Raw genomic sequence first — 65,970 nt, forward strand, 5'->3', positions numbered from 1 at the left:
GAATAAATGAAATCTCCTTCTGTGGGGAGAAATTCCCAGAAATACTAGGACTCTGCTGAATATTTCCCATTTCCTCCCGAACACACAGCAGTACAATCCGCAAGAACACAGTTTCTTTCAGAAATTTGGCATTTTATCACAGATACACCATTTTTATGCCCAGTAGAGCTCCTTTCCTCCCAGAAATAGCACTGCTCTTAGGAAGATCTCCCATTTTCTAACCAAAATGCTCCAGATCGCACTTACCCCCCATCAAGATGGCAGTGTCACAGAAATACCAGCTTCTGCCCCCAAAATGGGACTTTGGCTCTCCAAAACAAGACATTTTCTCCCAGAAATACCAGGACTCTTAGAAATACCTCACGTTTCATCTCAAGAATACTGCTTTCCACTCCTCAAGATCACACTGACTCCCATCACAATGGCCTTTTCTCCCACATACACCAGGTTTCTCCAAAATACACCACATTTGCTGCCACATACACCCGTTTTCTTCCTAAGATGGGACATGTTCTCCCAGAAATACCAGCTTATTCTTTAAAAAACGGCCTTTTTTCCCCAAAATACCAGCTTTCTCACAAACACCTGTCATTTTCCAACCAAGTCTGCTACTATCTCCCAGAAACAGCCGGTTTCCGAGAAATACCTGACGTTTGCTCTCCCAAATACTACTTGACACTCCTCCAGAGGACATTGTCTCCCCTATTTACCACGTTGTCTCCCCAAGAGACCACTTGGCACACCAAAAAGACCACCGTTGCTCTCCAGTACAAGATCTTCTTTCCCACCGGTTCCCACTTTTCTCCCCCAGCTATGTCATTTCCTCCCAGAAATGCCACTTTTCCCTTGGAAATTTCACCTTCTCTTCCAAAAAGAGGAGATTTGCTCCCAGAAATACCCCTTCTCTTACAACTGCCACACGCTTTCTCCCCAAAAAGCCTCCAGGACAATGCCAAATGGGACACTTGCAGCCAAGAAGAGGACACCTTCTCTCAGAAAGACCGCTTTTCTCCCCAAGAGAGGAGATTTTCTCCCAATTGGATGACATTTGCTGTAAGAAAGACCCGTTTTCTTCCCTCAAGAGGACATTGTCTTTCCCACCGAGGACATTTTCTCCCAGAAGTACCGCTACTCTTAGAAACACCTCCATTTCCTCCCAAATCTACTCCATGACACGCCTCAGGATGGCACTTACTCCCCGATTTGGGGCATTTTCTCCCAGAAATACCACTTCTCTCCCAAAGGGATGGCCTTTTCCCTCTCTAGCATCTCTTTTCTCACCAATACCTGGCATTTCCTCCAGAAACACCAGCTTTCTCGCACAAACGTGACCTTCTCCCCCCACATCAGATGTTCTCTCCCAGAAATATGGCATTTGATCACAGATATACTATTTCCATCCCATATCTGGTACATTTTCCCTAAGTAATATCACCTTGCTCACAAAGACGTTCCACTGTCATCCGGAATCTCTATTCTCTTCCCCTAATCATCTCTTTCACTAAAAATCAAGGACATTTCCTCCAGAAATACCAGCTTTCTTGCATAAATACGATATTTTTCATCCACAAGAAGACATTTTCTTCAAGAAACACAGGTTTCTCACCGATCTAGGAACGTTTCTTCACAAAAGAAGACATTTTCTCCCAGAAATACCACTTCTCTTAGAAATACCACCCGTATCATCCCAGGAATTCTACTTGACGCTCCTCAAGATCACACTTACCCCCATCAAAATGGCATCTTCTGCGATATAGACCAGGTTTCTCCCAAACATGGCATATATTCACCCTGAAATTCCTGTCTATTCTTCAAAATACAGCTCCTTTCCCAAAAATTCCAACCTTCTCGCAAACACCTGTCATTTTCCAACCAATTCTACTACTATCTCACCGAAACAGCACTTTGCTGAGAAATACCTGACATTTGCTCTCCAAAATACTCCTCCAGAGGACATTGTCCCCCGTATTTACCATGCTTTCTTCCCAAGAGACCACTTGGCACACCAAAAATAGCGCGGTTGCTCTCCTCTGCAAGACATTCTTTCCCACCCTTTCCCACTTTTCTCTGTATGCCCGTTTTTCACCCAGAGGATAGCATTTTCTTCCAAAAGAGCACATTAGCTCCCAGAAATACCAGCTTTCTCCAATCCAATGAGATTAGCTCCCAGAAATACTGCTTTTTGCCCAAACACACGATCTATTCCACCACAACTATCATGTTTTAATCCTAAAGAATACATTTTCTTCCAGACCTATGCCATTTCCTCCCACAAATACCACCCTTCTCCCAAATACGTGGCATTTCCTCCCACAAGTACTACTTGGCCATCCAAAAGAGGACATTTCCACCCCAAAGAAGGAGACTTGCTCCCTGAAAAAAGAGCTTTCTCCCCAAACAGATGAAGTTTTCTACCAGAAAAACAGCTTTTCTGAGATATGCTTCACGCTTCATCCACAAAATACTATATGACAATGCCAAAGGTGACTTTTTCCAACAAAAATACGATCTTGTCTCCCACAAATATCACCATTCTCCCAAACAGATGACATTTTCTACCACAAGTACTACTTCACACTCCACAGGATGAGACTTACCATCATACTTTTCTAGACTTCATATCACAGTTTCCTCCCAAATTAGATTTCCTTCCAGACATACCAGCATTCCCCGAAATAGAGGACATTTTCCCTCGGAAATACCATCTTTTCTCCCAGAAATGCCAGCTTTCTTTCAAATAATACCCATTTCCTCCCAATTAGGCTTTATGGCACTTAGTTATGCCCAATCGTATGCCTTTTTATCACACAAGTTGCATTTTTGTCCCAAATATGCGACATATAATGACAAAGATACCATTTTTCTCCATGTTTGGGACATTTTATGGAAGAAATACCAGTTCTCTCTTAAATGTGGGACGTTTCCTTCCTGAAATATTAGCTTTGTCACCAATACATCAGCTCTCCCTCCCTCAATCAAAAGATGAGACTCTTTCCAGGGAATACCAGGTTTCTTAAAAATACCTCATACTTTCTCCATGAAGTTCGTCAGCAAGATGACACTTTCACACAAAACTAGGAGATTTTCTCTCAGCAATGCATGCTTCTCCCTCCCAGAACGGCATCTTGTCCCCGAATTAGAACATCATCTCCCGGAAATACCATATTTCTCCAATCAAATGACATTACCGCCCGGAAATACAGACTTTCGCCAAATCGATGACATTTTCAATAGAAGGGTCCCATTTCCCCCAAATACATGGCATTTTCTCCCCACAGAAGGAGATTTCTTTTATTCATGAAAACCATGATTCTCCCAAAGAGATGACATTTTCTACCAGAAATAAAGGTTTTCTTAAATATACGTCCTGGTTTTTGGGTAGTTCTCCGTTACTACAATTCTAAAGCCTGTGACGAAAATGTATAGACGGGAAAGGTTCTCTACTAAGACATATCTTGCATTCTAGGATGAAATAGAGATTAATGGAGAACACTTCCTAATAAGGCAACTGAATATTCGGGTTCTGACTTCTCCTTGTGTCCATGCATTCTGCACTGCGCTTCTCTCTCTTTCTTATGTCTTTCCCTTGATTCCTAGTGAAGTTTCGATTTGGTGTGATTATCCGATGCAACACTTCAGCATTCTGTGAAGAACAGAGTAGAAGGGAAAAGCCCCTCTAAACAGGCAGCTAGAAGTTCCAGGAGAGACACACGTTGTGCTTTCAGAGAGGACGTTACAGAAAGTCGAGAGCTGTGGATTCTTTCCTACGGGGAAAAAAAACCCTGTTTTCAGGAAATGCAGTATGATGAATTCCCACGTTCTCGGCATCGCAATTTCGCTATTTCGCTCTCGTGGGTCGAAAGCGGCACTACCGCTGAACCGTTACCGAGAGTTTGCAGTTGCTGGCCGAGAAATCGCGGTTCTCCCCGAATGCCGCTTGCAGCCTTCAGCAGCGGTCTCGTCTCTCTCGGATGCCGAGAAAGAGCGACTTCAGCCGGATTCTTTTCTCCGACGAGCGGCTTCTTCTGCGCACATTGCAAAGGAGCAGGTCTGACTTCTCCTTGTGTCCATGCATTCCGCACTTTCTTCTGTCCCATTCTTAATCCTTTATTCCTAGCGACATTTCCCGTTTTTTCGTTTATCCGAAGCAACACTTCAGCATTCTGTGACGAACAGAGAAGAAGGGAAAAGCCCCTCTAATAAGACAGCTAGAAGTTCCAGGAGAGACACACTTTGTGCTTTCAGAAGGGACGCTGCAGAAAGTCGAGAGCGTTGGATTCTTTCCTGCAGACAAAAAAAAACCCTGTTTTCAGGAAATGCAATATGCTGAATTCGCACGTTAACCGCATCGCAAATTCTCTGCATCGCTCTCATGGGTCGAAAGCGGCACTCGCGCTGAACCGCTTCGAAGAGTTTGCAGTTGCTGGCCGAGTAATCGCGGTTCTCCCCGAATGCCGCTTGCAGCCTTCAGCAGCGGTCTCGTCTCTGTCGGATGCCGAGAAAGAGCGACTTCAGCCGGATGCTTTTCTCGGACGAGCGGCTTCTTCTGCGCACATCGCAAAGGAGCGGTTCTGACTTCTCCTTGTGTCCATGCTGAATGCACCTTGCATCTTTGTCATTCATCTGTCCTTCCCTTTATTCCTAGCGACATTTCGTTTCTGTATGTTTATCCGTGCTACACTTCAGCATTCTGTGACGAACAGAGTAGAACGGAAAAGCTCCTCTAATAAGGCAGCTGGAAGTTCGAGGAGCGACACACGTTGTGCATTCAGGGAGGATGTTACAGAAAGTCGAGAGGTGTGGATTCTTTCCTCAGGAGAAAAAAAAACCCTGTTTTCAGGGAATGCAATATGCTGAATTCGCACGTTTACCGCATAGCAATTACGCAGCTTCGCTCTCGTGTGCTACTATTAGAGGGGAAAAGCCCCTCTAATAAGGCAGCTAGAAGTTCGAGGAGATGCACACGTTGTGCTCTCATGGAGATCGTTGCAGAAAGTCGAGTGCCATTGTTTATGTACTGCGGAGAAAAAAGCCCCTGCTTGCTAGCAATGCGGTAGACTGAGTTCGCACATTCTCGGCCACCGAGAATGACGAGATTGCTGCTGAAGGCACAATGCGTCACTCGTGTTGTCCCGCTGCGGAGAGTTTGAGTTGCTGGAGCCTGCTACCTGTTCGCATGTGTACAGGCAGAATCCTCCACGCTGTGCTACGTATGACGTGCATATATCCTTTCCACTGATGGTATTTGTAAGGAATAAGACTTTACAATCCGAAATACCAAATTACTTAGAAAAATGCCACACCTAGGCGAAAATTATACTATCTGTGAGAAAAACGACGGCTATGTCACCTAAAAACAGTATATCTGAGGGAAATAGTTTTTGTATTTTTCGGAGAAATAAAACAGCGTATCTAGAGAAAAAGTGCATTTGAATGAAACATTCCAATTAGGGAAGAAAATATCATATTCCAGAAAATGATATCATATTTCCAACAGCAATGCAGTATTTTTGAATGAAAATGCCACATTCTAGAAAGTAAAAGAAAGGTATTTCATATACACATGCTGTTTCGGGGAGATAGTAGCAGTCTTGGTTGGAAAATGACAGGTTTTTGTGAGAATGCCGGTAGTTGGGGAAAAGTGGCCATATTTTGAAGAATAAGCAGGAATTTCTGGGGGAATGTATGCCATCTTTGGGAGAAACCTGGTCTTTTTTGGGAGAAAATGTCTTTTATTTGGGAGAAACCTGGTCTATATGGGAGAAAAGGCCATCTTGATGGGAGTGAGTGTGATCTCGAGGATCGTAACGCAGCACTTTTGGAAGAGAATGGGAGCTATTTCTTGGAGTAGTGGTATTTGTGGGAGAAAATGAGCTCTATTGGGGGTAAAATTGGTCTATGTGTGATAAAATGCCACATTTCAGGAAGAAACTGTCCTCTTGAGGAGTGTAATGTTGTATGTTCGGGAGGAAATGGGAAATATTACAAAGAGTTGTGGCATTTCTGGGAGAAAAAGTCAGACGTGGGGAGGAGAAGGTGATGTATCTGTGAGAAAGCGGGTGTTTCTGGGAGAAAATGCCAGGTATTTGTGAGAAAAGAAAAGCTTGAGAGGGAAAAGGCCATCACTTTGGGATCAAAGTGGTATTTCTGGGAGAAAGTGTCCTCTTCTTGGCTGCAAGTTTCCCATTTGGCATTGTCATGGAGGATTTTTGGGAGAAAGCATGAGGCAGTTGTAAGAGAAGGGGCATTTCTGGGAGCAAATCTCCTCTTTTTGGAAGAGAAGGTGAAATTTCCAAGGGAAAAGTGGCATTTCTGGGAGGAAATGACATAGTTGAGGGTGATAAGTGGGAAAGGGTGCGAAAGAATATCTTGTATTGGAGAGCAACAGTGGTCTTTTTGGTGTGCCAAGTGGTCTCTTGGGGAGAAAACGTGGTAAATAGGGGAGAAAATGTCCTCGGGAGGAGTGTCAAGTAGTATTTGGGAGAGCAAACGTCAGGTATTTCTCGGAAACCGGCTGTTTCTGGGAGATAGTAGCAGACTTGGTTGGAAAATGACAGGCGTTTGTGAGAAAGCTGGTATTTTGGGAAAAAGACCGTTTTTTAAAGAATAAGCTGGAATTTCTGGGGGAATGTATGCCATCCTTGGGAGAAACCAGGTCTTTGTGGGAGAAAATGTAGTCTGTTTGGGGGAAACCTGGTCTATCTGGGAGAAAAGGCCATTGTGATGGGAGTCAGTGTGATCCTGAGGAGCGTCAAGTAGTATTTTTGGGATGAAATGGGAGGTATTTCTAAGAGAAGTGGTATTTCTGGGAGAAAATGTCTTGTTTTGGGGAGAAAATGTCCTACTTTGGGGGGCAGCAGCTGGTATTTCTGTGACCAAATGCCATCTTGATGGGAGTAAGTGTGATCTTGAGGAGCGTAACGCAGCATTTTTGGTAGAGAATGGGAGCTATTTCTCGGGGTAGTGGTATTTGTGGGAGAAAATGAGCTCTATTGGGGGTAAAATTGATGTATGTGTGATAAAATGCCACATTTCTGGGAGAAACTGTCCTCTTGAGGATTGTAATGTAGTATATTCGGGAGGAAATGGGGAGTGAAGGATACAGATTTGTGACATAACATGAGGAAGACAGTAGATTGCTGATGTAAGAACTGTCATGCTTGTGCCCTGACCAGTGCTGATTATGCTGGAGTAAAAGCCTCAGGCCAGCACCAGTGTACCGAAGGCCCATGGGAATGACTGCAGATTGATTTTGCAGGACTTCAGGCCACGACAGCTCAGAGTAATAAATGCATCTTGGTATTAGTAGTTCCTTTTTGCAACGGGGCAGTATCCGTTTATCCCTTCACAAATGCCAGTGCTGAGAAACCAAAGGCTCTACAATATCATTCGTATAACTCTATGTGTAGAGAAAATGGCTTTGATCCAAAAAGCTAATAGTATAGACAGATAACAGAGAAGGCAGAATACCAGAAGGCATGCCACAACAGCAAAACGACACATCAGTGACAATGAGCTTGTCTTTCTCTGTTTATTTCAAATATGTTTTTTTCTCTCTTCTGCATTGATTGCCATATTGTAGAAAGGATTGAAGGGAATAAAAAGCTAAATATATTAGAATTAGTTGGGAAGAAAATGAATGTATGCAACCTCAAAAACACTTCTTTATTTTTTCATAAGCTTGACTTAGTAAAAGGTGCTCCTTTTCTGTAGGTATGAAACAATGGATACACCAGGAAATTTTGGCTGACCTCCCCAGATCACAGCCTTTAAAGGGATCATTAATTGCAATGGAGAAATATTTTGGTGGGCTACATCAAGGGGAAAATGAAAAAGCTTTGTTAGGATTATAAAGCACCAGGACTACAGCACCCTCTTATGGCTTCAGTTCATATGGACTGGGTGCCCTGCCACTGGCTGGGAGGGCGGGTAGAAGGCAAGGCCAAGTGAGGAGGAATTGAAGGAAGAATGGAGGGAGGGATGGAGGGAAGAAGAGATGGAGGGAGAGGGAAGCAGAGGGCAGGGGCTGCAGCTGCCCCACAGGGAGAGTGCAGGAGGGACAGAATGCATCCAAATGGCACCAAAAGGAGTCAGAAATTGTGCTGAGGGCTCAAGAGGACACTGGGTGCTACCTCTGGTGGGCTGTCCCCCCCAGCGTCACTCAGTGCCATCTCCTCAACTTCAGTACTGTGTTCAACCCACTGGATATCACAGAATCGTGGAATAATGGAGTTACTGCAGGGATAATGGGTACACATGGACAAAAGGACAAAGGGACTGATGGATGCAAGAATAGAGGGACACACAGACGCAGGAGCTTTGCTGGGGGTGTTTATTGGTGTTTCTTTATGGGAAAATGGACTGTGTTCTTTCAAAGATCTGGTGGCGATATGCAGGGATGATCAAGTCCTTATGGAACATGGTGGGGACAGCACCAGTGTTTCATCCTGAAAGTCAAAGTGCAGGCGGTGACCTTATGGTCACTTTGTTTGGTCTGTATGGCACCAGAACCCTTTGTGTTCTGTGGGTGACCTTATGGGGTCCTTATGGTACCACAACGATCACCTGCACCTTACAGGGACGGCACTGTTCTTCTTGGATCCTTTTTGATCTCCTCCACACCTCCCAATCCAGAGGGATTGAGGGTCCCCCCACAGCCCAGGACCCTGCAGGATACAGGGGTCCCCCAGTGTCACTCACCTTGATAGGAAGATTCACAACCACGGGATCTGGGAGCGCCAGCACAGGGGGAAGGGGATGGGAGTTCCGCTTTCCTCGTAGCAACTTAAGCTGCAGTGGGAGAAATGAGGAGATCCCGGTGGGCACCAGAACCTCCTCAAAAACCGCTGAGGACCTGGGGCTCCCCAAATGGCAGGTACCTCCTGAGGGCACCGTAGTACTCACTCCTAAATCAAAAGCTCTGCTTGCTCCCACCTCAAAGTCATCCAGGAGCTGAGGAAGGAGGATGAGGGACAGTTTGGGTTGGAGTTAATAGCAAAGCATATGGCAGCGGGTGATGCCTTCGCAACAACCCCATATGGCCTCCCCTTGGTCTTAAAGGGAAAATCCCTACTGGTTCCCACAGACCCAATTCCTTCCACATGTCATCTGGAGTCCCTGGAATGTGGGGATCCGCTAGGGGTGGAGACCAGAAGGTGGAGATCCAAAGAAGGAAACAAGGGGACCCAAGAAGGGGGGCCAAGAGGATCCAAGGAGAGGGGACAGAGGGGACCTAAAGAGGAAACCCAAAGAGAAGAAACCAAGAAGACCCAAAGAAAGGGAGTGAATAGGACTCACAAAGAGGAAACCAAGTGAACCCGGGGACCCAAAGAGAAGGAACCAAAGGAACCCAAAGAGAGGAAACCAAGGGGACACAGGGGACCCAAAGAGCAGGAAGCAAGGGAACCCAAGGAGAAAGTGGTTGCGAGCCAGCCCGTTACCAAGTACCCGTCTGCACACCCTAGCCTGTGCCTGGAGGCACATGGAGGCGAGGAGCAGGAGCACGATGACAGCAACTGCTTTCATCTTCCACTGTACGCTGGGAGCTGGGTGAGGCTGCAAGAAGCCAGGGCTGCATTTATTCTCTTGGGACCCCTCTCACGTTCCAAAATGCCCCTGGGCTTGGCAGAGTCCCCTGGCACAGGCTGAGCCTGGCATGCAGCCAGCCCCTACCTTGGCTCCAGGGCATGGGAAGGAGCCAGGGATGAGGGGAAGGGCACTAAGTGCTGGGAACCCAATGGCACCGAGCCCCAAAGGGGGGAATCCTAATATCATGCCCGAATCCCAGTGTCCTCTTGTCCTAGAATCCCAGAAGAACTGAAGTTGGAGAAGACCTCTGAGAACATCAAGCCCAACCAAGGATGTGCCATGCCATTTTCCCCGCACCTACTCCCCAGCACCACAAGCCCGGGGCCCAGCAGTGTGACATGATGCAGATATGGTGACATGTCACAGGTTGTGGGTTTAGCGGTGGAATTGGCAGCACTGAGTTAATGGTTGGATGACCTGAGAGGTCTTTTCCAAGTTAAAAGAAGCCATGATTCCATGCTCAGCTGCTGGCTGAGCAGCCTGAGAACCTCAGACCCCATCACACTTTACGTTTCAGCATTGTACAGTTACAAAGAACTTAGGATTCCTTTTTAGGAATCATCAAACCAGCAAAGAAGGTTTTCCTGAGTGGAACCTTTAATGTGAAGTTACTACCAAGTATCACCCACCTGCTTTGCCTTTATCTTAAAAACAGTCTTCACCTCACCTAAGTGTGATGTCAGTCTGTATTTAAATACAGCAAATAACACAGCACTGATAAGCTCCCTGACAAACGCTGCAGAGCAGAAGCAGCCCAAAGGAAACTCTTCCAGCTGACTGCTCTCTGGGCAATTTCCAAAGCAGACATTCAAGTGATCTTTTCAGAGCACAGCAGCTCTCTTATCTATGGGAAACGTCCCACAAGGCCGTGACCAGCTATCCATTCTGCCAGACATAACACTTAAAATTAGCACACCGCTTTTCCTTGAGGAACCGTTGAGCCATTTACAGTTCCAAGCCATTCATCAGTGTTTTATTATTTCTTTTCATCCGGATAAAACAAGAGTCACTTTCTTTGAAGCCATGACAGGAGGCTGGACCATCACGGGAACAAAACCAGTGGGACACCTTTTGTTCTGCTGAAACTCAGGCACACAGCCCAGTGACTCCAAACCCCAACACAAATTTTTGATTGCCTGACTGCGTGTCCTAAGGACAAATTGTCCTCATGGACAGAGGCAGCACTACTGCCGTTTCAGATTCACAATGCAGATTTCTGGATGTAACGTGGTGACTCCTGATGTTGGTTATGAGGAGAAAATACATGACATGTTTCCTGATGAGACTGTAGGGGTCTTGTCACACCCAAGTGACTCCTTGACTTTATAGTTCTACAATACTGTGATTCTGTGATTCTGTGGTTCCATGATTTGTTCATTCTATGAGTCTAAGACCCCACGATTCTGAGATTTCAAAGATCTAAAAGTCATGGTCTTTGGATTTTGCAGCAGTAAATGACAAGGAAACCCAGCTGCCACTGCTAGATTTTTATTCACTCCCAATCTCCTGCTTGGCAACAAGGGCGCTGAGTGGACACTGCCAGGGACGCGTGTCTTTGTTGCCCTGTATTCTGATGTCCCTGTCACCCACCTGCTTCTATGTGTCCCCATGTCATGATACCTCCACGTCTCCCTGTCCTCATGTCCCCACGATGTCCCCGTATCACCACGATGTCCCCACTGTCCATGTCCCTATTGGCCTCTCACTTCTCAGTGTCCCCAGATGTCATGTTCCTATGGCCCCAAGGGATCGGTCTCTCACCTTGGTGCCTCACAGGACTTAAGAGGACTCTGGCATACCTACTTGGACAAATCCTTGATATAGGGACAGCATCATCTCCAGGTGGTCCTGGAAGACAGAAGGCAAGTACCAGATGCTTGATTTGGTGGCTTTGGGGCTCGGTGCCATTGGGTTCCCAGCACTCAGTGCCTGTCCCCTGATCCACAGCTCCTTCCCATGCCCTGGGGCCGAAGTACGAGCTGGCTGCAAACCAGGCTCAGCCTGTGCCAGGGGACTCTGCCAAGCCCAGGGGCATTTGGGAAGTTATTCAAGAGTTAATTAACTATGGCTGAAAAAAGGACCTGGGCTCATGGTGGTTAGCCTTGCTGCCAACTCCTCTTCTCGAGTCCCCTCATCTCGCCTCACCTCCTGTCTTGTCTTGCCTTTTGTTTCGCCCCTTCTGTCCTCCCCTCATCACATCTCACCCTTCATCTTGCCCTATCTGGTGTTCCCTTCTGGAATCCCTGTCTGGTGTCATCTTATCTCACTTCTTATTGACCCCCTTCTGGTGTCCCATTCTGGCACCCCCTTCTCCCATCCCCTTCTCATCTCCCTTTGTCTCCTCTAGCCTTCTGGCATCCCCTCATCTCACCTCACCTCTTTTGCCATCCTCTTCTGGCCTCCCCTTACCTCGTCTCGCTTCTTGTCTTGCCCCTTCTGGCTTCTTTTGTATTCCAGCAATACCAGAAGACATTCATTTTGTATTTTTTGTCACTGATGACACACTCCCTGGTGGTTCTCTCAGTCAGAAGGAGAATCCAGAGATGCTGGAGGAATACGCTCTGAGGCACGTGATTTGATGTCCAGGAGCTGACCTCGATGCCCCTTGTCTCGTCTGAAGCTTCTCTCCTCCTACCCTGTGGGTTCTGTGATCCAGCAGGGACCATGCAGGGACACACACACAGCAGCAGTGGGAACCCAGAGTCCTTTCAGAGGAGATCCAATTCTGTCATGGCCTACTAATGGGGCAAAAAAGGTGACTCTCACATCCAGCGTGTTCTGATGGTAATAATGAAACTTAATGGTGCATGATTCCATGACTTGCACAAGGGGCAACGGGAAGGGAAGGGAAGAGAAAGAAACTGGTGGGAGATGCCACAAGGTAATGGAAGAGAAAGGAGACCAGGAGGAGACACCCCATGGGAAGGGAAGGGAAAGGATGGAAATGGGAGAGATGACATAAGGGAAGGGAAGGCATGGGAAGGCAACTGTGGGGAAATGCCGTATAGGAAGGGAGGGGGACAGGGGAAATCGTGTAAGGGAAGAGAAGGGAATGGGATTGGGACTGGGAGAATTTGCCACATGGGAAGGGAAGAGAAGGAAACCAGGGTGAGACATTACAAGGGAAGGGGACCAGGGGGAAACGCTGGAACGAAAGGGAAGGGGACCGGTATGAGATGCCGCAAGGGAAGAGAAGGGAAGGAAACCGGGGTGATGATGCAAGGGAAGGGAAGGAGACCAGAGGGAGATGCGGGAAGGGAAGGGGACTGGGGGGAAACGCCGCAAGGGAGGGGAAGGGAAGGAAACTGGTGGGAGATGCTGCAAGGTAACGGCAGGGGACGGGAACGGGGCAGGGGAGAGACGCCGCAAGGGAGCTGAAGGGAAGGGGAGCGAGAAGAGAGCCGGCGGCGCCGGCGCTGACCAATGAGAGGGAGGCCGGTGGCGGGGCGGCGCCGGTGCTGACCAATGACAGGCTGGGCCTTCGCCGTCACCCCGCGCCGATGGCGGCCGGCTCAGCCTGCGTGCCGCTGTTCCCCACGGCTGAAGCGGCAGCCGGGCGAGGCTCAGAGCTGGCGGGCCTCTGCCCGGAGGGACCGCGTGCAGCACGGCAGGTTCGGCTGCTCAGTGTGCGAGGCCGGGAAAGCTCGCGGGCTGCGGCTCCAGGGCGGGCAGAGGAAGTCACAGCGCCAGTGCTGCTGGAACCCGCGTGCTGTCACGCTGCGTTTCCACGAGGACGGTGGGCCCTCCCCGAGGAGCCGAGGGCGGCTTTGCTGCTGTGTTCGTTACCTGATGAAGCCCGACACAGAGGGGCTGGGCAGACAGTCTTGCTAAAGAGGCCCGTGCTACAGCAGGATTGACAGCACGACTCCTTTCGTTCCCCTTGAGCCCTGGCCAGGCTGCGGGGAGAAAGCCACGAGGAGAAAGAGGGCAGCGGCTGTCCCCCCGCACCGCTCCGTACGTTGGTTTATTCCGTGCGAGAAAGGCTGGAGCTGCTTGCAGCGGTTCTGGACGCCTCACCGTGGGATGGATGTATTGCTGTGCAACTTGCCCATGGCTGGGAGAGGTTCTCCAGATCCTCACTGCAAACGGGGCTCCGCAGTGACTGCGGGTCTGGGTGATGGTAAAGTACTGGGGCAGTTGGTGATGTACCTCTCTTCATCGCTGAGCTCACGTGGCAATGAGTAGGCCCACTGCCTTGCTTATTCCTTTTTCTGTGAAGCTTCCCTTCTTGCTATAGACGCTGCCAATAAATATTATTGCTTGTGTTATTTTGTCATGGGCAGTAAAATAAGCCTATCCCAAAGACTCTGGTGTCTTTGTTGTTCCTGTTGAGCCCATCGGTTGTCACAACAGCATTAGCACATGGTGGCACATAACTTGGACATCAGCAACGTGACTTGAAAGGCCAGCATCGGGAACGTCTCCTTTGGAGAGAGACTGAGAGGTTTGGGCTTGTTGAGTCTGGAGAAGAGAAGGCTCTGGGGAGTCCATGTGGCTGCCGTTTAGTACACGGCGCCTCACAGATCACCTAGTTCCAACCCAGCCCTTGGGGTGCCGTGTCTGATTACATCCTGGAACAGATGAAGCTGAACAAGGTGGACTGGTATGCTGGTGGCCCTCGCCCTGGAGAGAGGTTCACTGAGAATGGGGGCCCCGCAGAGCAGTCCCTCCCTGAGCAGCACACTGAGCAGCACACTGAGTCCAAGCCGGGAGCCCAGAGCAGCTTGTTGGCCAACTGGGAGGGAAACCCAAGGCCAGAGCTGCCCTGAACAAACGTTTGGCACAGGCAGGGGCTTCGCTCTGCCCTGTGGTCAGAATGGGGAGAACCAAGGGAGAAATGGATGGGGGATTTTTTCAGGCCCTATGCCAAGGATGTCCTTGGGAATCAGTCCCAGGCTTAAGCCCTGTGCTGTAAATTCCTGGGATCTTCTCTAGCCAAGGGATGTTGGGAAATACTATGCAGAGGTGACTGTCTTGCAGGGATCACAGATTTTTCCAAAGCTTTCCAGAGAGCCCTATCTCACCCTGCTGTCCATCAGGAGTGGGGAGGACAGAGAGCAGTGACCCCATGCTCTTGATGTTCATGGCTTTTGCCGCCCCTAAAGTACACACTCGTCAGCCTTTCTGTCTTTTCCCTGTGCAGGGAGTCCTGGTTCCGGGGCTCGGGGTCTTTGCCGGGGTCTGAGAGCAATTCCACAGCAAAGAAGAGGCAGTTTCGGTGCTAAGGCCTGTCTTCCAGCTGGACATCGGGGTGCTGTGGCTGCAGGATCTCCAGTCTCCCAATGACATCATCCCTGGTGAGAAGGCAGCAGCCACCTTCCCCTTCCTGTCCCACGTCTGGCTGGGTGTGTTATCCCTGCTCTCTGGAAACGGCCGGTAGCAGCAGAGAATTGTCTGCAAAGCTCGGGGTACAGCGTGAGTTCGTCCCGAAGGAACCAGAGCCCCAGAGCTGTTTCTCCGAAGAACATTTTCTATGGGATTTGGTTATGAACGTTGCATGGGAATGTGGCTTGCTGTGGCAGTGAGGCTGTGCCTTCTCCTTGCAGACGATGTCAAGATTGAGTCGCTCAACTACCGGCAGCTCTCGCGAGCCTCCGGTGTCCCGCTGAACGTGGTGCTGCGCTGCGTGCGAGAGAGCGTGCTCTTATATTGTCAGCTCCTGAGGAACAGGGAGCCCGTCTCATTCGTCTTTAAGAACATTGGCGTTATGACGTGCCAAGACGACTTCCTCCTCATGAGGTTCTTCTGCAGCTGCATTGCAACGCTGGAGAGCAATGCCACCGTCCTTTCTCTGTTCCGCACTGTAAGTTGAGGAGGTTTTGAGGGTGCGCCGTCAGATCACTGCTGGCCAGCCTGGACGTGGCAGGCCAGGCCAATGCCTATCCCCGTGCTTGTCCCCACAGCTTTCTCCACTGGCAAAGAGATTTCCTGGATCCCTGCCCCTGCAGAAAGCCTGGCAGTGCTCTTGCACAGCCTCTCTATTTGGCCATCCTGCTCCTTTAGAGCAGAACAAAGCTCTTATGTTCACGGAGGAGGCTTTGGTGAAGAGCAGCTTTCTCTTGGCGTGGGAGCAAGGCTTGCTTACTGTTGAGAAGAGCCATGAAAAAATGGCCTTGGCAAGCCTCCAGCAGGTCTGTGTCCCTTTGCAGAGATTTTGGACAGAAGATTCTGCTGACTTCGGGCCAGAGACAGCCGCCCATGGGATCCGGGTGTTCCCGAGGTGAGCGCATTTCCTCTGCAGCACTTAGCTGGCCAGGAGACAGGCTTATTTCCCACCTCCTCCTCTGAGACGTGCCCTGCTGGGTCTCCGTGCTCGGCATCCAGTCGGGGAGAAATCGTGGAAAGTCTGGCTCCTGGGAACTATGGTTGTGTTACTGGTGCCCAAGCTGTCCCGATTCCCATCAGAGAGAATGGACTGCACGTGCAGAGGAATTTGGGCTACGTGTGCTGGTTTGGCATGGCCAGGAAGGAAAAGGATGCCATGCTTTGCATAGCACATAGATAAATACCGCCAACAGCTGCATGGGTAGGAGGTCATCCTTCTTCAAGGGTTGTCACTCTTTGTTTCCAGGTTTCAGCTCACTGTGGAAAAGAGCAGAGCAGAGGTTGCCGCGGAAAAGAAAGCTGCAGTAGAGCGGAAGATGAGTAGAGGTGAGGGAACGGGTCCCAGCTGTAGGGAGGTGGGCCCTGTCCCGTGCCGGGTGACCAGATCCAGGTTCACGTGCTGTGTCCGTGGGGCTGCTCTGAAGAACTTCTTTCTGTCTTGGTTCCAGGGGGCTCTGCCGGCAGGCTGCTGCAGAGGTGGAAGAGACTTCCCCCCTCCATGCTGCTGCAGCGCAAGCCAAGCTCAAGGCAGCAAGACATGGCGAAGGAGCCTTCTGCCAGGTGAGAGCCTTGGGCAAAAAGAAGGTGATGCGTGCGCTCGTGTAGGAGTGGGCTCCCCTTTGGAGCTGCCAGCTTTCGGCACCCAGAAAGGCTCCTGACACACGTGTCCCAGTGGGGGCCGTTCTCTCCAGGGATGGCAAAAGCACAGCACGATTGCCCGAGGCAGACACACCAGCTTCATGTTCCACCCTGGCCCCCGATCCCTGGGGGAGCTGAATGCTGATCCCTATTGATGGCAGAAGCTCTTCTCCCTTCAGGGGTCTCTCCGCACTGCACCGGAGCCCATCTTTACGGCTGTGGGAGCACGGGGGGAGACCGAGGTGCCCTGGGCTCCTGCAGACTCCTCTTGTGTCTGTTTGCAGCGCGCTCCCGCCATGTGCAGGCAGCTCCCGCGGGACGAAGAAAGCAGGACAGAAGGAAGCATCTACTCCTGCCCAGACCAGCACTGCACTCCCTGCCACAGAGGAGTCTAAGAGGGTGCTGCAGGTACCGGCCCTGCCTTGCTACGGGGACTGTGCTGCTTGAGACTGCACAAATGACAGAATGGTAGAATCATAGAGAAGTTTGGGTTGGAAGGGGCCCCTCAGACCACCTAGTTCCAATCCCCTGCTGTAGGCAGGGACACCTGTCTCTAGACCAGGTTGCTCTAAGCCTGACCCAGCCTGGCCTTGAGTGCTTCCACAGGGAGGGAAGCAAAAGCCTCTGTGTATGCAGTGATCTGGAGCACAGCCCTTGGGGTGCCATCATTTCACATTTCTGCCCGCTACTTCAGCTCCTCTTCTATAGATGGAGGGTGCTACACGTCTTCCCTGTCTCTTCTTGCCTCCTGGCCTGCCACCTGCCACAGCACTCTGATTTTGAGCAGGGGCCATGAGAGTGGAATACGACCTCTGAGCCACGTTTGCCACAAGTTGCAGATCCCGGTCTGCCTTTGGGGCCCCTGGTCCTTCAGGGGCAAAGCAGTGCTGACCAGCCAGCAGAGGCGAGGAGCAGGAGCGTGGAGCTGAAGGAAGGTCCCAGGGGCTGAGGCTGATCCTGTATGCTGCTGTGTCTCTGCAGGAGCTCCGGGAAGTGTCTGCATTGTGGAAAGAAGCAGACCACACGTGGCCCATGCACAAGCAGCAAGTAGAGCAAGCACAGGCAGAAAGGGCGGCATGGGAAGGCTGGAGCGCAGGGAAGGACCAGCGTCCACCCCAGGTACCAGCAGGGATCGAGCCTGCTGGCAACAGCCGCCATCCTCTGAGCCAGGGTGCAAGCTCAGCAGGGCTGAGGGGGTGGGAGCGGGACGGGCACTGCGCAGCATGGCAGGGGCTGGCCTGCTCCTCCCTGGGAGGAGAGCTTGGCAGGAGCCCCGCAGGGAGCAGGGAAGGGCGGTGGGCAGCCGTGGGCTGGCAGGGCCGAGTCTCCTGCTTGCCGGGGCCTGCTGCAGGACCCTTGACAGAGGGCCTCTGGGAAACAGCCCCATGCTCCCAGCTGCTTTGCTGACAGCGTCTCCTCTTTGGCAGCTGCTGGCCAGGCAGAGCATGCATGCTCCGCATCCTCCAGCCCAGCCCAGGGGACAGCAAGTGGAGAGGAGGTGGAGGAAAGATGTGGATCCTCTGCCGGGAAGTAAAATGGGAACAGCAACCAAGCTGGCACTGCATTCTGAGTAAGTGTGTGCGGGCTCTGCTGGCTGCCTGAGGCACTCGGGCAGCTGTGACACCACAGCTCAGGGATAGGCACGGCCCGGGCCAAAAACTCTGGCAGGGTGGGGACACGCGGCAGCATGGGGATGCTGGGCTGGGTGATGGGAGAGGCAGGGGGGCTCAGCAGAGCCTGAGGGATGACTTTCTCCTCCTGCTGCAGCCTCCTTTCCCCACGAGTGGCTCAGGTGCTCCAAAGGTTGGAGCTGCACCTCCATCAGCAAGAGGCTTTTGCCAGCACAGCGGAAAGAAACCGGCAGAAGCTGGAGCTGAAGCGGCAGCTCCCCTGGTGAGCTCCACAGGCAGCAGATCCTGAGAGCCGGGCTGGAGCCCAGCCTGCACTACTTGCCTGCGCTCAGCCCGTAACGCTCCGTGCGCTGTTCTTTTCACCTCCGTAGTGCTCGATGCTCGCGTCGCTCCAGAGGGGAAGGTGCAGCCAACGGTGGTGACCGCGGTGGAGCTCTCGGCAAGGGGGCTGGGAAGCTGTCCAGATTTCCACCTGTGAATGGAAGATCGTAGAATCAAAGACTCATTGAATGGCCTAGGTTGAAAAGGGCATTGAAGGTCGTCTAGTTTCAACCCACCTGCTATGTGCGGGGTCGCCGACCACCAGACTGGGCTGCCCAGAGCCATATCCAGCCTGGCATTGAATGCCTCCAGGGATGGGGCATCCCCCACCTCTCGGCAAGCTGTTCCAGCACGTCACCACCCTCCGCGTGAAGAACTGCTAACATCTAACCGAACTCTGCCTCCCTTCCACAGTTTAAAACCATTCCCCCTTGTCCTGTCACTATCCAGCCTCGTCAACGGCCGTTCCCCCTCCACTTTATATCCTCCCTTCAAGAATTGGCCACAATGAGGTCTCCCCGGAGCCTTCTCCTCACCAAACTAAGCAAGCCCAGTTCCCTCCACCTTTCTCAATAGGAGAGGTGCTCCAGCCCTCTGATCATCTTAGTGGCCCTCCTCTGGACTTGATCCAAAGCTCTGCATCTTTCTTGTACTGGGGCCCCAGCCCTGGATGCAGTACTCCCAATAAAAATAAATTGGCCTTATTTCCAGTCAGTCTGCTGGTGTCATGTCTGTCACCATCTACTAATGTGAGGAAGATGGAGCTGTGCTTTGAGAGAGGAGTTTGGGTGGCAACGAGAGCTGCTCCCAAGACCTGGTAGGCCCATGCTCTCCAAGAGTGGGTTCCCAGGATGGCAGCCATCTCTGCTGGCCGTGCACATTTCCTGTGCAGAAGAATTGATGTGTCCCCTCGTATCCCCATAGCTCCCTCCCTGCAACAGAAATGCTGTGACAGAATTCTCTTGCGCCCAGCACCCAGACTCTGCTGAGCTGAATTCAGCCTGTGTGATACATGACAAGTTCTTGTGCCAGGGAAGGGAAGGGGACAGGGGGGACATGGTGTAATGGAAGGGAAGGGAAGGGAAGGGAAGGGAAGGGAAGGGAAGGGAAGGGAAGGGAAGGGAAGGGAAGGGAAGGGAAGGGAAGGGAAGGGAAGGGAAGGGAAGGGAAGGGAAGGGAAGGGAAGGGAAGGGGAAGATGCTGCAAGGGAAGGGAAGGGGACAGAGGGGAAATTTGCAAGGGAGGGGAGAGATGCTGCAATATAATGGAAGGGGACCAACGAGAAACAAGGGAAGGGAAGGGAAGGGAAGGACAAAGGGAACAGAAGATGATGGAAAAAACAGAGGATGATGGAAGGGAAGGGAACAGAAGAGGACCGGGGGAATACACTCAAGGAATGAAAAGAGACTCCTGTTGAGCCCATCGATTGGCACATGATGGCACATAACTTGGACATCAGCAATGTGACTTGAAAGGCCAGCATCGGGAACGCCTCCTTTGGAGAGAGACTGAGAGGTTTGGGCTTGTTGAGCCTGGAGAAGAGAAGGCTCTGGGGAGACTTTCCGTTCTTTTATCGCAGTTCGCACCCGTCCTCCTCCCACCACCCGCCTCCCGGGAGCCCGGAACCGATGGCTCGGCCGAACGGTGGCGAGACGTGAGGGTCGGCGGCACCCCCACCCCACCGCCCGGATCCGCCCCGCCCGATCGGCCTCGGTTCGTTTGTCTTTCCCGCCCTATTTTTTTTTCTTAACCTATTCATCTCCCTCCCCCGCCCCCTCCCCCATCTCTATCCCCACTCCTTCTCCCCCCCGTCCTCGGTTTTGCTTTCCCCACCCCCATGTGTTTTTTCTTCCTGTTTTTCTCTCTCGCTTCCCTCCGGTGGGCTAGACCCGATGGCTCGACCGGTCCCCGCACCCCCCGAGCCAACCGCAGACCCACCCCCAGCCCGCCACGCGCATTCTTTCCATTTCTTTCTTCTTTTTTCTTTGGAGGTGCCGGTCCGGGCCGCACCGGGGCTGCGGGTGTGCGAGGATGGACGCGTTCGTCCTCACGCCTGTAGTCGCTCACTCATCTTTCCATCTTTCACCTTCCTCTCTCCCCCCCCCTTCGAGCGACCGTCTGTCCGCCAGCGAGCTGCCCTCCCGCCGGGAGAGAGGCTCGGGGCGAGCCCGGCGTGCGGACGAATTGAACGAACGAACCACAGACAACCGACCCGGTCGCTCCGCAGCGGAGTCCGGACTGCACACGGTCTACCCGGCCCCGAGCGGCTCGTCCGGTCCGCGGAGGCGACCAGAGGTCTCTGCCGGGCGGATTGCAATCTGCATCCAGGTCTACCTGGCTCTCGTGAGCCTCCGCTGTCCCGCCGCACGTGGTGCAGCGCTGCGTGCCAGAGAGCGTCCTCTTGGATTGTCACCTCCTGAGGAACCGGCTCATTCGTCTTCAGGTGCTACGACGTGCCAAAAAATAAACCTTAATTACAAAGGTAAGGGGGGTCACCCCCGCCCCATGGAAACAATGTGGTCTGTGGGGGAGGGCACAGATGGGGTCCCCTTAGGGGTGTGTCCCCAACTCTGGGGTCTGAGACGGTGGGGGTGTCCCCAACTCCGGGATGTGACACCACCAGGGTGCCAGGAAGGTGTCCCCAGCTTTTGCGCAATGTCCCCACGGGGTCCTTCTGTCCCCCCTCATGACGGTGACACCCGACGCCAGCTGCCAAAACGATGCACAATGACTATGACACCGTGCCATGGCTGTGCCACGCTGATGTCACATGCAGTCTCTTCTGGTGGTGGCACAGAGTTCACCACCATGCGTGTCCCCGTCCTCGTGTCGGACGATGATGGGCACCAGAGGGCTCCGGTGTCACTCAGTCTGGCTGTAGGCAGGCCTGGAGGAGTGACAAAGGACAGCAAGAGGCTCAGTGACAGCACACCAGGAACCACTAGAGACCCTCTGGTCACCCCAACACCCCTCTGGGACAGATCCACACCCTTCTAGATGAGTCCAGAACCCTGCTAGACACCCCCGGACATCTCTGAGACATCTCCAGACCCTTCCAGAAGACAACAGGACCCTCTGAACCTACCTGAAAACCCCCTGGACCCCACAGCATCATTCTGGGACATTGCAGACTCCACAGGATGAATCCAAGGACTCTCTGGATCAACATGAGGATCCCCTGGACCCTCCAAGTTCTCACTGGGACATCCCCAGACCCTTCTGGATGACTCCAGGACCACACGAGGACTCTCTGGCCCATACCAGACTTTACTGGTGGGACATCTCCAGATCATCCCAGTGGCTCCTTGGAGCTCCTGAGCCCATCCTGGTAGCTTCCGGATCCTTCAAGGGATCCCCAGGACTATCCTGGAGACCCCTTGGACACCCTCAAGACCCCACTTGGACATCTCCAGACCTTTCTGAATGAATCCAAGGACCCCCTGGAACCACCTGGGGACCCCCCGCATGCCCCAAACCACTCTAGGACATCTCCAGATTCTTCTGCATTACTCCAGGGGTGGATAGGAGAGGTTGTGGGAGGAAGAAAGGGGTTAGTGAGGCTTCTAGAGGTGGAAAGAAAGTCTGGGGGTGGGTAGGGGGGTTGTGGGGAATCTACAGGGGGAAAGGTGTGAATGGGGCTTCTGTGAGGTGAAAAGAGGGTCTGGAGTTGGAGAAAGGGTGGAAGAGGGAAACTGGGGCATGCACTGTCTGCATGTGCTCTGCAGCATGCCCAGTGCAAGCAGAGAGAAGCAGCGTGGTGGTGGCAGCTTTGCATGGGAACCTGCTGTGCTGCAGCGTGAGCCTCTGGTCCTGCTGCTCTGCAGCGCTGGGTGCAGCCTGGCTCCATCCTCTCTGCTGATTTGCAGAATCAGACTCTAACCCACGTAAGATTATAAGATGTTCTATACACAAAAGCAAAGTGGAAAGGTTGTGAGGGGGTTTCCCAATGAGAAGTAAGATTCCAGAAAGGGACACATACAGAGAACCCAGAAGGATATTGAGGCGAAGGTAACAATGACTGCTACAAAACCAATAGTACAGAGAGAGAATTCACTGCCAGGAGTAGCTCGCAGTCCAGTGATAAAGATTCACAGCACTGGCTGCAAGGCTGTGTTTTAATTTAAAATGCTAATTGAAAACAATATGGATTTCTGAGCTAACTGTACTTTTAGTAGGGGGGAAATCGCTAAATGGTGCTGCAAAAGAGGGGTGCAACAAGGTGCACAGCAATGGGGGGTTGTGCACGAAGGAAGCAAAGCCTCATGCAAACTGGAGGGCTGCGGCGGGTGGCAGGCTATTGGGGCCAAAGCAATGGGGGGCAGGGTGGGGAAGGGGAAGCAGGAATGGGATCTGGTGGGGGGAGGAGGAGGAAGGCCATGTGGCTGAAGTGTGCAAGATGGGATGGTGCGTTTGCACGGCAGGTGGAAGGGTGGCGGGCTGCACATGTGTGTGTGTGGCACAGGGGGTGGAGCAGAGTGCAGTGGCCAAGTCCTCCCTAGGCAACGTCAGGTGTCAGCAACAGCAGGAGAACTTGGAGCACTGCCTCCAACGAGAGCAGTGCCAGGATGGCAGCTTGGTGGTCCAAAGCTGCATAGTTTCTACTCTGGACCAGCAGTAGTGCAGCAGCTCATGGAATGCCACTGGACAAATCAGGCCATGCGCTCTTTGTCAATCTCTAATTGTGACTATTTTTTATTGACTACAACCAAACATGGAGTGCCAAGTTGGGCGGCACTCAGAACGCTGCCCTGTAACTCTGCGTGCTGCAGCCGCTGCCTTCTGATGCTCTTCCTCTCAGTCCTTCAGCTGCAGCTTCTGCATCATCTCCACAAGGGTGTTCATTGCGGATGACTGGAAAGAAATAAGGCAAGTGTAGAGATAGGACAGAAACAATCTAGGGCGATCTCATTAAGAAAGTCTGATCAGTAAACCTTCCAGAATGGCCCCATGCAGCACAGCATGTTCCTGCCATTCAGGTCACTGACATTCCTTCCCATAACACACTGCCTATGGTAAGATTCATGCTCTGCTGGGGGAACGAGGTCCCAAAGGTCGCAGTGCCCGACATGGCAAGGCTCTTTATCACAGAAAAACCCTCCAGCCGTTACCAACAGTGTCCTTCTCAAGCCAGAGGAAGGCATCCAAGCTCCCCTAGGCAGCTGTCACTGACAGTGTGATTTCCTTAAACACACAGCTGGGTGTTTTTCTATTACATTGCTTGCCTTGGGATTCTGCAATATCTTTCATGTCTGACAGGCAGAGGCACTGAGAACAACAAGAGCCGTGTCTGTGCTCACCAAGGACTCACCTCTGCACGTGCAGCGGCAGCTCTCAGAGAAGCCTTCTTCAATTCCACTCTTCTCTCTTTTCGTTGTCTTCTTGCTATAAGGCAAGAATAAAACTGAATTCATTCTGTCAGCAGCAAAACTGCAGAAACATGGGTACCATAAAAACAGATAGCAGAAAAAAGACAAAGGAAATTGGAAGCCTCTCAGTGAATGACATTTCCAGTGGAAAGGTGCAGAAGACTACCATGGAGTTAATGGAGTCGGGGTTACATACTGTGGCACTTCACTGCCTTTGGACTTTGTAGGCTTCAACTCTTTTCCCCTCTGCAGAGAAGGAAAAAGCAAAGCAAACCCTATGCAACTTCAGTGTGCTTGATAAGGGCAGCACCTACCCTACAGGGCGGGTACCACAGCACCTTCTTACCTCTTAGCTTGGAGCTCCGTGCTGCAGCAGGCCCAGGCTGTGCTGCTGAAGCCGGCAGCTGTCTCCGCTCTGACCCCTCGCTCTTTTGGTAGCAGGCAACTGCGCTGCTGTTTGCTGCTCTTCTTCCAAGCCCTTGCGTTTACATCCAGCCAGGGACTTGGAGACAGAGCGGGGGCACGCTGCAGGGGAAGGTCTTCTCCCTGAGCTGGGACCTGCTGTTGTAGGAAGCCCTCCAGCCTGGAGATGAGCTCTCTCAGAAAGGACTTCCTGCACCGCTTTCGTGTAGATCTTTCCATTGGGCTCAGCACCTATCTCTGGCAAGAGAGAAGAAGCAAGAAGATATAACAAGAGTCCAATACTACTTTCGGTCTGCAAAATGGGTCACAATGCTAGCACATCTCATCTGCAGTGTTCACAGTCATGGATCTTAGGATCGTGGATGAACTGTGGGTTTGTATTTCAAATCAGCACAGGAAAGGTAACTATAAGTCCTGGGGATTAAGACCTCAAGCAACACGCAGTGCGAACAGTCCCAGGAAGAACAGACAGAAAGCCTAGTTAGAAAGACAGTGCACCAAACCCAGATGCCTGTTGTGTGTCTGTACCTCTCTTGGGTGCCATGTCATGGTCTGTAGCTTCCCCCTGCCTTTCTGCAAGGCTGCGCTTCAGAGGAAGGCCACTGGCATCAGCTTCTGACAGAAAGGAAACAAGAAAGACATGAAGAGCATCTCTTTGGAGGAAGACTTTAGCACAGTCAGACACAAATTTCTGGTCTTCAAGCATAGTTTCTTCCATTTGCCTTTCTGCTGATTCAACACTGTGCCATTTCTGCAGTCAACACAGATCTGCAGTGTCCTTTCCTCTCCATCACACACAGCCCTGCATGCAGCCCTATTTAGAGGCAGATACCCACACCACAGCTCACAAGAGCTGCTTACCTGCGGAGGCTTTCCGCTTCCCCCCTTGCCCAGCACCATTCCACAGACGCGCAGGCTCCGTCCCTACAACAAAATACAATTTGCTGATTTAACAGAAACCAGTAGCCTGTAGAAGTATTGTCCTGTCAGACCAAATCCACCCCCAAAACAACAAAAAAACAAAAGTCTCATTCTTGCTCAGATGACAGCAGAAGAACCCCAGCCTCCCTGACAGCTCTACATTTGACAGAGCAGAGGTGCATCACCAAACAAAACACTATCAGGTGCAAAAGTTGAGACACATTTTTTGGCTCTAAAAGGAATTCACTCGACTCTAAGCATTTATATGCAGACTTCTGCCTCACTGCTGCCACCAGCTGCCGCTGTCGGCCTCTCCAACACTTCCACAGTGGCTTATTTGACATCCCCTGCAGCACTGCACCCACTCAGAAGTAATACTCAAAATTCATTCCTCCATCCTTCATAACAGAGGCCTCAAGAAACTCACTTTTGCGTGGCAGTAAGGACGCTCTGTTCCCATCGCGTCCCTCTGCGCGCTGCAAGATGCGGTTGGATCTCCGGCAGCCTGCTGGCTGCTGCTCCCAAACATGGGGAACCGCACCGCGCTGCTTCTGGGGAGAGAAAGGAAGAAACGTCAGTGGGAACGGGCAGCCAAGGTTTGCAGAGAGGTTCCAGATTGTGCCAGAGATAGATTATCAGAGTGCTGAGAGATTAATTATCACTAAGGGAAAATACAGCCTGAGTCATGTCCACGTCATTAGCCTAGACTGTCAGCAGGGAGCGCAAAATCCAAGTGGTTTTTGAGGTGACAAAGGACCAGTAGGGCTCCTCCTGCTCCACCCCTTCCCTTAAACATGAGAAAAAGAAAGAAACATCAAGCAAAGGAAACCCAGCCATACCTTTCCTCTCACAGAGCAGGAATAGGAACCACGGTCATCTCCTTGCTGAGCCATGATGGCTGAAGTGTCAGAGGAAGACTTGCAAGGTCTGAGGGTTCTCTCCACAGGAACCTCCTTCGCTCTTAGAAGGAGCTGGCTTCACTCGTTCTTCAACTGCCTTGATCTCCGAGTTCTCCTTTTGGACAGGAACCCTTACAGAAAGTATCACCAAGTGAAAAATCATGAGGAAGAAGCATTTTCCCAGCTTTCTTCTGCCATGCAATGTAGTCTCTTGAGGGCAATGCTTGGACATCAGCTGTCTGCAAGAATTGCCCATCACTAGCTGCAGCTTGTGTCTGACTGCCATGGCTTCTGTCAGCAAGTGCCCCCAGGTCCCCTTTTCCCCCACAGGTGTGCTGACCGTCCATGTGCCCAGCTGAGCACCCGGCTCTCTGCCGTGACTTCAGCGCAGTTTGCTGAAACACCTGCTGGGTATGGCACACCAAGCAATCCATGGAGCAGTGAGACACAAGTTGCACTCTATGAAGTCTGTGCTCTGCTTCCTTTTTTAGGTCTGACATGAAGGTGGGGGCCTGGCAGCAATTTTCCAGGGGAGGAATGACATTTCATCATCCTCACTGAAATGTGGGATGGAATCTCAAGAAGAACATGTTTCCTCTGGAAACAGCCATTCAGAAGGGCACCGCTGGAGCTGGGAACTCCTCCCCAGCCCAGTTTTTCTGCTGAGAAACCCCCTGGCAACCACCCAGCACCAAACCCAGCTCACCTGGTCAGCCTGCTCAGTCTGTGCTGTGCCCAGCTCACACACACTGCAGTGGTGCTTCCAATGGGCTCTCACAGGGTGATCTCTCTCAAGAAAAACACAGAGCTCAGTCTCCGTGTGCAGCACGCTCACCAGAGCACCAGCTCTGCTCACCAGCTGTGGCACAAACGCTCCCACCCCAGCAACCATTGTGGCCTCAGCGAGTGCCTGCATCACTTCTGTGCTTTCATCATAAGCAAAGGGAGTGGTCACCTCCTAGATCCAAATTTTAGGAAACCAACACCAGCGTCACCCAGTGGGATGAATGGGGTTAATTGAATGGGGGTTAATTGAAGTAAAGCAACAGAGAACTGAAGATGAGTCTTGTGCAGCCCAATAAAAATGCAATATGGCCTCGCAGTGGTCAGCCGAGTCCCAGAGGAACTAGTAGGAACTGGGAGGAGTGCACACCAGTATGGACCAGAAAAGTCCAGTATGGCTAAGTAAAAAACAGTAAGGACCAATATGACCTCAGAGTGGTCAATGGAGTCCTATAGGAATCAGCAGAAGCCAATAGGAAGGCACACCTGTGTGCCCCAGGCCTCTCAGGCTGCAGATGTGGCTTTAGGCCCTTGGCCTGGTTCCGGCCTCTCTGGCTGTGCTTTAGGCCTAGGGGCTGGTGCCGACCTTTCAGGATTTGGCTTTAGGCTCCACAGCTGGTGCCAGCCTGTCTGGCTGTAGATGTGGCTTTAAGCCCCAGGTCTGGTGCTGGCCTCTGTGGCTATAACTGTGGCATTATGGCCCAGGGCTGGTGCTGGGCTCTCTGGCTGGAGCTTCGGACTTCAGAGCCGGCACCAGCCTCTCAGGCTGTGGCTTTAGGCCCAAAGCTCGTGCTGGCTTCTTGTGTTGTGGCTCCAGGTTTAGGCCCAGGGCCAGTGCAGACCTCTCTGGCTGGGGCTGTGGCTTTAATCCCCATGGTCGGTGCTGGCCTCTCAGGCTGTGGCTTCAGGTCCTGTGGCCAGTGCCAGTCTCTCTGGCTGTATTTTTAGGCCCTAGGGCCAGTCCTGTCTTCTCTGGCAGTATCTTTAGGCCCCAGGACATATGTCAGCCTCTCTAACTGGGCTGTGACTTTAAGCACCTGGACTGTACAGCACTCCATGGCCAGGCGCTGCTCAAACACTGGATCTGCATTTCCATCTGGGCATCACACGTGCTCTGAGTCTCCTGCAGCTTTCTGCAGGGTTTGTGGCTTCCTGCTGAGAAGGCCCACTGCTGCTGGCCCCACTTGCCCACTGTTGCTTGCTCCTGCGCTGGGCCCAGACAGCTTCACTTGGCACAGGTGTTTGCGGCCTTTTCTCTCTGTTCTTTCCCTATGTGGCAGCAGCTTTCTTTTCTTGGCTGGAGTGCTGTTGGTAGGCTACTCCTGCTGGGAGCTCTCCCCTTTCTGGGTGTTGCCAGCAGGCTCAGGGCGCTTGGCCCACTTGGTGCTGCCCTTCTTTTCTGCCATCCGGCTGGGGACAGAGCCTGGTGACAGGGGTGAGTGAGCCTGAGCCACTTGGGGCTCCCTTTGCTGCACCTCCTCGATGGGCTGTGCTGTTTGGACTAAGGAAGGTGTGGTGACAGCCAGGGAGGTTGGCAGTGGACTGAGCCAGGCACTCGCTGAAGGCACGACAGGGTGCAGCTGCGACAACCCACTCTGCAGTTCAGACAGGAACCCAGGGGATGGTGGAAGCCCCCAGAAGGGGTTGGTGGGCATCCCGGTGGCAGCCTGTGCCTCCATGCAGAGCTCTCTGCTGTCCCTGGGGTTGTCAGGGAGCTCAGCGATGAAGCATCCTGGGGCAGGGTTGCTGGGGTTCTCATGGGGGACCTCAACAGCTCTTGCCACGTCTGGCAATGCAAAAACATCCCCCAAAATGGCGATGATAGCCCTCCCACATCCACTCTGTGCAAACACTCACCTGCAGCTCTGCAGCCCCCAAACTCACCATTGATCCAAGAGAGCAAACCCTGGATGTCCGTGACATCCTCCGGCACATCTGAGCTGGTCACCACTGCTGGGAAAAGCAAGAATATCCCTAAGGGGATGTTCATGGTAAGGGATCTTGGGTGAATGCTGGGTTCATATTACAAATTAGGGCAAGAAAGGTAACTGTAAATCCCAAGGGATTAAGACCCCAAGCAACACGCAATGAGAACAGTCCCAGGAAAGACCAGAGAGAAAGCCTAACTAGAAAGACAGTGCACCAAACCCAGATGCCTGCTGTGTGTCTGTACCTCTCTTGGGTGCTGTGCTACACTCCTGTGCTGTGCTACTCCTCCCCTGGCTTTCCACATGGCTGTGCTTCAGAGGAAGGCCACAGGCATCAGCTTCTGACAGAAAAGAGACAAGACAGACAGGAAGAGCATCTCTCTGGAAGAAGACTTTAGCACAGCCAACCACAAACTTCTGCTCCTCAAGCGTAGTTTCTTCAATTTGCCCTTCTGCTGCTACAATGGTGTGCCATTTCTGCAGTAAGCACAGATCTGCTATGTCATTTCCTCTCTCCTCCATCACACATGCCCCTTCATGCAGCCCAATTTAGAGGCAGGTACCCACACCACAGCTCACAAGAGCTTCTTACCTTTCCATTTCCCTCCATGCTCACCACCATTCCATGGACACCCAGGCTCCGTCTCTGCAGCAACAGATCAAGAGTTGATTTTACAGGAGCAGCACTGTCCTGTTAGCCCATGTCCACCCTCCAAAAACCAAAAGACACTGTTCTACAGCCAAAACAGAAACTCATGTTTAAACTGCAATGCTTAAACTTACAATGTTTAAACTCAGACAAAGCAGGCCGCAGACAGAGGGTGGTCATCAATGGCTCTATGTCCAGGTGGAGGCCGGTAACGAATGGCGTCCCCCAGGGGTCTGTCTTGGGACCAGTGCTCTTTAACATCTTTATCAATGACAGCGATGATGGAATCGAGTGCACCCTCAGCAAGTTTGCTGACGACACCAAGCTGAGTGGTGCGGTCAACACGGTTGAAGGAAGGGATGCCATTCAGAGGGACCTCGAGAGGCTAGAAAGGTGCGCCTGGGTGAACCTGATGAGGTTCAACATGGCAAAGTGCAGAGTTCTGCACTTGGGCCGGAGGAATCCCAGGCATTCATACAGACTGGAAGGAGAGGTCCTTGAGAGCAGCCCTGTGGAGAAGGACCTGGGGGTCCTGATAGATGAAAACCTTAACATGAGCCAGCAGTGTGCCCTTGTGGCTCGGAAGGCAAATGGGATCCTGGGCTCCATCAGAAGAGGGGTGGCCAGCAGGGACAGGGAGGTGATTGTTCCCCTCTACTCTGCTCTTGTGAGGCCCCATCTCGAGTACTGTGTCCAAGTGTGGAGCCCCCAGTACAAAAAAGACAGGGAGCTGTTGGAGAGGGTCCAGAGGAGTGCCATGAAGATGATCAGGGGACTGGAGCACCTCTCTTATGAAGACAGGCTGAAGGAGCTGGGCTTGTTCAACCTGGAGAAAAGAAGGCTGCGGGGTGACCTCATTGCAGCCTTCAGCACCTAAAGGGAGCCTACAAACAGGAGGGGAGTCAACTCTTTGAAAGGGTGATAACAGCAGGATTAGGGGAAATGGTTTGAAGTTGAGGGAGGGGAGATTTAGGTTGGACGTCAGGGGGAAGTTCTTTACAGAGAGAGTGGTGAGGTGCTGGAACAGCTGCCCAGAGAGGCTGTGGATGCCCCGTCCATCCCTGGAGGTGTTCAAGGCCAGGTTGCATGGGGCCCTGGGCAGCCTGGTCCAGCATTAAATGGGGAGGTTGGTGGCCCTGCATGTGGCAGGGGGTTGGAGATTCATGATCCTTGAGGTCCCTTCCAACCCTGGCCATTCTGTGATTCTGTGATTCTCATTCCTGCTCAGGTGGCAGCAAAGGAACCCCGGTCTGCATTCTGCAGAGCAAAGCTGCATCAGCAAACAAAACGCTACCAGCTGCAAAAGTTGAGACACGGATTTTTTGTCCCTGAAGGGAATTCACTCAGCTCTGAGCACCACCACTTATACACAGACTTCTGTCTCACTGCTGCCATCAGCTGTCGCTGTCAGCCTCCCTAATGCTTCCACAATTGTTACTGGACATCCCTGTTTAGAGGCAGGTACCATACCACAGCTCACAAGAGCTTCTTACCTGCAGAGGCTTTCTGTTTCCCCCCTGTCAGATTCTGAATTCATATGTAAAGAATAAAACTCCCTTGTCGGAGGAAGAAACAGAATATGCTGCTTGCTGGACATGAGATGTCAGTCTATTACTGGATGCACCCCCTAGTGATTTTCTAGAAAGGCTTAGAGACAGGATGAGAAAATACTCAGGAATGAATCCTGAGGATCCCGTAGCCCAAGGGCTCCTTAAGGTGAATTTTGTAACTAAGGCATGGCCAGACATACAGAGAAAACTTCAGAAGATAGAAGGATGGAATACCAGGCCCCTGGAGGAGCTCTAACAAGAGGCTCAGAAGATATATGTTAGCAGGGAAAATGAGGGAGAAAAACAGAAGGCTAAGTTGATGGTTTCCACAGTGGATCGTGTAGTGAAACAAAGATTGGATAATAGGGAAAGAAAAACTGAAGAAACGTTGGGTCCTGGAGGGTAGCAGAGAGGAGGAAAATTCCGAGGATATCAATCTAGACCTCACTCAGAGAATAGTGAAAAGAGGTGTTTCAGGTGTGGTAAGCTAGAACATATAAAGAAAAACTGCCCAGAGTGGGAGAGAGAGGAGAAGTTACAAGCTGCTTTAAATTCAGAATAGGGGTGTCAGGAGTTTTTAAAAATTGGTCCCACCAGGAGCCCTTGGTAAATATGAAAGTGGGACCTGAAGGGGAGGAGGTTGTATTTTTAGTCGATACTGGGGCAGCTTGATCACTGCTAGCTTATAAAGTGTCAGGACTCAAATTAACGGATAAGACTCTAAGGATAACGGGGGTAGAGGGGACTGGGATGACAGTACCACTTTTTGAAAACACTGAATTGAGATTAGGGAATAGGACAATAACAGGACAATTACTGTATGTGCCTGATGCAGGGACTAATTTGCTGGGGAGAAATCTTATGGTGAAACTGAAAATACAAATAACAACCTGTCAGGAGGGAATTACAGTATCAATGAACGTGTTAACTGAGACAGATGGGATAGATCCTGTGGTCTGGGCAAAGGAGGAGAATGGGGAGGGGGCTGAAAATATTCCCTTTAAAAATCAAGTTGCAGGAAAAATATGAGACCATAAGACAGAAGCAATATCCAATTCCTTTTGAGGGACGTACTAAGCTTAAACCTGTGATACAAGGATTATTGAAAGACGGGTTGTTGGAACCATGTATGTCACCTTTCAATTTCCCCATTCTACCAGTAAGGGAACCTCATGGCTCCTATCGATTAGTCCAAGACTTGAGAAAAATTAATAGTACAAAATAGTACAAAAATGACATCCAGTGTTTCCAAACCCATCTATGTTGATAAATAAAATCCCAAATGAAGAGAAATGGTTCAGTGTAATAGACCTAAAAGACACCTTTTGGTCTTGTCTCCTGGATCTGGAGAGCAGAGATATACTTGCTTTTGAGTGGGAAGATCCTGAGAGGGTGAAAACAACAGTATCGGTTGGTTCTGCCTCAGGGGTTTGCAGAATCACCAAATCTGCTTGAGCAAGTTGTGGAGCAAATATTAGAACACTTTCAGCCACCAGAGGCAGTATCACTCCCATAATATGTAGATGATCTCTTGCTGTCAGGACCAGAAGAAGCAGAGGTTAAAAATGAATAATAATAAAAATGAATAAAAATTTGTAGCAGAGGCTACAAATGAACTGCTAAGTTTTCTAGGGAAACAGGGACTGAGAGTCTCAAAGAATAAACTACAGTACATGGAAAGAGAATTTAAATATTTGGGACATGTAGTTTCTGAGGGAAATTGTAGAATCACCCCAGAAAGAATTCAGGGAATTGTTGAACTACCCTCGCCCAGAACAAAGAGGGAATTGAGAAAATTCCGAGGGGTAGTGGGATTACCACAGGCTCTGGACAGAAGCATATTCTCAGAAAACCAAAGGATTATACCTTAAATTATTAGATGAGGAACCCAACACCCTTGAGTGGACTGCTGACTGAAAGGAGTTAACAGAGGAAATAAAGCAAAATCTAACTAAAGCCCCACTCCTGGCTCTCCCTGCACTGAATAAACCTTTCCAGCTCTTTGTTAACATAGATCAAGGGGCAGCCCTGGGAGTGCTAATCCAGGAAGGGGGAGACAAACATCAGCCTGTGGCATATCTATCTAAGCTACTGGATCCAGTATCTCGGGGATGGCCAGAATGTATTCAGGCAGTAGCAGCGACTGCCCTTCTGGTAGAAGTGAGCAGAAAACTGACCTTTGGGGGACACTTGATAGTCACTACCCCACACCAAGTGAAAAATATTCTGACCCAAAGGGCTGGAAGATGGCTAACTGACTCTTGAATTCTGAATAAGACAATACTAACGGAGAAAAATGACTTATACTAACAACTGAATCTTGCCTAAATCCAGCTACATTCTTGTGGAAAGGGGAGGAGGGAAAGGAAAGTGTGGAGAACAGTTGTTTGGATTTAATTGAGTATCAAACAAAAGTAAGATCTGACCTGCAAGATACCCCCTTGAGGAAGGAAAGCTTCTGTTTATTGATGGATCCTCAAGGATGGTGCAAGGAAAAAGACACAATGGATATGCCATAGTAGAGGGAGCAAAAGGGGAGGTGAGAGAGATGGGTCGGCTGCCTAATGACTGGTCTGCATAGACATGTGAAATTTATGCCTTAAGGGAGAAGAAGGAACCATACATACTGATTCAAAGTATGTGTATGGAGTGGTACACACTTTTGGAAAAATTTGGGAGGAACAAGGGTTAATCAACAGTAAAGGAAAGGAATTGGTCCATGGAAAACAGACAAGTCCTAGAAAATTTACTACTACCCACTGAAATTGCAATAGTGCATGTTAAAGGTCACCAGAAGGGGAATTCAATTATTGCCCAAGGTAACAAAGCAGCAGATAAAACAGCCTGTGAGGCTGCTTTACAATCAACAATTACTATGAATTATCTTGTACCTGAGGTACCACCTCCTCCCCCAAAACAGATATTCAGTAAAAAAGAAAAGGAAACCCTTAGGAACTTAGGGGCCATGGAGTCCGGAAGTCCACGGAAGGTGGATCATTTCAGATGGGAGAGAAGTATTAAACAAGGCAATGACAAGGGAAATTTTAATCATCCTGCATCAAGGGAGTCACTGGGGAGTACAAGCCATGTGTGATGCTGTGCTGCGAAAATACGTAAGCATAGGGATATACACTCTGGCTGAACAGGTCTGTAGGGGATGTGTAGTTTGCCAGTGAATAATATGGCTATCAGAAACTGGCCTAAAGGGGGAAGAGAGCTGGGGATTTGACCATTCCAAAGTATTCAAGCAGATTTTATGCAACTTCCACATGTAGGAAAAAGCAAGTATTTATTAGTGTTAGTCGACCATTTAACTGGGTGGGCAGAAGCATTTCCATCAGTATCTGCCACTGCAAATATGGTACCGAAGGTAATTTTGGAACACATAATCCCTAGATATGGAGTGGTAGAATACATTGATTCAGATCAAGGTAGTAATTTCACTTCACACACATTACAGAAACTAATGCACACTCTAGGGATTAAATGGGAAATTCATACCCCGTGGCACCCATCGTCATCAGGAAAAGAAGAAAGAATGAATCAGACAATAAAGAAACATCTCACTAAGTTGGTCATAGAGACTTGAGTCCGTTGGACCAAATGCTTGCCTCTGGCACTTCTCTGAATTTGTACAGCACCAAGAAAGAATGTGGGGGTTTTTCCATATGAAAAGTTATTTGGGTTACCACATCTGAGAAAGAAAAATGAGGTACTGCAGTTTGACACTAAAGATATGTTCCTTAAGAACTATATACTTGGATTGTCTTCCTCACTATTGTCTCTCAGGATCCAAGGACTGCTAGCACAGACACCACCTCTGGAGTTTCCGATTCATCCATTGCAAACTGGAAACTTGGTCCTTATCCAGACCAGGAAGGAGGCAAAGCTGCAACCCAACTGGGAAGGACCGTTCCAAGTACTTCTGACAACAGAAACAGCTGTCAGGACAGCCCAGAAAGGTTGGACTCACTACACTCAAGTAAAACCTTCCACTAACCCTGAAGCGTGGGAAACTGTTGCCGTGGAGGATCCTCTAAAGATAAAAATTAGAAAGAAATTGTAAATAAACTGACCTGTAATTTCTCCTTAACAGTATAGGTAGGAAGGGGTTTAGTCTGTATATTTGTATTTCGTAGCAGAGTATATCCTATTCTTCACTATAGTAACTATATAGAGATTTAGGATTTGACAATGATGCTGAGGAGGGATCAATTAGTAGTTTTGATCTTGACAATAATCCCCTTTAAAGAACGTCTTGGTTAATTGATTGCTTGGAAAAAGGATGACCTGCAGAGGGGAGTGGGAGGGTACCCTGTTAAGATTTGGGTGAATGTGACAAGGAGAGAAACGCCTCAGACTGCCACATTCGATGCCATATGATAGCCTGCGGGGGCTTAAGTGCCCAATGACAATTGAGCAGTGAAGATAAATACCTGTGCCCTGAATTAGGTATGAATAAGGGATCTCCTTGTAGGGGATGGAATAATGTATGGTAGACAACTGCCTATCAAGGCTGGACATATACACCAGGGATATTTGATACTTCGCAAACACAGAATCACACAGAATCACAGAATTGCCAGGGTTGGAAGGGACCTCAAGGATCATGAATCTCCAACCCCCCTGCCACATGCCACCAACCATTCCAGGTTGGATGTCAGGGGGAAATTCTTTACGGAGAGAGTGGTGAGGTACTGGAACAGGCTGCCCAGGGAGGTTGTGGATGCCCCGTCCCTGGAGGTGTTCAAAGCCAGATTGGATGGGGCCCTGGGCAGTCTGGTCTAGCATTAGGTGGAATGGTGGTGGCCCTGCATGTGGCAGGGGGGTTGGAGATTCATGATCCTTGAGGTCCCTTCCAACCCTGGCAATTCTGTGATTCTGTGATTCAGGGATGGGGCATCCACAACCTCCCTGGGCAGCCTGTTCCAGCACCTCACCACTCTCTCCGTAAAGAATTTCCCCCTGACGTCCAACCTAAATCTCCCTTCCCTCAGCTTCAAGCCATTTCCCCTAATCCTGCTGTCACTCACCCTTTCAAAGAGTTGATTCCCCTCCTGTTTGTAGGCTCCCTTTAGGTGCTGAAGGCTGCAATGAGGTCACCCCGCAGCCTTCTTTTCTCCAGGCTGAAGAAGCCCAGCTCCTTTAGCCTGTCTTCATAGGGGAGGTGCTCCAGTCCCCTGATCATCTTCATGGCACTCCTCTGGACCCTCTCCAACAGCTCCCTGTCTTTCTTGTACTGGGGGCTCCAGACCTGGACGCAGTATTCCAGATGGGGCCTCACAAGAGCAGAGTAGAGGGGAACAATCACCTCCCTGTCCCTGCTGGCCACCCCTCTTCTGATGGAGCCCAGGATCCCATTTGCCTTCCGAGCCACAAGGGCACACTGCTGGCTCATGTTAAGTTTTTCGTCTACCAAGACCCCCAGGTCCTTCTCCACAGGGCTGCTCTCAAGGACCTCTCCTTCCAGTCTGTAGGGATGCTTGGGATTCCTCCGGCCCGAGTGCAAAACTCTGCACTTTGCCGTGTTGAACCTCATCAGGTTCACCCGGGCCCACCTTTCCAGCCTCTCAAGGTCCCTCTGAATGGCACACACCCTAAAAGAACGGATTAGTATGTTTAAGGGAATTGTCCAACCAGACTGCCATGCCTTGCAATGTACAATGACAATGACAATAATGATTACCAAGGCTGATAGCCTTGTTAACATCACTTTTGGCATTGGGATCAACATACGTGGAAGAGACCCAGTAGCTAGATTCAGAATAGCTGTATGGGATTCACTCCCTGATCATACTCAGAATGTCCAGGATAAGAAAAAGGGAGTGGAAAATCCTCCTAAAAATCCTGCAGTTGTAGTAATTACAGAAATAAAGGATCTCAGACAAATGTTTGAAATTGAGACAGGATACGGAGATGTGAATACCTGGGTAGAATGGATTAAGTAGACTGACCAGACTCTCAACCACAGCAACTGCTATGCTTGTGCATGAGGGCGGCCTGCAGCTCAGGTAGTACCCCTTCCTCTGGGATGGACAAAGGATTCCCAAGGGATGCAATGTATGATTGTCCTGTACCAGGAGGAAACTGTCTGGGGAAATTAAGCCTGTAAATCACTCTCCCAACTGTTTTTCCCAATACTGGAGACAGATGCCAAAATCCCTCCTGCATTCTCCATGGCCATAGGTAACCATACAGCTTGTCTCTCAAGGCAGGGTGTGAGGGCTACCAGGCCTATAGAGAATTTCTCATTATGCAATGAAACCTTGGATGTTACGAAAGATTTAGCAGGGAACTATTCAAGGCTGGGAATCCCTAGAGCGGATCTCTGGTGGTATTGCAGTGGGAAGAACTTACGCTCCACTCTCCCATCTCATTGGGGAGGTACCTGTGCACTTGTTCAACTGGCTATACCGTTCACTCTGGCATTCAAAAAGGATCTATCACATACTCACAGAAAGAACAAAAGAAGCCAAGGAGTCTCATTTGATGATGCAATATATATAGATTCAATTGGGGTGCCCAGAGGTGTCCCTGATGAATTTAAGGCTAGAAATCAAATTGCTGCAGGATTTGAGTCACTATTCTGGTGGGTGACAATTAACAAAAATATTGATTGGACAAACTACATCTATTACAATCAGCAGAGATTTATAAACTATACAAAGGAGTCAAGAAAGGGAATTGCAGAACAATTGGATGCTACAAGCAGGATGGCCTGGGAAAACAAGATCTCTTAGATATGATATTAGCTGAAAAAGGGTGTGTGTGTGTAATGTCGGGCACTTGTTGCACTTTCAACCCAAATAATACAGCCCCGGATGGCACAATAACTAAAGCACGATGGGGACTTACTACTCTTGCTGATGAATTGGCAGAAAACTCAGGAATAGATACTTCTATCACTGGATAGTTGGAGTCCTGGTTTGGCAAATGAAAAGGGATGATTGTATCCATATTTACTTCCTTGATTATAATAGTAGGAGTCCTGATGGCCATTGGTTGCTGTATTATCCCCTGTGTGAGGGGATTGGTACAGCCATTAATTGAAATGCGCTGCTGAACAAACAATAATGGAGCCAACACCATATTCGGATAAAATGATGGTATTAGAAGAAATGGCAAATGAAGAAAGTGAAGAAAGAATAAGTCTTTAGAATCGTACCTTAGAGAAGAATTTCAGAAATCAACATTGTAAAAAAAAAAAGGGGGAGGGGGGGGAGGAGGAATTGTGGGAATGGAATGTTGTGTCTGCATTAGATATTAAAAAGGGCAATTGGTTTGAAGAAGTCAAACATAATGTATTTACATTCTGTAACTTACCCTTAGAAATAGTTATCTAAAAAGTAGAAATACTGTATATGTTAGCAGCATGTTTTAGAAACACAATTGCTGAATTATGTGATTAATTCTTTCTTGCAAAACTGCAATAGCTGTTAAATGTTCCAGACAATGTGGGTATAGTGTTAGGGATTAGAAAACATATTGTAGGGTTGTTCTGTCAGGATAAGAAACTCCCAGCAAAAGAAAAACACATTTAACAAACATCAAAGAAGCTAGGGCCTCTACAGAAGGTCAGACTGTCACAACCCCGTGAGAAGGTTGGAATATGACAGGCAGGCATCAAGATACTCCCCTCTGTCCTCCTTCCGAGCTTGTCTCTATGCAAGGGAGGACGAGCAGATATCCAGAAACAATGACCAAGTGTGGAGTGAGGGTCAGAAGTTAATTAACTAATTAGAAGCTTATGCTTAAAGATTTATGTTTTTCCAGTGTTTGTATTTTTAGCAAAGCATCGAGAAGATTGTGAACCTAAAGTACTCAGCCAGTGAGGAACTAGGGGAGAAAGAGAGAAGCGTCAGACAATAGGGCATCAAAAGTTGTAACACCGTTTTACTAGGGGCTCTCCTGCTAGCAGGAGGCCCACCATTGCAATTGCAAATAAAATCTACTTTATCAGAGATAGCATCCTGATAAATTATTTGGATATTTCCAACACTCCTTCCATGGACCATTCCATGGACACGCAGGCTCCGTCACTACAACAGATCATGTATTGATTTCACAGACACCAGCAGGCAGCAGTATTGTCCAGTAAACCCACCAGAAAACAGAAAGATGCTACTTTGACAGCCCAAACACAAACTGATAGTTCACTTCTCGCTGCCCCTTCCTGCACTCCAAATGGATGCTTACTTGACATCCCCTGCAGCACTGCAACCGCTCAGAAGTAATACTCAAAATTCAATCCTCCATCCTTCATGACAGAGGAAGGACTGAAGAAACTCACTTTTGTGTGGCAGTAAGGACGCTCTGTTCCCATCGCGTCCCTCTGTGCACTGCAAGGCGCTGTTGGATCTCCGGCAGCCTGCTGGCTGCTGCTCCCAAACATGGGGAACCGCGCCGTGCTGCTTCTGGGGAGAGAAAGGAAGAAATGTTGCAGGGAACAGCAGCCAAGGTTTGCAGAGAGGTTCCAGATTGTGCCAGAGATTGATTATCAGAGTGCTGAGAGATTAATTATCACCAAGGGAAAATACAGCCTAAGCCATGTCCGCATCATTAGCCCAGACTGTCAGCAGTGAACCAAATCCAACTGGTTTTTGAGGTCACAAAGGACCAGTAGGGCTCCTCCTGCTCACCTCTTCCCTTAAACATGAGAAAAAGGAAGAAACACCGAGCAAAAGAAACCCAGCCATACCTTTCCTCTCACAGAGCAGGAATAGGAACCACGGTCATCTCCTTGCTGAGCCATGATGGCTGAAGTGTCAGAGGAAGCCCAAGGTGCGAGGGTTCTCTCCACACAGGAACCTCCCTCGCTCTTGGAAGGAGCTGGCTTCACTCGTTCTTCAACTGCCTTGATCACCGAGTTCTGCTTTTGGACAGGAACTCTACAGAAAGTATCACCAAGTGAAAAATCATGAGGAAGAAGCATTTTCCCAGCTTTCTTTTGCCATGCAATGTACTCTCTTACGGAGGGCAACATCTGGAAATCAGAGCTGCCCGGCACTAGATCCAGTTTATGTGTCTGACTGCCATGGCTTCTATCAGCAAGTGCTCTTCTCCATCTCCTCAATAGCTCTGCACCCAGCCATCCATGGGGCAGGGGGCATGAGTTATGCACTGAGAAGTTTGTGCTCTCCTTGCTTTTCAATATCTGACATGAAGGCGGGGGCCCGACAGTGGATTTCCAGGGGAGTAATGACATCTCATCGTCCTCACTGAGTCACAGTATCATAGAATCATAGAATTACTCAGGTTGGAAGGGACCTCAAGGAACATCAAGTCCAACTGCAGCCTAACCACAGTACCCTAACTCTAACAACCCTCTGCTAAATCATATCTCCAAGCACCACATCCAAACGGCTCTTGAACACATCCAGGGATGGTGACTCAACCACCTCCCTGGGGAGCCTATTCCAATGTTTAACCACCCTTTCTGTAAAGAAGTGTTTCCTAATGTCCAACCTAAACTTACCTTGGTGCAACTTGAGGCCATTTCCCCTTGTCTTATCACTCGTCACCAATAAGAAGAGACCTACCTCACTCTCACTGTAAGCACCTTTCAGGTACTGGAAGAGAGTAATAAGGTCTCCCCTCAGCCGCCTCTTCCCCAGACTAAACAGCCCCAGCTCCCTCAGCCTCTCCTCATAAGGCTGATTTTTCCAAGCCCTTCACTAGCCTCGTTGCCCTTGTCATGGGATGGAAGCCCAACAAGAACTCATTTTCCCCGGTAACAGCCCTGCTGAGGGGCGCTGCTGGAGCTGGGAACTCCTCCCCAGCCCAGCTTTCCTGCTGAGATTCCTCCTGGCAATCAGCCAGCACCAAACCCAGCTCAGACTGAGCAGGGCAGTGGCTTTAGGCCCATGACAACATGCATTTTAAAATGCTTCATGTACGGAAATGGAAGCAAGAGAACACTGAGCAGCAATGCACCCCGGGTCGGCAGGGGGGCACAGCTCACCTCTCCGCACCGAGCAGAAGTCCTGAGCAGCACAGACGCTCCACGGGGCCAACACAGAGCGGCCTCCGCCCCGGTGCCCCCCTCCCCCGAACACCCACTTGTAGAAGCCGAGGCGGTGCTCTGAGCCCCCAGGCCGCCTCGCAGTATCGGAGCAGCGCGAGGCCCCGCACCGCTTCCGCATGGCCGTCGCCTCCTCGCGGCGCAGGCTGATGACGTCACAGCGCGGGGCATCGCACGACTTTTTCCGAATGGCCGCCGTCTCCAGGCGGTGCAGAGTGATGACACAGAATCACAGAATGGCCAGGGTTGGAAGGGACCTCAAGGATCATGAATCTCCAACCCCCTGCCACATGCAGGGCCACCAACCTCCCCATTTAATGCTGGACCAGGCTGCCCAGGGCCCCATGCAACCTGGCCTTGAACACCTCCAGGGATGGACGGGGCATCCACAGCCTCTCTGGGCAGCTGTTCCAGCACCTCACCACTCTCTCTGTAAAGAACTTCCCCCTGACGTCCAACCTAAATCTCCCCTCCCTCAACTTCAAACCATTTCCCCTAATCCTGCTGTTATCACCCTTTCAAAGAGTTGACTCCCCTCCTGTTTGTAGGCTCCCTTTAGGTGCTGAAGGCTGCAATGAGGTCACCCCGCAGCCTTCTTTTCTCCAGGCTGAACAAGCCCAGCTCCTTCAGCCTGTCTTCATAAGAGAGGTGCTCCAGTCCCCTGATCATCTTCATGGCACTCCTCTGGACCCTCTCCAACAGCTCCCTGTCTTTTTTGTACTGGGGGCTCCAGACCTGGACGCAGTATTCCAGATGGGGCCTCACAAGAGCAGAGTAGAGGGGAACAATCACCTCCCTGTCCCTGCTGGCCACCCCTCTTCTGATGGAGCCCAGGATCCCATTTGCCTTCCGAGCCACAAGGGCACACTGCTGGCTCATGTTAAGGTTTTCATCTATCAGGACCCCCAGGTCCTTCTCCACAGGGCTGATCTCAAGGACCTCTCCTTCCAGTCTGTATGAATGCCTGGGATTCCTCCGGCCCAAGTGCAGAACTCTGCACTTTGCCATGTTGAACCTCATCAGGTTCACCCGGGCCCACCTTTCTAGCCTCTCGAGGTCCCTCTGAATGGCATCCCTTCCAACGTCACAGTTCGCTGGGGTGCTCGCCCAACTCAGCCCTGCAGCTCCGCCCTCCCCCAGCCCCAACGCGCCGCTCCAGTGATCAACCTCAACACGGGCAGAAAGCCATCAACATTTTATTTTAATTATTCCCTTCTAAAAATCTCTGCTGTCTTGTATCAAGTCCTGTGAATTTCCACTCAGTACACGCAGGTATGTTCTGCGTTTCTCCAGTTGCTCCGCACCTCCAATTTGACACGGCCGAAGGCTTTGCAGGGCTCCTCCTGACAACACAAATAGGAGAGGCTTCATGATGCACATGGGAAGAGCCACGGCACATCTGCACAGCTCCCTTTGCCAGCTGCCGAACCGTGGCTTGCTCTGCTCCGTTCCTTGGGCTGCCGTGGGATGCCAGGATGGCGCTGCTGATGGGGGAAGGCAGCTGCACTCCTCCCTCCCACCAGCAATCGTCCCTCCACACCCGCAGGGGTCGGACAGTTTCCCTCCTGCACTGCCTTCCCGCTGCTGCTCTCTCTGCTCTAGCAGGAAGAATTGCTACCAAAGGTGGGACGGCTACCTTGTCTGTCTGCCCCGCAGGAGTCGGCCACGTTGGAGAGCAGAGGAAGGCCCGGCTGATCAGGCAAACCCTTTTGTCCCAGGACTAGCAGGCAGCCCGGCCTTCCTCCCTGGCAGCCTGCCGCATGCACTTGCCATACCTGCACGTGGAAGGCCTGGGCGATCTCTCTGTACACGTCATAAACAAATAACCCCAGGAGAGTTTCACCTTCGGCCTCATCCACTCCCTCAAAGACAAGAGATGACAGCGGTCATACTTAGGCAGGCTGTGCAAAAAAGAACATGCTGAGGCTGAAGGCAGGAGCCCTTCCTCCCCCCCCTCAGCTCTGGTGGGATTGGAGCACAAAGGAGGGTGAACCTTAGTCAGGGCACGTGCAGCAATTGCTCCTAGCTGCTTGGCCATGAAGAGCAGCAGAGACCTCCAGAGACGTGTAACCATCCCAAGGGTCTCTGTGCTCTTGGGCAGGATGCCATGCTCTGCAGCAGCCCATCACAGCTCTCAGGGAGCTCCCACCACTATAGGGTCTCATGGGGCTCTATGGCAAAGCTTTTCCTTGGAGTGCTCCAGAAGAAGCAGCAGGAGAGACTTACCAAGACAGCAAAGTCTTTGGGGGCACTGCTGACTTCCCCCGAGGGAGAGACCGCCTTGGAGATGTGCCAGATGGTGAACGCCATGGGACGTATTTTCTCCGGCAGCCGGATGACCACGTGGCCCCGAGATCCTTGGAAAGCCCAGCAGTTGCCAGGAGAAATATCGTGCTGAAATGAGAAAGACGCGTCTGTCAGCGGTGAGGCAAAGAGCTGCCAGAGATGGCTGTTGGGCAAGAAGCACAGAGCTTGCCTTTTCTGTGGGCTGCTGTTCTCCTCATAATGGAGCGAGGAGCCAGGGGATGAGGAGTCAGTAATGAAACACTAGTCAAGGGACAGGGGGGAAATATGCAAAGGTATGGACAACAGGTCTGGAGTCAGTTGCCTTTCTCTGCTTGCCCAGAGCTGGCAGGGCAGCCCTCCCCAGCACCTGTCACCCCATCACCCTCCCAACATTGCTGTTAACAATGGGAAGAATGTGGGCTAAGCAGTGCAGCTGGGCCAAAGGAAATTGTTGTGCACTTGCTCCTGCAGCTAGAAGGCAAGGCAGTGAACCCACAGTCACCATTTCTCCTGGCATACCTGCAAGAGTGTCTTGGGAGGCTTTGTGGTGGAAAAGAGTGGAGAAAGCCAATGGTTCTTCCAGCCTTTCCCACCACAGCTCTTGGATGTCCTCTCTGCATCAACAGTGGCACCTGAAATAAAGATGGAAAGATGTGAACTAGGACAGCCCAGAGACAAGCTGAAGGAGTGAATTCTCATTCCCTGAAGCTCTTGGTGGGGCTCAGGGGTGCAAAATCCCTCCTGCTGTGTATGGGCACTATTGAGTCCCAGCCTAAGCCACTGATTGAGCACCTGAGGAAAGGAGCCAGTCAGCCCTAGGAACACAGGTGAAGGCTTTTTACATTCTCAGAGGGTGGAGATGTAGATGGGATGTCAGGAGGAAATTCTTGACCCACAGTGGGCAGTGAAGCCCTGCAATGTGCTGCCCAGAGAAGCCATGGGTGCCTCATTCCTGGAAGTACTGGAGACCAGGCTGGATGGGGCCCTGAGCATCCTGATGGAAAGGATGGCAGCCCTGTCAATGGCAGGGAGTTGGTCTGGGATGGTCTGTAAGGTCCCTTCAGACCTCAGCCATTCTAAAGCTCTATGAGATAACTGTAACAGAAAGCAGCGCTTGGCAGGCTTTGGAGAGTGCCAGACGCAAAGCTGAGGGTAGTGAAGCTGTCTGTTTACATACCTATGGTTTCCAGAGCCCAGTTGGGCATCCAGACACTGTTTTCCATGACTTTCTCAATTGCATGCTGTGTCAACTGCAGAATTTCCTGGCAACAAATAGGGAATGGAGAGACAGCAGTGAGCACAAACACTGGAGGAGATCAGTGTGACCAGCTAAGGGAGGGCTCCATGTCTTTCCAGAAATCCAGCAAGATCTTCCAGAAAGTGTGTCCTGATGAGCCACTGGACTCCAGAGACACAGCAAAGATCGGCTTTGGGCTCTGCCTGACCCCCTTGCTGCCAGCCTTGTGCCATCTCCAGAACAGCCTGGACAGGCAGTCAGATCATGCTCTGAGCCAGCCAGGCCCTGCAGTTCTCCAGTTGCAGCTGGCCTGGAGAACGGCCCTTCCAGCTAAGAAGCCTGACTGCAAGTCTCTTGGAAAGGATGATGTCCAGCCTCCAAGCCAAACCCAGCAGGTGCCTGGCTAAGGCCCAGCCCAGGGGGAATTCAGAGCGCTGCACAGAGCACCCTGATCCCAGCTGTACTGTGCAGCTAGCACCAGCAGCAGCTCTCAGAGAGGAGCAGAGCAGCTCCAAAACACAAGAGAGGCTGAGCCTCAGAGCCAAGTGTGGGGTGGGCAGCCAGAGCACAGAGCTGTCTCTGGAATGGGCTGAGAGGAAACAGGAGGGAGCAGAACCATTACCTCTCTCTTCAATCCGTGGACCCCATTCTCTCTGAGGACATCAAACACTGATTGGAGAATGAGGTCCTTCCTGGCTGACACCTGAGTAGTTTTCACGTTCAGCTCCTGCCTCTTCCCCTCCAGCCAAACCAGTGAGTTCCTGAAGGCAAAGGCAAAGTGAGTTTCCAGCACTGTCCAACTCGCAGGTCAGAGCTCCAGTGCCATGAGGTGAAGGATTCTGAGGGGTTGTGCCCTTCCTTATCCCCCAGCCCCTTTTATTCCTTCACTTTGCCAAGGGCTGCCTTCCACCATACAGATGGGAAAGGCTGGAGCCATGGGCACGAGGCAAAGGCGTGCAAAGAGCCAGGTGCAGGGCAAGGAAGTGTTCTTACCCCAGAGACAGGAGCTCATGCTCCCAAAAGGTCCTGCTGATGCCATCTGGAAGAGAAAGGCATTCAATGGGATGCACAAGGAGCATGGCCAGAGCTTCCAAAGGAGCTTCCCAGGGAACCGCTGGCAGAATTTCCTGCTGCTTCCCAACAGTTTGCAGAGGACTCTGCCCGAAGTCAGGCTCTTAAGCCTTCCCTGTGCTGCAGAGCATCTGCTGCTTCATTGTTTGCTTTCCCATCCCCTCCAGACTCCCCAGTGCCACAGATGGGCAAAGGTCCCTTCTTACCACACGCTGCTTCCTTCAGCCCGAGCTCCATGCTGGGCACTGGGAAGATGCTTCCACACCGAAGCCCATCCTACTGCCAAGGTGCCCCCCAGCCTGGCTCGAGGGCCCGCCGGTGACCAACCTCCCTGTCTCCACAGAGGCAGAAGAGCAGAGCTTGGCCTTTGCTGCACACCATGGCACTGACCCGCGGGATGTCATTTCACCAAGCCAAAATCCAGAGGAAGGCTCCAGCTGTGGGGGACATCAGTAGGGAGAGACCATTAGTTTGCTCAGACTGCTCTGAGCCCCACAGCCCCATTTTCCTCCTCCAGACCTAGCGGGGACATGCCATGTGGGACAGTCCTGCTCTCCCGCTCTGCTGGGATGGCTTTGGCTGGGGAACAGTCACCAGAAAGGACTGCTAGAAGCAGGATGGGAGTCCTCCTTCCCCTCTCTTTGGCAGCGTGTTGGCTAAGGGAGAGATCAGACAGTGGTTATCAAGGCCCAGCACTGGGACACGATCTTCTGGGATCCTTTTAGCAGACGGCTGCCACCATGTTCCTCTGCCCAGCAGAGATGTAATTCCCAGGGCCCTTTAGCAAGAGCCAGCCAGTGCCATAGCACCCGTGGTACACATGAGAGCGAAGGGCTCTGCTGTGCCACAGGAGCAGCAGCCCAGCCCCATCTGGCTCTCCCCAGAGAAGGAGCAGGGCTGTGCCCATGGAAGGGGATTTAGGGCCACCCAGCTGGAGAAAGCCTGGCAGCATACAGTGCTTCTGTCTTCCCCTCCCCACATTCTGGGTCCAGCTGCACCCACCTGCCCAGTTGGGCCAGCATTTTGGCACCTTCACTCCTCTCACAGACACAGGGAACAGCTCGCTCTCCTCTCAGGACACGAGCACCTCTTCCCCACTTGCCTGCTCTGCAATCCTCGCAGGACTGCACTGCTGCACACCTCTCCGGCTAAGTAGGACAGTAGGTTCTAATGTCATAACAGCTCACAGTTGTGAATGCCAAATGATGCCTTTTCTGACTTCACAGGGCATGCCCAGGGGGGACAGACCCCGTGGGTTTGAGCCCAGCTGAAATTCCCCGAAACACCTCCGAGCACAGAGAAGAGCTTCTCTGGATGCCCCGGCGAGGATGTCTGTGCTATTGTACAGCTGCTCCCTCCTGGGTGTGGAGAGGCTGAGTGCTTCTGGCAGGGGCTGTGAAAGTCACCTACTCACAGAATGGCCTGGGTTGAAAAGGACACAATCGAGTTCCAACCCCCTGCTATGTACAGGGTCACCAACCAGCAGACCAGGCTGCCCAGAGCCACATCCAGCCTGGCCTTGAATGCCTCTGGGGATGGGGCATCCACAACCTCCTTGGGCAACCTGTTCCAGTGCATCACCACCCTCTGTGTGAAAAACTTCCTCCTAATATCCAACCTAAACCTTCCCTGTCTCACTTTAAAACCATTCCCCCTTGTCCTATCACTACCCACCCTCGTAAACAGCCATTCCCCCTCCCGTTTATACGCTCCCTTCAAGTACTGGAAGGCCACAATGAGGTCTCCCTGGAGCCTTCTCTTCTCCAAGCTAAACAAGCCCTCAAGTTCCCTCAGCATTTCCTCATAGGAGAGGTGCTCCAGCTCTCTGACCATCTCAGTGCCCTCCTCTGGACCCGCTCCAAGAGCTCCACGTCCTTCCTGTGCTGGGGGCCCCAGGCCTGGACGCAGTGCTGCAGATGGGGCCTCACCAGAGCCAAGTAGAGGGGGACAATCGCCTCCCTCTCCCTGCTGGCCACCCCTTTTTTAATGCAGCCCAGAACACAGTTGGCCTTCCGGGCTGCAAGCGCACACTGCTGGCTCATGTCCAGCCTCTCATCCACCAGGACCCCCAGGTCCTTCTCTACAGGGCTGCTCTCAAGGAGATCTTCCTCCAGTTTGTATAAATACCTGGATTGCTCCGGCCCATGTGCAGCACCCTGCACTTGGCCTTACTGAACCTCATTAGGTTTTCATGGGCCCACTTCTCCAGCCTGTCCAGGACCCTGTGGATGGCTTCCCTTCCCTCTACCACTTCAACCACAGAGCTCGGCTTGGTGTCATCCACAAATTTGCTGAGGATGCACTCAATGCCATTGTCTGTCATTGATGAAGATGTTGAAGAGCAGCGGTCCAAAGACTGACCCCAGAGGGATACCGCTTGTGACCGGCCTGCACCCTGACACAGAACCATTGATCACAGCCCTTTGGCTGCGTCCAGCCAGCCAATTCCTAATCCATCCAACAGTCCATCCTTCAAATCCACACCTCTCCAACAGAGAGCAAGATGTGGTGATCATGTCAAAGGCTTTGCAGAAGTCCAGGTAGATGACATCCATCACCCCTTCCCCATCCACCAAATGGGGATCCCCATCATCAAAGGCCACCAGATCGGTCAGACATGATCTGCCCTTGGTGCAGCCATGCTGGCTGTCGGATCACCTCTTTGTCTTCTATGTGCCTTAACACAGCTTCTAGGAGGATCTGCTCCATGATCTTCCCAGGCAAAGAGGTGAGGCTCACTATCCTGTGATTCCCTGGGTCTTCCTTTCTCCCTTTCTTAAAAATGGGAGTAACGTTTCCCTTTTTCCAGTCAACAGGGACTTCACCAGACTGCCGTGATTTTGCAAACACGATGGAGACTGGCTTGGCAACCACATCAGCCATCTCTTTCAGAACCTTGGGATGGATCCGGTCCCGTGGACCTACATACTTTCAGTAGTTCATGAGAAGGTCTCTGACTTGTTCCACTGTTACAGTGGGACGGAATCCACTCCTCTCACTCGCACTGTGGGCTTCAGGGTCTGGCAGGCATGGGGAGGAGCCTGACCAGCAGGGAAGACTGAGGCAAAGCACTTATTGAGCACCTCAGCTTTTTCCATTTCTCAGGAAGCCAGTTCTCCATTCTCATTTATCAGAGGGAGAACACTCTCTTGGCTGTCTCCTGCCTGTGTGCCTGTAGAACCCCCTCCAAGTTCACCTCCACCCATGCCTTGGCTTTCCTAATCCTATCCCTGCACACACACACAGCAGCCCTGGCAGGAATGCAGTGCTGTGGCAATTTGCAGAGCTTAACATGCAGTTCCATCAGCGCATTGTGCTTTTGCACTCAGACGTTACTGGCTGCCGAGCAGAGCGGCTGATTAGGCCATAGTGAGCCACTTTTTCCTAAGAGTGTGGGACCTGAGGAAAACGTCCTCACATGTTTTGAGGCAAAAGATAAAAGTATTCTATTGGGACTCCGGTGCTTCTCATGAGGCACAGTCATGGAGGCAGAAGGGAGAAGTACTCATTTGCGTCCCCATGCAAAGTTATTGAGGAGAAACGAGGCTGTTCTCCCACTAAAGCTGAAACGCTGCAGTGGTTTCAGAACTACCACTCATGGATTCCTTTTGCTAAACTCATACGTTGGTTCTTAAACTGATGTGCTAATCCCTGCTGCCAAACAGAGCACCCCACATCAATCCCTCCTTTTCCTTTGAGGATTATGATGTTCATATTGTTGGAAATATCCAAAGAATTTATCAGGACAGGATCTCTGATAAAGGAGATTTTATTCACAATTGCAATGGTGGGCATCCCACAAGCAGAAGCGTGCACAGAAAGCAGCCTTACATCTTTTATGCCCTATTACTTCTCTCTTTCTCCCATGGTTCTTCACTGTCTGAGTACTTCAGGATCACAATCTTCCTGATGCTCAACTAAACATACAAATACTGGATAAACATCAATTTTTGCTAGTTAAGCATATATCGCTAATTATTTAACTTCTAACACTTGCTCACTCAACACTCGGTAACTGTTTCTGGACGTCTGCTCATCCCTGCATAGAGGTAAGCTTGGAGGGAGCGTAGAGGGCAATATCTTGATGCCTGCCTGTTGCATCCCATCCCTGGAGCTCTGCCCTCCCCCAGTCGCTCCCCCACCTCCCCAGGAGATCCCTGAGAGCTCTCCATTCTCTCCCCCACACTCCTCTTCACCCCCCCACTGTCCCTCAAGCCCCACTCAGGCTTCAGGCTGTGTCCCCCTCCTCTCCCCTCCCCCCCCCCCCCAAGATATTTCACTGCCTTCCCTCCACCCCCACCAAGGGTGGCCTACAATCCCCCGAGTCCCTAAGTCTGACTCCCTCACTCTCCCTCCTCTCCCCCACCTCCAATTCCCCCATTCTCATTGATGGAGTCCTCTTCCACCCCTCTTCTCCCCTCCCCTCAGTTCCTCCATCAGTGTCTGCCCCTGTTCCCCATTCTGACCCACAGGATCCCATGTCCGACCCCCTCCCCCCTGTTCTTTCCTCGGTCCCCCACTCTGATCTCTTGTGTACCCTTTCTCACCCCCCTACATGTCTTCTGCCCCCAGGTACCCCCACTCCAATTCCCCCATTCTGATCCGTAAAGTCTCCTACCATCCCCCAGTCCCCTCAGTTTGCCCCCCAGGGTCCCCTGTCTTCCCTTACTCCCCCACCCCCTCCTGACCCCTTGAGTCTGCTGTACCTCCCATGCCCTCCTTCCTGACCTCTGGAGTCCATTCCCCCTTTTTGACACCCAACTCAGCACTGGCACAGGGACCCAGAGAGGCTGCGGTGTCTCCTGGAGATCTCCAAACCCATCTGGATGTGGTCCTGGGCACCAATTCTGGTGGCCCGTTGGAGCAGAGCTGGAACAGATGGACCCAGAGGTCCCTTCCCATATCAACCATCCTGTGCTTCCACAAAACACCACAATGTGCTGCGTTTGGCTCAAAATGGTCATTCACAGACAGGTTTCTCCTGCCTCCTGCTCAGTGCCATCTGTGTGGGATCATACTGCCTTCTACGATACATCTCTGTTCCAACAAAGATCAACAGCAAAACAGTGCTGACCTACATGGAACCTAGGCTTTGGAAAACAGGCACTCATAAAAAGACAGACAGTGCTCTTCCTGCTCTACCTACACTCCTTGCATTTAGCTGATCAGAGCAAATGCCTGGCACAGCATGGTACAGAAAACAAGCACACTCACTATCGCTTGAGTTTTTGGTCAATCTCTTATTGTTCAGGTTCACCAGCAGCTGGCAACTGCAATAAAAACCAGAGAGCACTAGTTTTCTAGCAAACAGTTCTTAGAACGTACCATCCCCACCATTTCATGGTGCTGGTTAAGTGATTGTGACTGTAAAGCATGATGATAAGCACATGATTTCCCAGTCTGAGACCAATGCCTGAACAGCATTACAGAATGCCCACAAGCACACTGCCCGTCTGCTCTGCTCTGAGCCAACAAGAGCTGCCTTGCAGCACAACAGCAGCTCTGCATGAAAGAGGGACGCAGTGCACAAGCAGACAAAGGCATCAGTGGGTAAGAAATGCCTATTCTATCCCTAGCCTGGCTGAGGTTAAAAAGGAAAGCAAACAACCGCTGTCAGTGAGCCCAGCCCTTGTGCAAGAGCAGCAGTGCCTGTGCTCGCCCTGCACATGACTCTTACACGTCTGGAACATCACGGCACTGCGCTGCCTAGGCCACACAGAGGCTCATTCTCTCCTTCATGGAACTGTGCATCTCAGTGGACGAACTACGACCCAGGTATCAGAAAAAACAGTTTCCGTTCTTCTCGAATCTTTGCCAGAAATGCAGGGCCAACCACTTTGTATTTGCTTTGGGCACCAAGTAGCGGCTTTGCATCTGACAGATGTTTTTCTGATGCAGTTTCACCGTTCGGTTGCTGTGTACGCGGAAGCAAGGCTACTAAACAAGCAGATCGCTGCACAAAAAAAGGCCCCGAGGGCAGAGCGCTCCATGGCGACACGCGCACGGTGCCACGCCGTGCTGGGAGCGGGACGCGGCGCCAGAAGGGCACCCGCAATGGGCGGTTGCGTGACGTCATCAGAGCGCGCGCCCCCACGCGGAAGGAACGAGAGCCGCCTCACGTGCGACGGGGAGCCGCAGCGCCGTCTGTCTGTGCTGCGGCCGGACTGACTGCGGCCGCCTCGCGGCGCCTTCGTGCTGCCTCCGGTCACCGCCCTTCAGTCAGCGCCATCCCCTCCATCTCTGCTACAGCAGGAGACACGCACACCTCCACACAGCTACAAACACGTGGAGGCGTTTCCTGGTACCACCCGAGGAATCCACGGCCGCACATTGTCCTCACCACCCCCATCTTCCCAGTCCCTAGTCCTGCCCTGTGCTGCTGCTCTGCAATGAACAGCACTCCAACACACAGCGTCCCCAGAGAATCACAGAATCACTCAGGTTGGAAAAGACCTTAAAGATCACCGAGTCCAACCATGACCTGAGCACCCTACCCTAACTAACAACCCTCCTCTAAATCATGGCCCTGAGCATCACATTCAAATGGTTTTTAAACACATTCAGGGGTGGCGACTCAACCACCTCCCTGGGCAGTCTATTCCAGTGCTTAGCAACCATTTCTGTATAAAAGTTTCTCCTGATATCCAACCTGAACTTATCCCACATCTTAACCCCACAGATGTGACAATGGGGTCTGGCTTCTGGGTGCTTCTCAAAGGAAACCAGTGCACGGTGTCAGGAGAGGAGGAGCAAGCAGCTGATCCTGCCAATAATGCTGCCATTGCGTGTCCCTCCCCAGGACTCCCACGCCTTCCTCTCCCCGGCTGCACTCACCTTCTCGCAGGCTGCAGATGCTGCTGAGGCTCTCGCACTCCGTGGCCATCATCTTCTCGTGCTGCCGGACCACCCTCTGCAGAGCTGCGCTGAGTTCCTGCTGCTGCAGCCAGAACCGCAGCTCCTGTGCTGACAGATGGAGGAGTTTTGTGCCGACACCCACAGCACGCGGTCCCCGGGCTCCCAATGGGGCTTCCTCCCTCCCTCCATCCCTCCCTCCCACTGCCCTTCAGCTCTTGCTCCTATAATCCTCCTATAATCTGCCTAAGGACACGAAGAGTCTGCAGAGGGGTCCGGACAGGCTGATCAATGGCTGACGCCAACGGCACGAGGTTCACCACCACCCGCACTTCGGTCACAACAACCCCAGGCACGGCGGCAGGCTGGGGACAGAGCGGCTAGAACGCCGCGTGGAGGAAAAGGATCTGGAGGTGTGGATCGACGCTCAGCTGAACGTGAGCCAACTGTGCGCCCAGGCGGCCAAGAAGCCCGCTTGTACCGGCAGCAGCGCAGCCAGCAGCAGCAGGTGATCGCCCCGCGCTCAGCCCCGCCCCGCCTTGGGCCGGCACCGTTTGCATCGGGCGGGAGTGCGGCCGTCGGCGCCCATCGACGACCCCGAGAAGGCGATCCGCGTGGGGCTGAACTACCTGAACTACCGCCGCCGTCAAGGTGCCCTCGGAGTTTCCCGGCGCCATGGCCGGGCCCTGCCGCTCGCCCCGGACGCCCCGCTCCCGCACCTGTGGGCAGCCGCCAGCCCGCGCTCGCCGCTCTCCAGGAAGGCCCTCATGGAGCGGAGCGGAGCGGGGCGGGGCGGGGCGGGGCGGGGCGGGCTCGGCCTCGCTGCGGTCCCCCACGTCCCCGTTCTCCTCCTCCCGCAGCCCCAGCCGGGACCCGGCCGCCCGGAGACCCCAAAAGCGGAGCGGGCCCAGGGCGCGGGGCGGCGCCGCGGACGGCCGGGCCGGGGCCATGCAGAACGCGCGCAGTGATGACGCAATGACGGCGCGACGGCGGAGGGAAAGGACCCCTCGCGGAGTGCCCGCCCCATCGGGAGGACCGACCAATGGAGCGCGGCGAAGGCGGGACCGAGCGCGGGCCAATGGCGGCTGCGGAGCTGCGGGGCTCCGTGCGGGGAAAGCAGCGCTCCGCCGCCCTGCTGCCGCCCGCCTCGTGCCTCGGGACGCCGGGCGGTCAGGGAAAGGCGGCGCGGGGGCTGCGAGAAGCGGCGGCTGACCGCGAGAGGCGGGACCCGCCCGGTGTCCGGGAGCGGCTCCTGGCTGAGCCGGGCAGCCCCGAAAGAGAGGGAGCGATCGCGCGGATCGAGGCGCGTCGGAGCCCGGCACGGAGTTGGGCGGGCGCCTTCGGTTCTCGCGCGGCTCAAATCAGCAGCGCTGTGCCGAGTTGCTGCCCCGCGGCTGCGGTCCCCAAGTGCCGGTTTCCATCTGTCTGTCTGTCCCCGCGCGGAGCTCCCGGAGCTGCGTGAAGCCGCTTCGTGTTGGCCCCGAGGAGGGAAGCCGTGAGGAGGGAATGATTGTTAGGGTGGGACCTGGTTGGGAATACGGTCATTTCTCTGTTTATTGCTCTGTATGTTAAATGATTAAATGTTTAGCACTCGTTTTTCAGCATTTCGACTGCAGTCATTTCTGCAGCTCCAAAGAACCCTCCGTCCCTGTGCCCACCGCCGGGTAAGGACAGGGCAGCACAAGTGGCCGTGTCATAGGACTGCAACCACCAGCCCCTTTCCTCTTCTCACATCGCCTCCCCTCCTCAGCACTGCGTGGGAAATGGTTGGGGTGGGATTCTGGGAGAGCTGGGGCGGCTCAGCCTGCAGAAGAGGAGGCTCGAGGGATCCCAGGCACGGCCATCAGTCCCTGCAGGGAGGAGCAGAGAGGACGGAGCCAGGCTGTGCCCAGTGTTGCCCAGCAGCAGGACCGGAGGCTCACACTGCAGCACAGCAGGTTTCCCTGTATGTCACCACTGAATCCCCAGCTCGGGTCAGCGCTGTTGGATATTTTTCCCAATGATCACAATGCAGGAGATGAATGCATCCTTGTGAAATCCAGCGGGCATCCTAAGGCACCAGGTGCTGCTGGCGCTCCTGAGGTTTTTGAGGGTCAGCAGGGGGAATTGGAGGGCTTAGGGCAGTAGCTGTGGTCTCTTGAAGGGACTTTGAGGTGCTGTGGGTTCAGAATTGTATTTTTCCCTCGTTTTTCATACCGAAGGTGGCAATTCGGCCCAGTACCTCTAGGTGGCAGCAAGATCCCCAACAGTGGAAACGTTGGCTCCCCAGAACCCTGTGTATCGCTGTGGGAATGATGGAGGGTGTAAGAAACGTGGAACATGCATAGGGCTTATGATTACCGTGACACAGGGATGACATATTCATATATTCTTTCTATATCCTTTCAGCAGTTGGATTAAAGCCTCCTGAGATCATATAAATGATAAATTCTGCTTGACAAACCTGATGTCATTCTTTGACAAGGTGACCCGCTTAATGGACGAAGGTGGGGCTATTGATGTGGTCTGCCTGGACTTCAGGAAAGCCTTTGACTCTGTCCCCCACAGCATCCTCGTGGAGAAGCTGGCTGCCCTTGGTTTGGATGGGCGTATGCTCTGCTGGGTGAAACACTGGCTGGATGTCCAGGCCCAAAGAGTTGTGGTCAATGGAGTTGAACCCAGCTGGTGGCCAGTCGTGAGCTGTGTCCCCCACGGCTCAGTACTGGAGCTGCTCCTATTTAACAACTTTATCAATAAACTTGATGAGGGGATTGAGTTCATCCTCAGTAAGTTTGCAGATGACACCAAGTTGGGAGGAGTGTTGACCTGCCGGAAGGGAGGAAGGCACTGCAGAGGGACCTGGACAGATTGGTCAGTGGGCTGAGACAAACTGTAGGAGTTTCAGTAGGGCTGAGTGTCAGGTCTTGGGGACTGGTCTCTTCTCACTGGTGACAGGATGAGGGGAAATGGCCTCAAGTTGTGCCAGGAGAGTTTAGGTTGGATACCAGGAAAAATATCTATACAGAGAGGGTGGGTAAGCACTGCAACTTAGAGACAAGGAGGTGGTGCATGACCATATCAAGGGCCTTGCACAAGTCCAGGAAGATGACATCAATTGCCCTCCTGTTGTTTGTCAGTGCCAACACTGCATCACAGAAGGCACCAGGTGGATCAGGCACGATCTGCCCTTGATGCAGCCATGCTGGCTGTCCCAGATCATTTCATCTCTCAGCTGTCTTAACACATCTTCTGGGAAGATCTGCTCCATGATCTCAAATACCTACGAGATCGCTGTGACTTGTGCACTGGGCGAGTGTAGTGTGGAAACTTCTTACTCTGAAGAGAAGCCAGTGTGAATGTGTTCTGGGAGAATTAAGCAGAATGTGACACAGCCAGCACAGTTAAGAAATAGCTCTTTTATTCACTATTGCATGTGCAATCTGGAAAGCCAACACTCGCCGCAGCAGTGGTTGTCCAGGTGTGGGACGTGGTCCCCACATCCTACCCCAGGGGGACGGCTGCCATCCGCTGGAGGATGGGAGCAGGGAAGGTTGCAGTGCCCAGTGGGGCTTGGGGCAACTCGATCTCTTCTGCATGGCCAGGGGGATGTAGGTCAGGCTGGGGGCCACAAGGGCTGCACTGGGGACAGCGGAGCCAGGGTGCTCTCTGGTCTGGGGAGAGGTGATCTGTTGGGGCACTGTGGCACCTAGGCTGGACATCTTGACACATGTGGAGGCTGCTGGGGCTGAGCCCATCTGTTCTCTGCATTCTCCATCGTGACTGTCTGTAGAATGTGAGAAAACCTCTGCAAATGTATTTGTCTTGCCAACTTCCCTCTCTGTCTCACAGGACCTGAACAGGATGTACCAGGACACGTTTCAGATGAGCTAGCTACTGAATGGAGCGCTCTGTTTTAGGGTTGTGAGCTGGCAGCTCGCAAAGGAATTAAAAAGCCACAACATACCCACACCATCTGCTGTAGCTTCCGTCCTGGGAGCTGGCTGGGATTCTGCATCCCATTCACCTCCACTCACATCTGTAAACAAACAGGACAGAGCAGCTTGTGTCAAACACATCCATATCCATCTCCAGATGGGAACAATGAGGGATCACTCCACAGCACCCTTCTCTCCCTTCCACACAGCAGCATCTCAACCATAGGTGCTGGGTGCCTGCAGTGGCAGCGTGCTGATGGACAACAATCCATGTGTGGAACTGCCTGGAGACAGGGGGGCGAAGAGAACTGAAAGGGGATGGAGAGGGGAAGAAAAGAGAACAGTAGGGGGAGCCCCAAAGGCTCTGTCCTGGTAGTGATTTAGCTCTGGATTCCACCTCAGGAACAAAAGATGTGTCTGACCAGAACACTGGATTAAAAGAACCAGTGTAGTCATCTAGAATTACAAACAGATGAGAGATGTTCCCATTGAATGCTGTGATCTCTTTTTCCATCAGAGAGCAGAGCTGGGCCAGGTAATGGGATGGGAGAAAGATCCAGGTTGTCAGTTCCACAGCTACAGAGTGGGCAGGGAGACCCACTGGCTGGCCATGGGCAGGTTGCAAAATACTCTCCAGGCCATGTGCAGCATCATCATGGACCGCATGGACCAACATTTGGCTTCTCAGGCCTTGCTTACTTACTTACCATTGCAGATCAGTGGTGGGCACAAGGGAAGGTGACACTAAAGCACAAGAGGAAAACATGCAGCCAGAACTTTGTTCTCCTGAAGTTCAGGGTCCCGACTCCACTTTTTGCCAGGCCCGCATTCTTCAAGATCACAAACTCCACCAAGGCATGTCAGCACAGCCCAGGCTGCCTCCAGTCTTAGCCTCTCTAATGCTCTCCTCTGCATTGGTGAGCACCAGGTCTGGTAAGGCTTCACCTCGGGTTGGTCCATCTATTTCCTGGACCAGGAGGTTATCCTTGACAGACTCCAGGAATCTCCTGGATTGTCTGCCACCCGCTGTGCCGCTCTCCCAGCAGATATCTGGGTGGCTGAAATCCCCCATCAGGACAAGAGCCCACAAGCGTGACAGCTCCTGCAGCTGAAGCAAGAAGGCCTCGTCAACAGGCTCCTCCTGATCAGGTGGGCTGTAGCAGACCCCAACCGCTAGGTGCCCTTTACTGGATCGATCCTTGATTTAACACACAAGCTCTTGACCTGATCGTGGCTGCTCCTCAGACACAGCTCTTGGCATTCGATCCACTTCCTAGCGTAGAGGGCAATTCCCCTCACCATAGCTAATGCTGCGTGGGATGTTTTGACGCTGGATCTGACGTCAGCCAGCCTCTTGGGCTGTGGCTGTGGCTTCAGGACCCAGGGCTGGTCTGAGCCTTTCCAGCTGTGGCTTTGGGCCTCAGGGATGGTGTCAGGCTCTCTGCCTATGGTTTTAAGCCCCATGGCTGGTGTAAGCTACTCTGCCTGAGGCTTTAGGCCCTAGAGCTTGAGCGGCCTATAACAATGTGCATTTTAAAATGGCTCATGGAAGTAAATGAAAGCAAGAGAACACGGAGCTCTGCTGGGTATTTCTAGAATTGGGATAGAGACAGGAGAGCGTGCTCAGCCTTGTGTGGTTGGTTGTACCCATCAATACCAACCATAGCTGAAACCATCTTTACGTCTTTATTAGACAGTCCTCTGTCTGTCTCTTTTTTTTTTTTTTTTTTTTTTTCTCTCTGTTTTTGGGAATGCTGGGATTTCTTTTAGTGGCCCACAGACACTGCCAGAATAAGCAAGTCTAAATTATCACTGTTCTTTACCCTCCGCAAGAGAAGATGGCTGTACTCTGAGGGCAGGAGGAGGCAGGGACAAGGATCAGAACCAAGAGCAGAGTGGTTTCTTTGTTGCTCAATGGAAGGAAGGAGTGTGTTTAATGCAGGCAGATTTGCCGTAGTGTTTCTTATGACTGACAGTGGGATGAAATGTGCCCTGAAGTGGGTGTGCTTGCAAGTTGGCAAAAGAGAAATGCAAATCATGATAAGTCTCCGCACTGTACTGGGGACCCTGCCTGGGAGCAGAGCGATGTGAGAGCCCCACGACCTTCTGACTGTGAGTTGTGTAGAGTCCCTGTCCCAACCTGTGCGTTTCCTTGGCAAAATGGTCATTCTTCTGGAAAGCCCAGCTCCTTGGGTTACAATATCATGTGAAGAATCTCTGGTTGAATTATTTAGAAATACTTTTTTGTTGGTGGTCAAGTAAAACATGGCAACAGAGGCAGTCGAGAGTTATCTCAGGAAAAAAAAGGGGACAAAAACCACCTCCTCTATCTAGCCCAGACTTGATGGGAAAGGAAGAGCTGAACAAGTGTGCACATCTGGGGGTGCTCATCTCCTAGACTGCACCCAGAGAAGGTGAATGATTCTGATGCTGCAGTCTTGGAATTCCAGTCAGTACACAAACAGAAGGATTTCTGGGCTGAGATGAATATATGTCTCTGCACAGCTTCTAATCTTTTTGATTTTGTGTTTTAGTGCAGTGAATCTACTGGGGAAGATTTATCATCGCTGTAGCTAACCTACATGGGAAAAGTTGACATTAGATCTTACATCCAAGCTTTGAGCAAAGCTTTGGCTTGCCTGCGTTTTCCGTTGTCTCCACTTGTCTGGTGCCTCCCTGAACATATGTCTGATCGGGAAATCTGTTCTTATTTCCTAGCTTTTATGCAATAAAGGAGCTTTTGAAATGTTGCTTCGTGCAGCGGTTCAGTATTTCAGGAGAGAGAAAAACACTGCTGACAGAGACTGGATTTCTGTTGTTAGTAAAGCTGAGCTGAGCTCTGAACTGATTCTTGCACCTGGGAATGTAAGCAAAGCCTGCAGACACAGAGGAATAGCTTTTCCCTGCAGGCTGAGCATGTCAGAGGCAGATCATTGCTAGGAGAGCTTGTACTTTACAGCATCAAGCTGTGTAGAAAAAGGAATTCTAAAAGCAAGCTTGCCAGTTCTTTTTTAGCTGAGTGGTTTTGAGCAAGGCAAGATTTGAGATGCTGTTTGCTCATGGAAGATGGAGAGATGAAAAGCAAATAAAGGGCATTCTGTGCATGGCCAGTGCATTCACCTGCACTGTTCTCCCCCCGCTCAAAGGAGCAGCAGCTCAGCAAGCTTGGCCTGGGCCACTGAAGGGAATGTGCAAACATCTGGACTAGCCCCTCCACTCCTGCCTCCTCTGCATGCCTCGCCACGCTTTCCTGCTTTTCATGCCAGGGTGGGGCAGAGTGGCTTTCAGCTGAGCTGGGTGGCAGAGACGACACAGTGTTGGGTGGAACTGCCTTCCACAGCACTGGGCTGTATGGGCAACTTTTAGTGGTGCTGGGATGGATGGCCTGCTCTGGCAGGGAGCTGGAGAAGAAAAGCAGTAGGCCATCCAACTCCTTGTGGTTTCTGTTTAGACTGCAATAAAGGAAATATCTCACCATAGCTAAGAGCCAATTGAGTCAAAGGAAGCTCAGCAACTCAGCTTTTTGGATTGTGGTATCTCATTTAAAATAATGGAGTTTGAAAGCTGAATGGTGTCCAGTCCAACAAGCTTATTCTCTTAGGCCGTGGTGAAGCTGAGTAAACCAACTTAGGAATAGGACACGCCACTGGGTTCTGTCAAGCAGGTATTGCCTTTATTACAGCACTGGGTGCATGGGGATAACTCCACCAACATGCACACCCAGAGAAGCAGTGACTGTGGGTTTATAGGCGTAGCATAGACATATTCATTACATTCCAAGGACATGGGCAGAAATTCCAAGAAATAATTAACATCTCTAGTGGCCGTGGGATGAAGGCTAATAGTCATCCTCGCTGTAAATTTCCAACCTTTTAAGGCAGGCTGCCCAAACCGGCTCCCACTGATGTTACATTGAGCTGAGGCATATGTTTTGCCATCTTATTTTCAACAACAGGACATCTATTCTAAACTGATTCCAAAATCCCATGAGAGGGACCAGACGTCCTGGCAGATGTAACAAACCAGGTGTGAGCACTGTATTTCCAATTTCACACTGAAGTCGTTAGAGGAAAGGTAGGACCTCTGGCCTTCCCTCAGCACCAACTACTGACGGCGGATTTGCTCACAGATCCTTCACAGCTGTTTCAAAGAACTATCATTCTTTGATCCTCAAGGACACATCCAAACCAAACCATTCTGTACTTCTTAAGATCTTCAAGGACTCTTCCAACATAAACCATCCTATAGTTCTGTGATCTTCAAGGGTCCTCACGACACAAACCATTCTAGAGTTCAGTGATCACTAAGAAACATCCCAACTCATGCCATCCTATGGTTCTATGATCTTCCAGGACCCTTATGACACAAACCAATCTATGATTCTTTGATCATCAAGGAATCTCCCAACGCATGCCATCCCAAACCAAGCCACTCTGTGGTTCTTAATGATCTTCAAGGACTCTTCAAATACAAACCATACTAGGGCTCCATGATCTTCAAGGGCCCTCCTGTGCTGGTGATGTCACAGAAACAGAAACACAGAAACACAGAATGGCCTGGGTTGAAAAGGACCTCAAAGATCATCTAGTTTCAACCCCCCTGCTCAATTTGATTACTCTCACCAAACTGACTTGGATTTTTTTTCCCCACATTCTAACAAAGAAGCCAATAACTACAAACTTGCTTTCATTTGCTATCAGATAAACAGGAATCAACTACATATAACATCTCTATTGTAAGATAATTCAGGACTTCCCTCAAAGAAACAGCTTTTCTCTGAGAAAAAGCCCATAAATTGCTAAGCCTGATCCTGCAAATTCAATTCACTATTAACAGGGATTAATTTTTCTATTGACATTAAAGATGTTTAAGCTGGTATGTAACCAATGTTAACTACTGTTTCTCTGGACTCCCAGCAGCAGAAAGCCCATGGATGGGATAGAAGGGCAAGGGATGCAGTGAATTCTTAATTGTACAGCCACAGCGTCATGCAACACAAAAACCACCAGCCAACTTCTCGCCTGGCTGCTGCAAATTGTCGCTGAATTCAGTTAACCTGTGACAATTCTCCACAAGATGAAGCTTCGGCTAGCAAGTAGAAGCATATACATGAGTAATAAAAAAATTTTACCTCGCTGTGGCTTTGTATACATTTAAAAGCTCTATTTAGGTAATAAATCTGTTAATTCCAGCTGCTGGACAAGCATGGGAACTGGCCAAGCAGCATCGGGCCACACTCATCCGCACTCAGTGGAGAGCCCTTTGCAGCAGCAAGAGCTATTCCTGCAGGGTGACCTGTTGCTCCTATCATACACTACCGAAATTCCACTCTTCCCAGAAAAGTGGGAAATGGTGACCAACATCTGTGTGTTGGTCATTGCTGCCCACGAAAAGTGTTGGATGGAGAAGCCTCAACACCTGTGATTTGGAGATGGGGCCTGGAGAGGTGGCAAGCATGGGGGTGGGAAATAGAGCAGGGCAAAGCCTGCAGCACTTACTGTAGCTGTAGTTCTTGGCCAGGTAGGTCGACAGCGTAGACTTAGTCTTTTTGCACCTGCATCGCTCTTCAGGGGGAGAGAAGGGGAGCGGTTATGGGGTGTGGGGCAGGAAGGGGAGGTGGGGAGGCCCCCCAGGCTCACCCTGGCCGCGGCTCCTGCACTCGGGCTGTGGGGGTCTGTCCAGCACCAGCATGCCCTGTGTGAAGGCCATCCACTTCCCATCTGCAAACAGAGGGGCTGTCGGGGGGGTCGGGTTGGAGGGTGCTGCAAGGTCATGGGCCACCCCCTGCTGCCCCGCCACCCCCAGCCAGGCGCTCACCCACCCTCGGGGGGTGAGCCTCGGGGAAGATGCAGACACTGCGGTTGTAGATGGGGAGGTTGTCACAGGCCAGGCTTCGGGCCAGCTGTGATTGTAGCGGCGCATGATGGGCTCGCAGCCATCGCGGGCGCGCCGGCAGACGGAGCGGCAGGGCTTGATGGGGTCGTAGAAGAACTCCGCCGTGCAGATGGATGCGTGCATGGTGCAGAGGAAGGGGAGCACTGGGCTGCAGCCGGTGCCCACCAGCTCCTCGTACTGCTCGATGGCCAACACAGCATTCTCCTGCGTGCTGTGGTGGAGGTGGTTGGGCATACAGGTGATGTTCCAGGGCATGGGGCGGCACATGGGGATGTGCACCGCCTCGCACGGTGCATCCTGCGCCCACGGGCTCACCCGCAGCCACAGAGACCCAGCCACCAAGGCGCACAGCATCCTCCTTCTCCTCCTTCTCCTCCTTCTCAGCTGCCTCCTCCTCCTCTGCCGCCCCTGGGTCCGGCTGCACTCAGTGTCAGGAGCGGCACAGACAGCCATGGAAATCGCGGGACGGCATTTATAGCGGCGGTACCCGTGAGTGGGGCAGATCCACTCCCCAGGCAGCCCCGCTGCGCCGCTGCTGCCTAGTCCCACTCACCAGGCACTCTCCAGCTCTAGCTCCTCATGTTCCTCTTGCAGGCACTGTTTTTCCTGGCACAGCACCTGGCAGAAAAAAGCGTGAGTGCCTGTGCCTGCTGCAGCTCTCCTCCAGGTCCCCAGGCAGCCCCGATCCCTTCGCCCCTCCACACTACCTCAATCTGCTCCGTCTCAGCCTGCAGCTGCTTTTCCAGCTGAGCGATGAGCTGCTTCTCCTGCAAGACAACAGACGAGCCATGTGGGACGGCTGTGCTGGGACCTACGGACCCAAGGGACCGGGACCGAGGCAGAGCCAGAGGCCACGTCTGCACCCAGGCATCTCTGCAGCACTTGTGGCAGCAATGGGGCTGCAGTGCTGCTGGGGTTGGGGTCGGGTTCTGTTCGGCACGTGGAGTGACAGAGCAGCCCATCCCATCCCTGGGCTCCTGGCAGTGGGCTGATGGCGTGGACCCCCACTGCAGCCGGCGGGGCTCCCAAACGGCCCCTTTGGCACTGTGTGGGGACTTGGGCAAATGCTGGTATTTCTGGGAGAAAATGTCACAGCAAGGATTGAAAACTGGCATTTCTGCTACAAAACGTCATATATATTGGAGATAACCAATATTTCTGGGAGAAGAAGTCATATATTTGGAAGGAAACTGATATTTCTGGGAGATAATGCCATGTTTTGGGAAAAACAACTGGCATTTCTGGGAGAAAATGTCATATATGCGGGAGAAAATGTCACAGTGAGGAATGTAAAGTAGTACATTTGGAAGAAAATGCAAGGTATTTCTAGGAAAAGTGGTATTTCTGGGAGATCAGATCATATCTTGTTGGAAAACGTCATATATTTCTGAGAAAGCCGGTATTTCTGGTTGAGAATGCCATATTTTTAGGAAAAAACTCGTAAAACTGAGAGAAAATGTCATGGTCTTTTGGGACCATGTGGGACCATTTGGGATCATCTGTGGGATTAAAAGAGTGTTTCTGGAAGAAAAAGTCATGTATTTGCGTGAAAACTGGCATTGACAGAGAAAGTGTCACGTATTTGGGAGCAGAATGGTATTTCTTGCATTATATGTCATATCTTTGGGAAGAAAATTGTATTTCTGTGATAAAATGGCAAATTGTTGGAATAAGAGTCATCTGGAGGAGTGTGAAGTAGTACATTTGGGAGGAGATGTGAGGCATTTTTAAGAAAGCTGGTATGTCTGGGAGAAAATGACTTTCTCTGGGGGGAAAAGGTCATGTATTTGTGAGCAAGCTGGTATTTCGGGTAGAAAATGCCATATTTTAAGGAAAAAGCTGGTATTTCCGGAAGAAGATAATGACATATATTTGGGGAGACAAGTGTATTTCTGGGAGAAAATGCCATATTTTGTGGAACAAACTGGTATTTCTGGGAGAAAATGTCATATGACTGGGAGCTAATGTCACATATTTGGGAGAAAGCTGTCATTTCTGGGAGGAAATGTCATAGTTTTGGTTGAAAATGTCATATTTAGTATTGTAATGCAGATTTTTTTGGAGAAAACGTGAAGTGTTTCAAAGAAAACTCGTGTTTCTGGTTGAAAATGTCATATATTTGGGGAGAAAAATGGTATTTCTGTAATAAGATTACATACTGTTGGGAGTAAGTGTCATACTTTGGAGAGTAAAGTAATATTTTTGGAGGAAACGTGAGGTATTTCTAAAAGAACTGGTATTTCTGTGAGAAAGCTCTTATGTTTTGGAGTAAATGGTCATGTATTTTTGAGAATGCTGGTACTTCTGGGAGGTAATGCCATATTTTAAGGAAAAATCTGGTATTTCTGGGAGGAAAATGTCATGTTTTGATTGACAATTTCATATTTTTTATTGTAACCTAGTATTTCCGGGAGAAAACCTGAACTATTTCTAAAAAACCTGCTATTTCTGGGAGAAAATATCATATATTTGGAAGAAATCTTCATGCGTGTGAAGGGGTTTTTGTTTTTTTGTTTTTTTGGTTTTTTTTGTTAGACAATGTTATATTTTGGGGAGAAAATTTTACATATTTGGGAGAAAACTGGCATTTATTGCAGAAAATGTTGTATTTTTTGGAGAAAATGTCATATGTTTGGAAAAAAACTGCTATTTCCTGAGGAAAATATCTTCTACAGGGGGAGAAAACTGGTATTTATGGGAGAAAATAACATGGTTTTGGTAAAAAAAAAAAAAAAAAAAAAAAAAAAAGGTGTATTTTGAGATTCATAGGGGTCTTTCTGGGAGAAAATGTCACATATTTGGGAGAAAAGTGGTATTTCTGGGGGAAAATGTCATATTTTGGGGAGGAAACTAGTATTTCTGGGAGAAAATATCTTACATATGGGTGAAAAGTGGTATTTCTGATAGAAAATGTCATATTTCTGAGAGAAAACTGCTATTTCTGGTAGAAAATGTTGAACTTTTGGGAGAAAATGTCAGATTGAGGGGAGTATACTAGTATTTCTGGGAGAAAATGTCATATTTAGGGGTAAAAAAAGTCATATTCAGGGGTTTAAAGTGGTCTTTCTGTTAGAAAATGTCATATATTTGGGAGAAATTTGGAATTTTGGGGATAAAATGTCATATTTTGGGGAGAAAATACAATATATATTGGTGTAATGTGATATTTCTGGGAGAAAATATCATAATTTTGGAAGGAAACTGGTATTTCGGGGAGAAAATGTCATATATTTGGGATTAAATATCATACTGTGGTGTGTAAAGTGGTTTTTCTAGGGAGAAGAATTCACATGTTGAGGAGGAAGCTGGTATTTTGGGGAGAAAATATGTTATGTAGGGGAGAAAACTGGAATTACTGTGTCATGGTTTTATGATTTTTGGTTATCAGTATTCCACATCATAACGTCATGTAATGCACTGGTGGTTTGACTGCTGATGCTCAAGTTCTGGGTGCCTGTTTGGAGGAGAAGAACAACTACATTCCCCAGGGGGCTTTGTGGTCAGTGAGGAGATAGAACTTCTGGCAAGGTCACCAGATGCTCTCTTCTTCGCCTGCTCTTCTTCGCCTGCGCTCCTCCGTCTGCTCTTCTCCGTCTGCTTTTCTTCATCGGCTCAATGGACTGCACTTCTCACCTCAGTGTTGTGGTGAGGCCTATCCACCTTTCGTACACG

General features: G+C 51.1%; 3 protein-coding genes and 2 pseudogenes across 14 annotated transcripts; 1 reads left to right on the forward strand and 4 right to left on the reverse strand.

Moving 5' to 3' along the window:
- Positions 1-14,571: 14,571 nt before the first annotated feature.
- On the reverse strand, positions 14,572-15,421 carry LOC149913815 (uncharacterized; annotated as a pseudogene).
- Positions 15,422-17,343: 1,922 nt separating this feature from the next.
- LOC149913816 (uncharacterized) lies at positions 17,344-19,129 on the forward strand. Its single transcript, XM_090128595.1, has 5 exons — positions 17,344-17,349; positions 17,533-17,670; positions 17,979-18,121; positions 18,319-18,444; positions 18,554-19,129. Exons 1-5 carry the CDS (start codon positions 17,344-17,346, stop codon positions 18,672-18,674), a joined length of 534 nt encoding a protein of 177 aa, XP_089984721.1. The 3' UTR covers positions 18,675-19,129.
- A 4,038-nt stretch (positions 19,130-23,167) lies between these two features.
- On the reverse strand, positions 23,168-41,163 carry LOC116239060 (zinc finger CCCH domain-containing protein 11A-like). 2 transcript variants are annotated; one of them, XM_090128768.1, is made up of 12 exons: positions 40,984-41,163; positions 39,721-39,910; positions 39,313-39,436; positions 29,069-29,469; positions 26,053-28,845; positions 25,641-25,764; positions 25,154-25,216; positions 24,821-24,907; positions 24,216-24,529; positions 24,066-24,115; positions 23,812-23,885; positions 23,168-23,354 (listed from the first exon to the last, which is right to left on the reverse strand). In XM_090128768.1, exons 5-9 carry the CDS (start codon positions 26,104-26,106, stop codon positions 24,219-24,221), a joined length of 639 nt encoding a protein of 212 aa, XP_089984894.1. In that variant the 5' UTR covers positions 26,107-28,845; positions 29,069-29,469; positions 39,313-39,436; positions 39,721-39,910; positions 40,984-41,163; the 3' UTR covers positions 23,168-23,354; positions 23,812-23,885; positions 24,066-24,115; positions 24,216-24,218. The 2 variants fall into 2 exon arrangements, with proteins under 2 accessions (XP_089984894.1, XP_089984893.1); XM_090128767.1 differs by lacking the exon at positions 24,066-24,115.
- A 1,019-nt stretch (positions 41,164-42,182) lies between these two features.
- Positions 42,183-53,205, reverse strand: LOC116239162 (SUN domain-containing protein 3-like). Of its 10 annotated transcripts, none has more exons than XM_090128750.1 (9): positions 53,119-53,205; positions 52,472-52,595; positions 45,844-46,293; positions 45,560-45,605; positions 45,189-45,327; positions 44,507-44,591; positions 43,849-43,961; positions 43,270-43,437; positions 42,294-42,905 (listed from the first exon to the last, which is right to left on the reverse strand). In XM_090128750.1, exons 3-9 carry the CDS (start codon positions 45,872-45,874, stop codon positions 42,642-42,644), a joined length of 846 nt encoding a protein of 281 aa, XP_089984876.1. In that variant the 5' UTR covers positions 45,875-46,293; positions 52,472-52,595; positions 53,119-53,205; the 3' UTR covers positions 42,294-42,641. The 10 variants fall into 10 exon arrangements, 9 of the variants coding, with proteins under 9 accessions (XP_089984882.1, XP_089984876.1, XP_089984878.1 ...); XM_090128752.1 differs by having other exon boundaries at positions 52,472-52,600; positions 53,119-53,190; XM_090128751.1 differs by lacking the exon at positions 53,119-53,205 and having other exon boundaries at positions 45,844-46,074; positions 46,157-46,293; positions 52,472-53,107.
- Positions 53,206-61,211: 8,006 nt separating this feature from the next.
- LOC116239163 (secreted frizzled-related sequence protein 4 pseudogene) lies at positions 61,212-64,294 on the reverse strand (annotated as a pseudogene). Its single transcript, XR_016460929.1, has 2 exons — positions 63,006-64,294; positions 61,212-62,916 (listed from the first exon to the last, which is right to left on the reverse strand). The product of XR_016460929.1 is annotated as a secreted frizzled-related sequence protein 4 pseudogene (transcript).
- Positions 64,295-65,970: the final 1,676 nt, after the last annotated feature.

The sequence above is a fragment of the Phasianus colchicus genome, chromosome 34, assembly GCF_987193195.1.
Source record: "Phasianus colchicus chromosome 34, bPhaCol1.hap1.1, whole genome shotgun sequence".
Classification (NCBI taxonomy): domain Eukaryota; kingdom Metazoa; phylum Chordata; class Aves; order Galliformes; family Phasianidae; genus Phasianus; species Phasianus colchicus.

What these genes read in the sequence shown, in the direction of transcription:
- LOC116239060 (XM_090128767.1), bottom strand. Translation starts at nt 26,106, where the DNA reads ATGGCTCAGCAAGGAGATGACCGTGGTTCCTATTCCTGCTCTGTGAGA. An exon ending in GTCCTTACTGCCACGCAAAA is followed by an intron (nt 25,217 to 25,640) that starts GTGAGTTTCTTG and finishes ATTTTGTTGTAG; the next exon opens with GGACGGAGCCTGCGCGTCTG. An exon ending in GAAGCGGAAAGCCTCCGCAG is followed by an intron (nt 24,908 to 25,153) that starts GTAAGCAGCTCT and finishes CCTTTCTGTCAG; the next exon opens with AAGCTGATGCCAGTGGCCTT.
- LOC116239162 (XM_090128748.1), bottom strand. Translation starts at nt 45,645, where the DNA reads ATGCTCCTTGTGCATCCCATTGAATGCCTTTCTCTTCCAGATGGCATC. An exon ending in CTCCCAAGACACTCTTGCAG is followed by an intron (nt 43,438 to 43,848) that starts GTATGCCAGGAG and finishes TTCTCATTTCAG; the next exon opens with CACGATATTTCTCCTGGCAA. An exon ending in CCAAAGACTTTGCTGTCTTG is followed by an intron (nt 42,906 to 43,269) that starts GTAAGTCTCTCC and finishes CTTGTCTTTGAG; the next exon opens with GGAGTGGATGAGGCCGAAGG.
- LOC149913816 (XM_090128595.1), top strand. An exon ending in AGGACCAGCGTCCACCCCAG is followed by an intron (nt 17,671 to 17,978) that starts GTACCAGCAGGG and finishes CCTCTTTGGCAG; the next exon opens with CTGCTGGCCAGGCAGAGCAT. An exon ending in AAGCTGGCACTGCATTCTGA is followed by an intron (nt 18,122 to 18,318) that starts GTAAGTGTGTGC and finishes CTCCTGCTGCAG; the next exon opens with CCTCCTTTCCCCACGAGTGG.